Below are 72,089 nucleotides of genomic sequence, written 5' to 3' on the forward strand. Positions count from 1 at the left end.
AATCATAGATTATATAATAATCTAGAAGTTGCAGACATTTGTGCCTTGTGCTCTTACTATCATATACTTAATCCCCAAAAGAGTCTAAGAAATCATGAAAGTCAATACCAACCTAAAACAAAACATTCCACAAGAAGAGAGCAGACACTTCATTATATTAGAGGAAATAACAAATTTTATGGCAAAGTTTCCTATTATTTAACTTAACCAAAGATCTTGGACCTTCTCTTACTTTTTCATATTTCAACACTAAAACATGTATTCCTAAGCCAATCTTTGCTATTTTACCTTATTTCTCAACAAATAATAATGAAATCAAAGCAAGGTCATGAAATAAAAAAACACATCTATGAGGTCAAAGCACCGAAAATGAAATTACACAAAAATCTGTAACGTTTATTACTATACACCAACAACAATCTGAAAAATAAGCAAATTGATAGGAATTGAAGCGGTATTAGTGAAATAAAACCTCTTTTAATGCTAATATTACCTAAGAATTTAACTTAAAGCAGAAATAAAATGAGAACTACAAGTTACACATCAGAGAATATAACTCTGTCCCTGTAGTTTTTTTTTTTTTTTTTTTTTTAAATGCCAGTTATCCTAAGAACTTCAAAAAATGAATGCCACTGCAGTCCTATCTAAATTACCACATTTATCCTCTCTGTTTACAAAAAAAATGATTAAGGCAAGAAGTATAAAGAAGACAAACAAGGAATCTTTATTAGGAGGGAGGAAGAGAGAGAGACCTGACATTGCGTTGAGTCCATCAAGGAGAGTTGGGATAAAGCTAGTGGTTGGCTGTTCATTCGCCATTTTCTCAGCTTTTGGGATTTGGGATTGATAGTGTGATGGATGAAGGAGGATTTGGGATTGTTAGTGTGATGGATGAAGGAGAGGCCGGCTAATATGGATACACTCCTCACTAAGTATAACATGGTTGCTTCTTGTTTGTGATCGGTTCGAATCTACTACTATATCGAACAAGAGTATGAAAGAAGAATTAAACTGAAGGCTGATATTTTCCCCGCAAGCTTAAGAGTAAGAAAGAAGCATTACTAAGTGGGCGCTGATATTTCTCCCTCCAAGCGTCAGAAAGAAGCCTTAAGCTGAAGGTCCCGTCCAGTTTCTTAAAAAATGAACATGGTTGTTTCTAGTTTGTGATTGGTTCGAATCTACTACTATATCGAACAAGAGTATGAAACAAGCATTAAACTGAAACCTGATATTTTTCCCCCCAAGTGTAAAAGTAAGAAAGAAACTTTAAAACTGAACGCTGATTCTCTCTCTCTCTCTCTCTCTCTCTCTCTCTCTCTCTCCCCCCCCCCCCCCAGTTTTTTTTAAAATGAAATATGGCCCACACAATAGGATAATCCAAGCCATCAATTTGATAGGCCACATCATAAATAGGTTGTGTCCCAGAAAACCATTTCCATATGATGATCCTAGCCCTCAGATTTAAAGAGAAATTGTTTATTATGGAAACCTCTCTAGATTGGAGGGTTGTGATCATCCTATGCAAATGATTTTGGGGCACAACACATGTACATTATGGGCCATTAAATGGACGGCTTGGATCATCCTATGGTGTGGACCGTACAATTCAATTTGAAAAATATGGGTAGGGCCTACGATTGGGCCTTAATGTTACTGTACGACCACAACTCCAAAGGATGATCCAAACCATCCATTTGATGGGCCACAGTATGAATAGGTTGTGCCCCAAAATCAGGGCGATGGAAATAATCTAAAACCTTCCATTTGAGTAGCTTTCATTACATTGGCATCCAACAAAGAAGGACATAATTAAATCTCCATTAATTGAAGGGTTTTGGATCATCCAACAGTCCTCATTTTCGGGCACAGCCCATCTATGAGAGGGCTAAGAAATGTATTCATGTGGGCACCACTATCTTAGTTCCTCTTTATCCAGTGTTAAAGAAAAGTTTCCTTCCATGCAGAAATTCTTTGCCTATCTTCTACAACTGCCAGCAAAACTATATTTACCACTACCATATTGTTTAGCACTTTAGATGGTAGAACCCATGGACCATACCATGAATAGGCACGGTTCAAAGACTAGTAGGAGGCCGACTCAGTTCAATCAAACCGATCTCATAGTTAAAGCAGTGGACTTTGTACCTTAATGCCAATCAGATGAATGGTCCAGATCATCGAGCAACACAATAAAATGGACATCACAGACATCTACGCCTGTGATGATCTCCCAATTCATTTTGTCTTTGTTTGATTGTCTTCTTCGGGTGGAAAAGGAAAGTGAAGTGTCATAATAGAGAGAGATTGGAGAGGTGAAATGTAGCCAAAGTTAGGGGCGTTTGGTTGTCAAGGGAAAGAATACAAGTGGACATGAGCCAACAAAGACTTTTCCTCTCTTTTTAGGTGACAGGTTATGCAACCGGCAACAACAAAAGCTTTCTCCATGAAATATCTTACCCAATGGCCAGGAAGGGCGGCAAAGGGAGAGAGACCTGAGAAGGACTGAGGAGAGTATGAGAAAACGCTAAAAAAATAAATAACTAAGGGAAATGATAAGACAACCATGCTTTTATATTTACGGGTGATCGCACGCATCCGTAGGGAATAGTCCTGCCCTAAAAAATGGCGTGGGGATACCCTATGTCATTGCAAAAAACTAACATCCCCAGCAAAAATTAAAAGAAACAATATGGTTGTGGCCTTCATGGCTGCCAAATCTCTGATGTAAGAATATAATCTTTCCTTTATCTAATCCCATTGAAATAAGCAATGGGATTGGTATTGACACCCATAAATGCAGACGACACCACCCATGTAAGTTTCTCCCAAGTTGTATACAGTTTCTCCAAACAAAAAACCTGGTATGGGTAAACAATACCAGCCTCCAACATAAAAAGTAATAATCAAATCTTTTATACTTATTTTTGAGTCATCAGCAATTCTAGCAGTCAAAATTTGTGTATAAATATAGGTTTTGCAAGTAATATAACATATCAAAAAACTTGTTTTTCTCAACTATATAGTTCCACCCATAGCTGAGAATAAACACTTAGAATTTTATTTTCTGAACCCACCTCTTCTTCCACGGCTGCGCCCACCTCTTCCTCCACGACCACCACCGTCACGGCCACCACCATGGGATTTCTTATCAGCATCTCCTTTTCCAGGCGCCTTCATGTTATCCAGCAAGGGGATTATCTTATCTATGCACTTCCGGAAGCTAAAATCGTCAACAAATCCATCCTCCCTTATAAGAAAGAAGCAATGGCTTTTGAACAGGGGGTGATCGCGGATTTGGAATGCATGGATCCCTCGACCGATCTTTTTCTCGGCTCTAGATGGCCCTTCTTGAGCAAGTCCAGCAACATCATGTGCTCATACTGTTAACAGAATGGATGTATATGAGTTCAATGCGACTAAATGGTCAATAATTAGGTTTATGATGTTTATATATAACTTGAGACATGAGAGCCAATTATAATGGTAAGCATGTATCCATGCAGCAAGGTCTATATGTAGATAATGAATACAGAGCTTGTCACAATTAGATCAGGTAGAGCAACCTCCCAACCACAATACAGTTGGTGAGGGGTTATGGTGTCCATTTTAAAAGAAATATGATCTTGTAAAATAGCTAGGCACGGAACTTAACAAAGTGACACATGACTGTAGGAAAGATGCTATGAGATACGCCCCGTACACGTACTTACATATAAAAAAAACTGATTATTTGTCATAATTTGCTAGAAAATAAATATGGTACTCATTTAACAAAGTAATAGTTTTAGGAATAAGCAGCTATATGTCTCAAAGAATGATGAGATAATCGAATAACAATGCATTCATCAATCTAATCTCTAATCTAGTTATGTTCGGTCTCTACTATGCATAGAGAAAGAGAGACTAATAAGATACAATGAATATAATATTGAATGAGTGTTTGTTTAGTTTTTTAGTTTTAGCGAGTAACAACAAATATTAGTTAAAGAAGAGTTAAATAAGAGTTAATGATAAAAGAACCAAAAAAGGGAAAAACCAGAGGTTAAAAACTAACCAGAGAGATTTTTAAACCGTTTTTAAATCTTTTTAATCTGATTTACTCTTACCCCCTATTTGTAGGGGGTCGACTCCCAAATTCACAGATTGCGAAATTTTTGCGCTCTGCGAAATTAGGAGTTATCCCAATTCGAAAGTTGTGAATTGGGCCCTAACACTGACAGGTCGGCAAGATTTTAGAAAATGTGATTTTTCGTCCTTTTGGCTTCGAAAAATGTGATTTTTCATCTCTTTTGACGGGTTTTCGGAAAGTTTCGGCGGACCGTAACTCCTCCGTTTGGACTCCCAATCTCACGCGGTCAGATCCGTTGGAATCCTCCTTCCGAGGAGATTCCAATGAACCTAATATCAGTAGTTTTTTTAACACGAAATGTTTTTGGGTAAACACGAATGTTTTTTACCCAAAGCTAACTTCTCGGGATGAAAGGTCGTGTGGAAACAGACTTTTTGGACGTGCCGTGAAAGGCAGGATACCATGTAAAGACGGGCTTTTGTTTCACCTCCGAGGTAAAGTTCATTTTTGAAACATTATCCTAGTTTCATAATCTAGAGAGAGATTGAGCGAAAGACAACAGGGCTCTGGGACTTGTCATTAGACTCTTCCTGGCGACAACCTATCATTAGTTCCACCTTGACAAAATTGGGTGTCTACAAGGCCCTACAAATCAATTTTTTGGAAAACTATTAGAAACCCCCTAGATAAAAATGGTGCAAGCCGTTATTTCTTAAAAAGTATTGTATGTGACGTACGGTGGGATGATGCGAACTGTCCATTTGATGGGCAGGCCGTAGTATAACCCAACCATCCATTTGATGGGCATACCGGTGTATGATCCGAACCATCCATTTGATGGGCTACAAGGTAAATAGGATGTGGCCCAAAAATCGTTGCCATTAGATAATCCCAAGCCTGTGATCTATAGAGGGACTGCATATTTTGAAAATTGCTATAGATCTAACGATAGGGATCATCCTTTGGAAGTGATTTTTGTGCCACAATCTATTTACGTTGTGGCTCATCAAATGGGTGGTTTGGATCATCCTACGGTGTGGTCTAGATAGTACTTTTTGAATAATAATAGTCTGTTCGAGGAGAGATTTTAGGGATTTCTAAGGGTAATATAATGAAGTGTATAATGCGTAGGAGAAAAAAATAAAAGCTATTGTAAGCCCAAGGGTTCCCATGGGTTAATCATTCACCTTACCTTCTTGTTTTGATGCTAGCAAACTAAATTGATTAGCATTTATGGACTGATGTGTTGCTTTGAGGTGTTGTGTTGAATACATGAATTTCATGTCATAATCGTCATTACACAACTCTTCACCACACATGACTTGTGGATCAAGGATCAAAGGAACTAAGAGCTTGCACCTACATTGGAGTCATCCTCGTTTGAAGATGCTCAAGTAAAGAAGCTCAACATGAAGATCCCACAAGTTCCTAAGCAAGTGTCAAGAAGGAGCTTGGAGTTGAACATGCCATGGTGACACCTCATGTACCTCAACATGCATTGAAGATTGGAGGACATGTCACAAGAGCCAAGACAAAGTTCAAGATGTTCACTCAAGCTGAAGAAGTCCAAGAAAGTGCAAAAGAGCCAAGACATTCGAAGAAGACTCGAGGTTCTTATTTTTAGAATGTATTTGGAGTCATCTTGATTTTATGTTTAAATGCACTTTCAAAAAGTTTTCAAATGATTTTTATACTTAACATTTTACATTTTTGAAAACCATCAACACACCCAAAAATGTGTTCGAAAACCTTGGGCTTAAGCCCAAAGACCATTGCCCAAAAGCCCCTGGATTTTAAAGTTAAAATGGAATTTCACTCACGGCCGGTCGACCGGGCTACGCCGGGCGACCACGGGATGGAACCTGAAAATCCAGGCCATCTCGAATTTTATCGAGCCGGTCGACCGGGTTAAACCGGGCGACAGCGGATGCATTTTTGTTTCAAACAGAACAATCCAATTAGGTTTAGGGCGGGCGACCGCCGTGGGTTGGTCGACCGAGATAGGTTTTTTGAGCCAAATTTTTTGAGCAAACAGTAAGCCCTCGCTGGTCGACCGCGACGGTAAGAAATTTGAAAATAGAGTAGGGTGCCCGATAGGGGCGGGCGACCAATGTAGCCCGATCGACCGCCGTGGTCGAGCAAACTAGCCGTTGGGGTATTTTCTGCTTGACTTTTCAAGCCAAATATTTACAGTTTTACACCAAACGGTCATATTTTCAAATACTCTATATATACATTATTAAAACCTATCTCCACAAGCTTTTGAACATTTGAGAAAGATCAAATCCCATTTCTCTTTGAGTTTCAACCTTTGAATTCAAAGGCTAAAAACCTCTTTGATCTTCCATTTCTACATGTTATCAAAAGGCACTCCATAGGGCTTTTATTTGTTTATTTCTTGGAGTGAATGTAAGCTTTCAATGTTGTAATCCGCCTATTAAGAGGCAAGAGAGTTTTTTTCTTTATTTGGTCTTCATGTGAGGGTCTCCTCTTCGGCCCATAAAGAAAGGTGAAAAAAAGGGTCTCTGATTCGGCCCGTGAAGAAAGGTGAATCATGTGCAAGGGTTTGACTCCCTTGCCAAGGCTTCGTGCCACGGGCTTCGCTTTGGCCCTTGAGAATGGAAAAGCTTATTGTAAGAGCTTCGAGATTAGGCTGGAAATCTCACCATAGTGGAGTAACCAAGGAGCCAAACTTGGAAGAGTGGAGTAGGTCAAGTTGTGACCTAACCACTATAAAATTTTGGTGTCATCATTGTGGTGTGCATTCTCTCTCTCTCTCTCTCTCTCTCTCTCTCTCTCTCTCCTTCTCTTGCACGCGTGGTGATTGGTAATCTCTAACCTTACTTGTGTTTATACCTTAATTGAACAAGGGTTAGTAAATGCGCTTGTGTTAAATGTAATAAACCCTAATTGCATTATGTTATCCATTTGAACAAGGGTTAGTAAATGTGCATGATTAGAAAGTCTAAATCCTAGCTTTTATTGATATACATATTTTAACAAGGGTTAGACTAATTAGTGCTTAATTAGAAGATTAATTTTTAATCTCCCTTAATTAAGCCTAAATTTTCTAATTGACCAATTCACACCCCCCCCCCTCTTGGATTGTCACACCTGTATTTCAGCAATTTTAGGCACAAAACTGTATCATTGGTAATTATGAAAAATTGGAGGGGATTCTTTTAGATATGTTTTTAACTAGGGGGTTTCTAGTAGTTTTCCCTTGATTTTTTTAGGCAGCAATTTGTTTCCATGCACCTCTGATGCCAATCTATCTGAGTCACTCTTTCCATTTTAGGTTCCTCTTATCTTGTTGGATTATTCCTTCCTTTTTAATTCTCTTTTAGTAAGTCTATTTCCTTTTTAATTTGTTGTTATCTTGAGGGATCACTCCTTACTTTTTTATTCTCTCCCAGTAGTAATTGTGAATCTCTTCTTAAAGAATGGGGGATTTTTTTCCTTAAATATACAAGGAATCCATGCTATGTAAAAGGAGGTGGGGAATTTTTTTTCAATGGATTTGAGAGAGGAGTTTCTTAATCTTGGGCTGGGTTTGAAGGAAATGTTTTTGCTACTTTTTCTACTACTTTCTCTTTCTATCAATGGCAATGTAGTGGAAGGAAGAGGGAGCATAAGTCTGTCCAAAGAAGAAGATTTGGAGATTGAGCGGCTACTGAAGATTATCAATAAACCAGCAGTCAAGACCATTGAGGTATCACTATGTCTTTTGCATTAGAAAATGATATGGAACAGCTTGGTCGGGTTTCTACTTTTATGTTATCTTATTAATACATAAAAAAAACTAAATAAATACAACTTAGTGCAGATCTCTCTCTCTCTCTCTCTCTCTCTCTCTATATATATATATATATATATATATATATATATATATATATATATATATATATACATATAGAGGAATAAGATTGTACGCTCGACCGTACCTAAAGTTAGGTACGGTAGAGTGCCAAATCACATGGGTCCCACATTTTTGGTGAGCATCTAAACCATTCATTTGCAAGGCCCCATCATAGATAGGGTGCATACCAAAAATCAGCTCCATAGGAACATCCTAACCCATCCATTTGTGGAGGCCAAAATGGACAAACAGTGTTTGTCCACAAATCTGCCTCCAGTTTTGGAGGGGTTAGGATGATTCAATGGTGCTGATTTTTGGTATGCACCCTATCTATGATGGAGCCTTGCAAATGAATGGTTTAGATGCCCACCAAAAATGGGGGACCCATGTGATTTGGCACTCTACCGTACCTAACTTTAGGTACGGTCGAGCGTACAATCCTTTTCCTCATATATATATATATATATATATATATATATATATATATATATATATATATTTGTGTGTGTGTGTGTGTGTAGAGAGAGACAGACCCCCTAGTAAGAAACCCGTGCAGATGCAAGGGCATACAGGGAAAAGTAATAAAATTCAAAGAAATAAAATATTATTATATAAAAAAAAGACCAAAACTTAGTGGATATGAAAAATGAGAGAGGATATCAGACTCTTGACTGATCTGAACCGTTCATCTAATATACCTTGCTTTGAATCTCCTACAAACTAAAAATTATGCCAATCAAACGAACCTAACACTGTTAGAATATGTGAGATCTCACAATCAGATTATGTTGAATTCACACCGTTGGATCACCATGGGCTAGATTAGGCAAGTGGGTTGAATGGGGTAACCTGGCTAGATTAGGTAGCTAGCTTAAATTAGCAATTAGGCTAATCTTAGTAGGTAGGAATTCTAGAATTATTTCTTCCCTTGGTTATGTTTATTTCTTTCTATGTTTATCTTGTATGTGCTCTATATAAGCACACTTTGAGATCCATTGTAATACATTCAGAAATTAATAAAATATCATAATTCTTCATGGTAACAAAGCAATTCGGTCCTAAGGTGCCTTGACCGCGAAGTTTGCAACACAGTGTTCCAGCGGACGATCGATCTAGCCGTCCGCCGGGCCTCCTACAATCTCCCATGCCGGGCATTGCAACCATCATCAACACCTCTACCAGTTGCGCCAATCTTACCTCTTCTTCCTTAGGTTTTTTTTCCCTCCTCTTGGGTTGCAGTCTCTGCCCTAGTTTTTCGTTCCTTTTGTTTTCCTTAATCTACCATCCTCCATGTCCATAATTGCACACCTTTTGGTATTTCAAAATCCAGTCTTTTGATTCATGCACCCCTTGATTTCATTTTCTATATTTCCCCTAGTATTTTTAATGCACTTATTTTCTTTCAAGACCCCATATTTGATATATGCACTGTTTTTCACGTATTGTCCCAATATTTGTCATATGAGCCGCTTGTTGTCGTTTTTTTCCTTCTCCATCCATTTTTCTTTGTCCTATTTCAGTTGAGGTACATCTTCGAGGTGCGTGCCTGAAGTTGATTACTCTACTCAGTTGAGGGGCCTCCATTCTTTGAGGTTCGTGCCTGAGAGAGTCAAATTCCATGAGGATCGGTATTTTACCGACCCATGATTTCTCGCCCATCGTGGCCCATTCTTGCCCATCGTGGCTCATTCTTGCCCATTCCAGTATTGGTCCACAGTGACTCATTTCTACTCGCCCATCAAGCTCTTTTGAGGCTATGATCTATTGGCTTTTAAGCCCTCTTCATGACACATCAACAAGTGGCATCTTCTTCGGCTTTCAATATCGGTTATCATCGGCAAGAACATCAAGGGATATTCATCATCAATCTTCCACAGTGCTCTTCAAATAAAAAGATTTTATTTTCTTATGGGGAGAAAATTTTATTTTCTTATTGGGGAATATCATTGTAATCAAACGTATGTTGATTTTTCAATCCACATACGTTTGATGGGGCATGTTAGAATATGTGAGATCTCACAATCAGATTATGTTGAATTCACACCGTTGGATCACCATGGTGCTAGATTAGGCAAGTGGGTTGAATGGGGTAACCTGGCTAGATTAGGTAGCTAGCTTAAATTAGCAATTAGGCTAATCTTAGTAGGTAGGATTTCTAGAATTATTTCTTCCCTTGGTTATGTTTATTTCTTTCTATGTTTATCTTGTCTGTGCTCTATATAAGCACACTTTGAGATCCATTGTAATACATTCAGAAATTAGTAAAATGTCATAATTCTTCATGGTAACAAAGCAATTCGGTCCTAAGGTGCCTTGACCGCGAAGTTTACAACATAGTGTTCCGGCGGACGGCCGATCTAGCCGTCCGCCGGGCCTCCTACAATCTCCTACGCCGGGCATTGCACCCATCATCAACACCTCTACCAGTTGCGCCAATCTTACCTCTTCTTTCTTAGGTTTTCTTTCCCTCCTCTTAGGTTGCAGTCTCTGCCCTAGTTTTTCGTTCCTTTTGTTTTCCTTAATCTACCATCCTCCATGTCCATAATTGCACACCTTTTGGTATTTCAAAATCCAGTCTTTTGATTCATGCACCCCTTGATTTCATTTTTTATATTTTCCCTAGTATTTTTAATGCACTTATTTTCTTTCAAGACCCCATATTTGATATATGCACTGTTTTTCACGTATTGTCCCAATATTTGTCATCTGAGCCGCTTGTTGTCGTTTTTTTCCTTCTCCATCCATTTTTCTTTGTCCTATTTCAGTTGAGGTACTTCTTCGAGGTGCGTGCCTGAAGTTGATTACTCTACTCAGTTGAGGGGCCTCCATTCTTTGAGGTTCGTACCTGAGAGAGTCAAATTCTATGAGGATCGGTATTTTACAGACCCATGATTTCTCGCCCATCGTGGCCCATTCTTGCCCAGCGTGGCTCATTCTTGCCCATTCCAGTATTGGTCCATAGTGACTCATTTATACTCGCCCATCAAGGCTTGAGTATCATCTAGCTCTTTTGAGGCTATAATCTATTGGCTTTTAAGCCCTCTTCGTGACACATCAACAAGTGGCATCTTCTTCGGCTTTCAATATCGGTTATCATCGGCAAGAACATCATGGGATATTCATCATCAATCTTCCACAGTGCTCTTCAAATAAAAAGATTCTATTTTCTTAAGGGGAGAAAATTTTATTTTCTTATTGGGAGAAAATTTTATTTTCTTATTGGGGAATATCATTGTAATCAAACGTATGTTGATTTTTCAATCCACATACGTTTGATGGGGCATGTTAGAATATGTGAGATCTCACAATCAGATTATGTTGAATTCACACCGTTGGATCACCATGGTGCTAGATTAGGCAAGTGGGTTGAATGGGGTAACCTGGCTAGATTAGGTAGCTAGCTTAAATTAGCAATTGGGCTAATCTTAGTAGGTAGGATTTCTAGAATTATTTCTTCCCTTGGTTATGTTTATTTCTTTCTATGTTTATCTTGTATGTGCTCTATATAAGCACACTTTGAGATCCTTTGTAATACATTCAGAAATTAGTAAAATATCATAATTCTTCATGGTAACAAAGCAATTCGGTCCTAAGGTGCCTTGACCGCGAAGTTTGCAACACAGTGTTCCGGCGGACGGCCGATCTAGCCGTCCGCCGGGCCTCCTACAATCTCCTACGCCAGGCATTGCACCCATCATCAACACCTCTACCAGTTGCGCCAATCTTACCTCTTCTTCCTTAGGTTTTCTTTCCCTCCTCTTGGGTTGCAGTCTCTGCCCTTGTTTTTCGTTCCTTTTGTTTTCCTTAATCTACCATCCTCCATGTCCATAATTGCACACCTTTTGGTATTTCAAAATCCAGTCTTTTGATTCATGTACCCCTTGATTTCATTTTGTTGGTGCAAATAGGGAAAAATATAAAATGAAAACTACAATAGTATGATCTTAGGGAAAGATGAAAATACCAAACAGAGAATAGATAATCCAAAAGTATCTGTAAAGTTGTTGTACGTCCTTGAACGCTTCGCTTAAGACGTTATTCGGCCCTATTCCGGTGCAAGGATCTGACGACCGAACCGTCTCCAGGAACAGCAACTAAGTGTTGGTGTGCACATACCAAACACTTTGAAAGCAAAACTTCGAGTCTCTCTAGTTAAACAAAAAGGGCTCTACAAAACACTTTGAGGCTTCTTGTGAAGATCTTAATCTCACACCAAAAATATGGGACACACCCTTGGTTGGCTTTCCTTTCACACACCACAACAATGGTGTAGAACTTTTTCCTTCTCTCCTTTTTTTTCTCTTGTTAGAAGCTAGCCAAGAGTCTCTTCATTCTTATAGAATCACCCTTAATGAGAGAACTAAAGGCATTAACTAAAAGGAGAAAACCAAAGAGCTACCATAAATGGAATACAAAGAGTCACCAAGTAAGGCCCACTCTTTTGTCCTTTTGTGCATGACTTTTGGAGACCAAGGAATATGAAAATCCACCTTAAAGCCTTAGCCCAATTATTGAATATTTGAAACTTAGATTTTTAATAAAAAATCCAACAATCCCCCACAAGTTTCAAATCATTCACAAACTCAGAGAGCTCTAGTTACATTGTGCATAATGAAAATATCCGAAGACTATTTCCAAATAGATTATCTGAATTGTAGTGTAAGTACATGGTGGACTTAGCCTTGAACCAGCACCTTTCTACATTTCAGTAATCACACATGACTAGATTCAGAGTACGAGTGCGTAGTGGACCACGCCTTGAACTACCACACTACTCACAAGCTTGCCTGAAACAAATAGCACACATAGTGCTCATCCTGTTCTGCGAGGGTTCTAGGAGTATGCCAGCTCCATAAAAGACACATAGTCTCCACCCTAACATAGGTGTGTACTTAAGTGTGTTCCTGTCAAACACCTCGTACCCGTAGTACTTCGAACTACATTAAGGCGTAACAACAAACCTCTTTACCATGACAGATTTCTGTGTGGGCTCTAGCAATCCTTCAGATTACATGGGAGATGGAAAATCTCCACCTGCACATAGGTGAGTCTTAGAGTATCTACAATACTCAGGACTCATTAAGGCATTAAAGCCAACCTCAAATCATTCATTTTTTCTGTAGGGCTCTAGCAGTCTTGCCTACTCAGACTACGTAAGAGGTGATATGCCTCTACCCATACATAGGTGAGTCCCTCAGGGCATGCACCTGCCAGGCATTCCACACACAAAGTGCTTTGGGCTCATTAAGGCTTACAGCCATCCTCTACTCCGACAGGTTAAGTGCACTAACACAGGAATGGTCTCAAACAATTTATATTAAAGTGCACCAAAACAAATCCATTCATATTTCATTCTTTGAACCATGAACTATATTTGATGGTAGACTAAGCTTTGAACCACTAATATAGTTTAATGGTAGATACAAATATAAATAGATTATCTAGGCAAGAGAGCCATTCCGACAAGAATATTTCTGCAATAAATGCAATGAGACCCTTGTGCAACAAATGCACTTAGTCCTTTATGCAACAAATGCAAGCAATCATGAATCCGTCTACTTGTGTTTTATTCTTTGAACCATGAATGACAAAGTTAGGTAGACAAGTCTTTGAACCATAAATGTCATTACAATGGTAGATATAAACACAAAAGACCATTCCCAAATGCAAATGCAAATTTTCATACCTCAAATGGACATAAGTCCCATTCTGGAGGATGTCTGTATGACCAATTCTCTTTTCAGTCCTTTTGTCATAGGATCAGCAACATTCTCTGATGATCGAACATCGATCACTGCAATAATCCCTCGACTTATCAGATCCGATATATAGCTGTGCTTCAGACGAAGAGTCCTCTTTCTTCCATTGAAGAGCTTGTTTTCTGCAACAGTGTTGGCCGCTTGATTGTCACAAAAGATAGTAATTGCCGACAAATGCAATTTCTTCAACGGAAGATCTAGCAGAAGATCTTTGAGCCACTCAGCCTCATCTCCAGCACTTTCCAAAGCAAAAAATTCTGACTCCATAGAAGACTTAGCTATTATGGTCTACTTCTTGGATTTCCATGAAATCGCAGCACCTTCCAAGGTAAAAACAAAGCCTCCAATCGATCTAGACTCGTCTGGCTCTGAACACCAACTAGCATCTGAGAAACCTTCTACAACTGATGGATAACCAGAGAAGAACAAACAAAAGTTGAGCGTACCCTTCAAGTACCTCATCAATCTCTGGATTGCATTCAAGTGTTCCTTACCTGGATTGCTCGTAAACCTACTAAGCATCCCCACTGCAAATGCGATATCTGGCCTGGTGCAACGCATTGCATACATCAGACTACCAATAACCTTTGAGTATTCCAATTGCTTTACAGATCTTCCGGTATTGCTATGGAGCTTCTGGTTGTAGTCATATGGAACAGATAACTCAGCCAGATCAAAATATCCATACGTCTTCAGCATGCCCTCGATGTAATGAGATTGAGCCAAACCAATCCCAGACTCTGTCCTCAAAACTCTGATCCCCAGGATAGTATCGGCAGCTCCAAGATCTTTCATACTAAAATGTGATGAAAGAAAATCTTTCACAGAAGTCACAATCTGTATATCTGTCCCAATGATCAGCATGTCATCTACATAGAGACAGATGATTACTGCCTTATCCCCATCAACCTTGCTGTATATGCATTTATCAGAGTTACTGACACCAAATCCATCACTCCTGAGGACTTTGTCAAACTTCTCGTGCCCTAGCTTTGGAGCTTGTTTTAGACCGTAGAGAGATCTTATCAACCTGGACACTTTGTTCTGTTGACCTTCAACACAGAATCCCTCTGGTTGTTGCATGTACAGTTCCTCAGTCAGATCACCATTCAGGAATGTCGTTTTCACGTCCATCTGATGCACAACCATTCCTTCTATTGCTGCTAAGGCGATAAAAACACGAAATGTTGTAATCCGACAAACTGCTGCATAAGTGTCAAAGAAGTCTATACCTTCTTTCTGAGTAAAGCCTTTAGCCACCAACCTGGCTTTATACTTCTCTATGGAACCGTCTGCACGCAACTTCTTCTTAAAGACCCACTTGCAACCAATGGGCTTAGCACCTTCAGGAAGATTTACTAGCTCCCAAGTATTATTCTGGATCAATGAGTCCATCTCATCATTAACAGCTTCTCTCCAGAATAGAGCATCTCTAGAACTCATCGCTTCTTTGAATGTATGTGGATCTGCTTCAACACTGTATGTCATAAAGTCATCCCCAAAAGATTTAGCTTTCTTGATACGCTTTGAACGAGGCTCATGAGATTCAGGAATGATGGAATCATCATTCACTTCAACTTCTTTAGACATGGTTGAATCTTCATTGATAACCTCCTGAGAAGCTGGTAGGGAGACAACCTCTGGTTCAATAGACTCTTCTGCATGAGAGTTTTCTGGCAGATCACTAAGTGCAACATTCTTGTCTTTGATGAACTTGTCTTCAAAGAACTCAGCATCTCTGGCCTCAATGATTGAGTTAGTGCCAAGATCCAGAAACCTTCGAGCATCACATATTAGCCCTTGGCCCAATCTTTGGTCTCCTGATATCTGGTATTCTGACATATGAAAGACACCCCCACACTTTAAGAATATCCAAACTAGGTGGATAACCATACCAAAGTTCATGTGGCGTGACCTTTGTCTTTGAATACGGAACCCTGTTAAGGATAAAATTTGCAGTCAAAAGAGCTTCTCCCCAATAACATGAAGGAAGTCCAGCAGTGATCAGCATTGAATTCACCATCTCAGTGAGCGTGCGATTCTTCCTTTCAGCAATTCCATTTGATTGAGGTGAGTAAGGGGCAGTGGTTTCTGCCACAATACCATACTCCTTGAAATATGCCTTCGCTTCATTGGATCGGTATTCACCACCTCTGTCATTCTGAGCTTCTTTACAGGTCGACTCTGTTGCTTTTCAACCCTGACTCGGAATTCCACAAACTTCCCAAAAGCTTCATCTTTTGACTTCAACAAGTACACATGACAGAATCGAGTGCGATCATCGATGAAGGTGATGAAATACTTCATACCTCCTTTTGTAGTGAAACTTCTGAAATCACACGTATCAGAGTGAATCAAATCAAGACACTCTGTACTCCTAGTAACTTTAGAAAAGGGCTTTCTGACAATTTTGGCTTGTGCACACACTTCACACTTCCCAGGTTTATCACCCCCACATTTGGGTAATAAGCCCAAACTCTTCATATCTTGTAATTTTCTATAGTTAACATGACCAAGTTTATTATGCCACAACTTAGAAGATAATCAGAACTAGTGATTTCATTAACAACGGAAGATACAGTGCTCATTTTGTACATTCCATCAGTGCGGTAAGCATTTCCAAAATACACATTATTATAAGAAAGAACAGCCTTACCACCTTGGAAATCAAGACGCATACCAGCATAACATAAAAGACTGTCAGACACCAAATTCTTAGCTATGGAGGGAACATGTTTGACATTTTTCAGAGTAAGAGTCTTCCTAGACGTGAGTGTCAACACAACAGTCCCAGAACCGAGCACATCGGTAGTAGAACGATCCGCCATAGCCACTTTCTCCTTTGAAGCAACATAAGAAGAAAATAGTGATTTGTTGGTGCACACATGACAAGTAGCACCAGTGTCTAGCCACCAATCAGTAGAATCTGAAGTACCCTCCACATGAGAGATTACTGTTACAAAATCTGAAATCTCTTCCTTTCCAGTTACAACATTAATCGACTCCTTCAGTTCTTTGTTCTTTGGTGGTGCCCTACAATCCTTAGCGAAGTGGCCATACTTTCCACAATTGAAACATTGACCTTTCTGCTTAAAATCCTTTTTCTGCACAGTAAGGTTCCTTTTGTTCCACTTCTTCTTGGGATTGTACTTCTTCTTTTCCACATCATATCTTCCCTTGTTATTATCTGATTTTGCTTCTATCATATTGGCAGTAGCCTTCTGCTTCTCAAGCAACTCAATGTGAGAACGGGTTCGTGCTTCATCTTCAATACAAATGAACCGCTTCAAATCATCAAGAGAAACTTGTTTCTTTCTTCTACGCATCTCCGTAGAGAAAGATAACCAGGAAGGAGGGAGCTTGTTTACAATAGCTCCAGCAATGAAAACATTGTTGAGCTTTATCACTTTCTGTTCAAGCTTCAATACCAATTTTTCAAGTTCTTTCACTTGGGGCAAAACTTCTTTTCCATCTTCAAATTTCATATCTAGAAACTTGTCAATAAGATGAGTCTTGGACAAATTCTCTTCATCTTTATATTGCTACTCCAGATTATCCCAAACTGCCTTAGCTGTTTTGTTTGCCCATAAACATCTGCAAGATGGTCTGACAAACAGTTGAGCAAATAACTTCTACAAAAGTCATCATCACGATCCCAATCCGCCTCTTCCTTAGAGTTCTCCTCTTCAAAATCGGGTTTCTCCTCTTGAACAGTATAGTAGATTTTCAGAAGTTGCATTCCAAAAATCACTTTTCGACGCCAAGCGTTAAAATCAGAACTGTCAAAGTTCTCAAGCTTTAGACCATCAATACCCATAGCTCTTGCAGTATCCATCTTATACGAATAACGTCTTAAGATTGTTGGTGCAAATAGGGAAAAATATAAAATGAAAACTGCAATAGTATGATCTTAGGGAAAGATGAAAATACCAAACAGAGAATAGATAATCCAAAAGTATCTGTAGAGCTGCTGTACGTCCTTGAACGCTTCGCTTAAGACGTTATTCGGCCCTATTCCGGTGCAAGGATCTGACGACCGAACCGTCTCCAGGAACAGCAACTAAGTGTTGGTGTGCACCTACCAAACACTTTGAAAGCAAAGCTTCGAGTCTCTCTAGTTAAACAAAAAGGGCTCTACAAAACACTTTGAGGCTTCTTGTGAAGATCTTAATCTCACACCAAAATATGGGACACACCCTTGGTTGGCTTTCACACACCACAACAATGGTGTAGAACTTTTTCCTTCTCTCCTTTTTTTTTTCTCTTGTTAGAAGCTAGCGAAGAGTCTCTTCATTCTTATGGAATCACCCTTAATGAGAGAACTAAAGGCATTAACTAAAAGGAGAAAACCAAAGAGCCACCATAAATGGAATACAAAGAGTCACCAAGAAAGGCCCACTCTTTTGTCCTTTTGAGCATGACTTTTGGAGACCAAGGAATATGAAAAGCCACCTTAAAGCCTTAGCCCAATTATTGAATATTTGAAACTTAGATTTTTAATAAAAAATCCAACACATTTTTTATATTTTCCCTAGTATTTTTAATGCACTTATTTTCTTTCAAGACCCCATATTTGATATATGCACTGTTTTCACGTATTGTCCAAATATTTGTCATCTGAGCCGCTTGTTGTCATTTTTTTCCTTCTCCATCCATTTTTCTTTGTCCTATTTCAGTTGAGGTACCTCTTCGAGGTGTGTGCCTGAAGTTGATTACTCTACTCAGTTGAGGGGCCTCTATTCTTTGAGGTTCGTGCCTGAGAGAGTCAAATTCCATGGGGATCGGTATTTTACCGACCCATGATTTGTCGCCCATCGTGGCCCATTCTTGCCCATCGTGGCTCATTCTTGCCCATTCCGGTATTGGTCCATAGTGACCCATTTCTACTCGCCCATCGAGGCTTGAGTATCATCTAGCTCTTTTGAGGCTATGATCTATTGGCTTTTAAGCCCTCTTCGTGACACATCAACAAGCGGCATCTTCTTCGGCATTCAATATCGGTTATCATCGGCAAGAACATTAAGGGATATTCATCATCAATCTTCAGCAGTGCTCTTCAAATCAAAAGATTCTATTTTCTTATGGGGAGAAAATTTTATTTTCTTATTGGGGAATATCATTGTAATCAAACGTATGTTGATTTTTCAATCAACATATGTTTGAGGGGGCATGTTAGAATAAGAGAGATCTCACAATCAGATTAAGTTGAATGCACACCGTTGGATCACCATGGTGCTAGATTAGGCAAGTGGGTTGAATGGGGTAACCTGGCTAGATTAGGTAGCTAGCTTAAATTAGCAATTAGGCTAATCTTAGTAGGTAGGATTTCTAGAATTATTTCTTCCCTTGGTTATGTTTATTTCTTTCTATGTTTATCTTGTATGTGCTCTATATAAGCACACTTTGAGATCCATTGTAATACATTCAGAAATTAGTAAAATATCATAATTCTTCAAACACTAAAGGTAGTGGGATCCAATGAGCCACATAGTAGGCAAGGCTCATTTTATCGAAAAGAGGACTCCCTCACGAAGCAGCCCTTCTCTTGTTGTATTTAGCATAACATGAAAAGACACTCACAACAAAAATGAGTAGATAAAATGTATTTAACTAAAAAGGCATGCAAAAGTAGATTTAAATTTAGCGGAATCGCCAACAACATGATCTTTCCGAGCAGAAGAGATGGATAATACCACATTGGGCACCTTCCATTTTCTGCTGTAACACCGCCGGATTTAAGCGGGAATCTAGAACATCTGGTAAGCCTACACATTGATCAAGCCCGCAGAGGGATCTGATATGAACTAAAAAAAAAAGGAAAGAAAGAAGAAACATTTATAAGATATAAAATAAGTACATAATTCAATTGCTCACAGGGGTGTCATGAATCGACCAAATATCGGAGAAGGATCTATGAGCAAAACTGCAAATTATGGACATTTGAGATATAAAATTTTACAGGAGAAGTTGCTCAAGAAGTTGTTTTCTTCATAAAACATAATACCCTAGATAGAGAAAAAATAAAAAATAAATTTAAAGATGAAAAAGACTTATGTCCATCAAGATTATAGAATTAATTAAGGCTACCGATATTTGCACTACCACGTTTAGATACTGACAGGGACTCACCTTGTCTTATCATTTTTTTTCTGATAAAAATTATGGATTTAAAACTATAGAAACATGATAACAAAATAAATTTTGATTTGTCACCATAAAACAGATCATTGAGAAAAAAATACACCAGGAAAACGGAGAACAACAATCAGAGAAATTTAAAATAAAGGGAGCTGCCTAAACTAAATGAAAGAAAGAAGTACCATGTTCAAAACAGTTGATTGTCGAGGGGGATTCCACGAACTCGATTGCATAGGCCAATAACTTTTGAAAGGCACCTGGCGGATACATTGTCTCGTTGTGGAAATTAAGGATCTGGTTCGTGAGTTAGGACCGAGGATTGTGCATAGAAGGCGCTCGGCTAATGAAATGGCCGACGAATTGGCGAAAAAGGGTGTAACATCGGACGACATGGTCATCCATTGTGTACCCGAGGCTTTCGGGAATATTTGTCTGTAGACTAACGGTTGCATCATGATGTAACTGGGATGTTATATCTACTATTTCAGGGGACATCTTGTCCCTTGTTATAGTTTTTATTAATAAATGTCAATTTTCAAAAAAATAAAAATAAAAGAAGTACCATCTGGCTCCTTTTATTTAGGTCATTGAAGGATGAATAGTCTGCAGTATACAAAGATATGTAAGTAGTAGACAGTAAAGGTGTTGTATAAAACGACAAAATGAAAGGAGAAATTAAACTACTCACTTGCTCGTGCAAAGCTCAATGTAAATAGGTGTCTTTGATTATTAGGTTTCAAAATCAGTAGCCTTTTTAGATGAGCAAAATATAAAAAATACAGAAATGGACATTATGGCAATTGCTTCCAAGTCCACACAGCACGTTAAAGTTGCCCCATCCAAGAAGAAAAAAATGAAAAGTAAATACTGCAATAAATTCCATCAAATCCCTTCTCAAATCCCTTATTCTTATAAATATGATAATTAAGAAAATTTTAAGGAGATTCTTATAGATACGTTTTTATCTAGGGGGAATATGAAACGATAGATAGGAATTGATAATCTCATTTTGTGCTTTATTTATGGAGATTATTTAGGGAAGAGAATACATACAGAAGAAAGTGAAAAAAACCTTTTGAAATTCCGTGAGTCTTTTGAAATTCATACTTTTTTTAAATTACAGGATAGAGGAGGGGCTGACACTCCTTCCTAATTCGGTCGGATTTGAAAGTTGTTGATTTTAAAGGAAAAGATTGCAATTGAATTAATATTAATTTATGGATATACGTGGAATAGGAAACGAATTTATGCAGAAGCAATGGGATTAGACAGGTATATAAAGAGAAACGTTTTCTCTTGCCATGTAGAAAATCGGAATGCAGAGGGGGTGCCACATGGCACAACCCCCAGCTTCCCACATTCCCTTACATAAAGCGGGTATTTTGATTTTCAATCCTACGTGTAAATATAAGGGCCCGTTTGGATACCTCATGCATTTGTATTTTGATTTGAATTTGAGTTTTGGATACAAAACACATCAATGATCTTCATGATCATGTTTTAAGAGAGAGAGAGAGAGAGAGAGAGAGGAGGGAGGGAGGGATTTCTCACTGCTGCCGAAGCAACGCCCAGGACGAGCGATGGTGACGGAAGTTGCCACAAATATTGATTTCCAAATAATGTCTCGCAGAAAATATTTGAAAATTGGAATTTTTTGCACTGTTGTAGCTGATTTGGATATCTAAGGATCTGATCCAGTTCAAAGTATCAACTAAATTCAATTCTAAATCTTGCTGGTATCCAAACGTGGCCTAATAGAATTATGAGAAAATGAGAAAAGCTGCCACTTTCCTCCCCGCTTATTATAGTATATATATATATATATATATATATATATATAGAGGAAACTACCAAACTTTTGGTGAGCTAGCTTGCCCAATCACATGGGGGCCCACTTTGTTAGGATGATCCAAACCATTCATTTTAAAGGCCTTATGATAGATAGGGGGTATACCAAAAATCAGCTCCATAGGATCATCCTAACCCCTTCATTTGTGGAGGACAAAAATGGGCAGATTTGTGTCTGTCCATTTTTGTCCTCCACAAATGGAGGGGTTAGGATGATCCTATGGAGCTGATTTTTGGTACACCCCCTATCTATGATAAGGCCTTTAAAATGAATGGTTTCGATCACTCCCCAAAATGTGGGACCCATGTGATTGGGCAAGCTAGCTCACCAAAAGTTTGGTGAGCTTAAGCTCACCAACAGTTTCCTCATATATATATATATATATATATATATATATATATATATATAGGGAAAAATGTTTGTGAGCTACAGCTCATATAAGGTTATATGAGGTAGAGCTCACGAACATAGGGGGCCCCACATTGCTTGGATGATCCAAAGCATTCATTTGATAGGCCTTCATATAGATAGGGTGTGCCCAAAAAATCAGCTTGATAGGATCATCCCAACCCTTCCATTTGTGGAGATTAAAATGGGTATATCCAAAGCATTTTATGAGCAAAAGGTTTATGACCTCGAGCGAAGATAGCTTATCTACGCTCGAGTGCTGATAAGTCCTGTGGGCCCACATTTATGGGGTGATCCAAAGCATCCATTTGGAAGGCCATTCCATAGATAGCATGTGTACCAAAAATCAGATCCATAGGATCATTCTAACCGATCCAATAGTGGAGGGGAAAATGCACAGACACTGTTTATCCATAAATCTGCCCATTTTTCTCCTCCACAAATGGAAGGGTTAGGATGATCCAATGGAGTTGATTTTTTGTGGACACTCTATCTATGATAGGACCTTCCAAATGAATGCTTTGGATCACCCCAACAATGTGGGCTCACCCTGTTTCTGCACTCCAGCGCAGATAAGCTTATATATAGGATCTGGAGAAATAGGGACTACGGTTTGAATTTCTGAATGTATTTTTCTTCTTTTCTATCTCTTAACAGAACAAAGCGTAGAAGCACAAGTGAGAATGGTAGTACACTAATAATTTTAAGATTTTTTTAAAGGGTTGGGCATAATTTGGCTCCCTTGAAAGGGCCTCTTGCAAGGATTTACTTGAGCTTATGATCTGTCTCACACTAACAAACATGCATATACACATGCACATAAACATACATACACTCACATACACAATTACCACAACACACAAACACACACATATTGTAACGTTGATACAACACACACATATTGGTAAAATGATACAAATATTGTTGACCTTTACATTTTTTTCTTTTACATTTTTTGCAGGATGGATATGGACAGACATTTAGTTGTGTTGATATCAACAAACAACCCGCTTTTGATCATCCCTTATTGAAGAATCATAAGATCCAGGTTTTTTTATTTTCTCCTTATGTTCTTAACACTTGAAGTGATATGTTCTTTTGTCCGTTATGTATTAATTTTGAGATTTTATTTTTCTTTGACATCACCTTGGGAAATAAAATGATTAACTATGAAAAATATGTTCTTTTCTTGGAAGAAACTAAAACCATACTTTTACTGATGGAAATTTCCTTTATGCAGATGGGTCCAGGATCTCTTCCAAAAGTTATTAAAGATAAAAAAAGCTTCATCATTAGGTATGTCTTTAAAGATAGGACTCAAGAATGGAGGGTGCCCACGAGGAACAGTTCCTATTAGGAGAATTAAAAAGGAAGACCTAATAAGGGCTAAATCTTCCCCAAATTTTGGGAAAGGATATCCTTCAAATGCTCAGGGCCCTGATTCAGCCAAATTTCATGTAAGTCACATTTATTATCATCCCATGTTAATTCAAATTTAAATTTATGACGGGAGGAAAGAGTAGTTATGTTCAACAATAATTCAAATAATTGGAAACTTAGACTTGAAAAGTGATGTGAATCAAGTCTACCGGACCTACACGCTCAATAATCAATTAAAAATCAAGTAGCTTTTTACATCAAAATCTGCAAAATTTACAAACTATGTGCATTCTTGTAGAATTTCATTGGGAAAACCAATGGAATCATTTGATAACTCAACACGTTTTCCCTCAACTTACCCAATCTACCTCCAAGATGATCCAACGGTGAGATCTTAACCCAATCTAGCTGTTGGATCCCACATATTCTAACATGCCCCCTCAAACGTATATGGATTGAAAATCAATACCCGTTTGACAACAAAAATTCCCAAATGCAATAGAATTCCCCAAATTACAAATGTAATCAAAATCAACCGATTTGATGCACACTTCCAAAAGCCGATGACGAAGATCTTTTAATGAAGACTGATGTTGCTGCCAATGATCATTGATGATGGTTGCCGAAGAAGATGCCGCTTGTTGATGTGTCACGGATAGGGCTTAAAAGCCAATAGATCATAGCCTCGATGGGACGAGATGATACTCAAGCCTTGATGGACGAGTTGAAATTGGTCACTATGGACCAAAGCAGGAATGGGCAAGAATTGGATCACTATGGACCGATGCCGGAATGGGCAAAAGGATGCCTTGATGGGCGAGAATGGGCCTCAATGGGCCAGACACATGAGTCTGCAAATACCGATCCCCATGGAATTTGACTCTCTCAAGCACGAACCTCATAATCGAGGCCCTCAACTGAGTAAAGCGATCAATTTCAGGCACGCACCTTAAGAAAGGCACCTCAACTGAAATAAAAAAAAATAAAGATTTGAAAATTTGGAGAAAAAGGAAAATAAGATGGGCGGCAATGAACGACAACTGTAATAACGGCAACAACAAGACAAAACTTGAACAAAACAAGAAAAGAAGTGTGCACATATCGAATATGGGGGTTATGCATTTCACATAAGACGAAGGAAGGGGTGCACTTGGTAAAATGAAGGGATTCAAGCCAATAGGAAATTCCAAGATGCAAATCTTAAAAAAGGGAAAGAATGGGGTGCAGAGAACAACATTGGGGTTATGAGGTTTGTAAAGACAAATGAGAAGGTGCCTAATGAATAAAGCTATAGGGTTGGCATTTTCATCTTCTTTACCTCTTATCTTCTTTTTCTCAAGGCCCTTACAAGTCTTCTCTTTTGCCTTCAATAATATTTTGTACTCACACATATCGAAAAACCCAAGGAGAAGCAACTCAAGAACCTTAGGATGGCCTTGTGACCGACCTCAACACCAACGAAGGAATGATCTATTCTCCTTGCTCCAACGACAATAGCTTGCACCTTCTACAAGTTGCAAAACCAATGGTCTGAGTGCAAACCGCTTCACACTTGGCAGGTACAGTTTTGGGGATTGAAAGGGGACGAGTAGAGACGGATCTTGAAAACTTGAATCAATGTAAAACAAGACCAGGGAGAAGTGCCAGAGATGGACGGTGAGGACAAGGATAGATCAGATCTCGGTGGAAAGGAGAGGGAGATAGGAAGACAAGTTGGATTTGCAGCAAGAGTAGAGGTGTTTGGTGGCCGGGCATGAATTCCTACAGCTAACAAGCCGGGCGGACGGCTAGATCGGCCGTTCGTCGGAGAACGCACGAACGGATGTTGTTATCAGTATGGACCGATTTGCTCTGATACCATGAAGAATTTTAGAGAATTTCTATCATTCTTGAATATCTTGGATAAATTACAAAGACAATTGATGGTGCTTATAAAGAGCACTTATATGATAAACATAGAAATAAATCAAGACAACTGTGGAAAGAGATAACACTAGAATATTCTAATCTAACCTAATCAAATCTACTTTCCTAATCTCTCTTGCTTGCCTCTTCTAATCCACTTGGCTAATTTATCTAGTTGCTTCAGTTAGCCAACTTACCCAATCTACCTCCAAGATGATCCAACGGTGAGATCTTAACCGAGTCTAACTGTTGGATCCCACATATTCTAACAATATCTAACAACCCTACCTTTCGCACCATGTGTTCAACACCAAATTAATAAAAAATTTAATGATAAAGTAATTTTTATTTAAATAAAAATATACCCCTACTTTCGTACACATGGAAACAGTGACTGAATAATTGGAACATTATAAAAATGTATCTTTATTTTCTTATTAGTATATGATCGATTTAATTAGTCTGTTATAATCTGTGTTTGTTTATCGCTTCCACATAGCTGACTAACAAAAATGTGTTTATTGCTCAGTTTGCATTTCAATCTACTTACAAAAATCGTAGAAAGCCGTTCGGATCCAGGGCAGTCCTCAATGTATGGCAGCCAAAAATTATAGGCCACCAAAATAGTGCTTCTCTTGTAATACTTCTTGATGGTTCACCACCTGAGGAAATACGCTCGATACATGCTGGATGGATTGTAAGGGCCTTAAAAATGAATGGTTTGGATCACCCAAACAATGTGGGCCCCCACTGTATTTTAAGCTAGTGTGTAGAGAACTCTCTACACATATGTGTAGGAATCGTTTTCTCTATATATATATTTAGAAGATTAATTTTTAATCTCCCTTAATTAAGCCTAAATTTTCTAATTAACCAATTCACCCCCCCCCCCTCTTGGATTGTCACACCTGTATTTCAGCTATTTTAGGCACAAAACTGTATCATTGGTAATTATGAAAAATTGGAGGGGATTCTTTTAGATATGTTTTTAACTAGGGGGTTTCTAATAGTTTTCCCTTGATTTTTTTAGGCAGCAATTTGTTTCCATGCACCTCTGATGCCAATCTATCTGAGTCACTCTTTCCATTTTAGGTTCCTCTTATCTTGTTGGATTACTCCTTCCTTTTTAATTCTCTTTTAGTAAGTCTATTTCCTTTTTTAATTTGTTGTTATCTTGAGGGATCACTCCTTACTTTTTTATTCTCTCTCAGTAGTAATTGTGAATCTCTTCTTAAAGAATGGGGGATTTTTTTCCTTAAATATACAAGGAATCCATGCTATGTAAAAGGAGGTGGGGAATTTTTTTTTCAATGGATTTGAGAGAGGAGTTTCTTAATCGTGGGCTGGGTTTGAAGGAAATGTTTTTGCTACTTTTTCTACTACTTTCTCTTTCTATCAATGGCAATGTAGTGGAAGGAAGAGGGAGCATAAGTCTGTCCAAAGAAGAAGATTTGGAGATTGAGCGGCTACTGAAGATTATCAATAAACCAGCAGTCAAGACCATTGAGGTATCACTATGTCTTTTGCATTAGAAAATGATATGGAACAGCTTGGTCGGGTTTCTACTTTTATGTTATCTTATTAATACATAAAAAAAAACTAAATAAATACAACTTAGTGCAGATCTCTCTCTCTCTCTCTCTCTCTCTCTCTCTCTCTATATATATATATATATATATATATATATATATATATATATATATATATATATATATATATGTGTGTGTGTGTGTGTGTGTGTGTGTAGAGAGAGACAGACCCACTAGTAAGAAACTCGTGCAGATGCAAGGGCATACAGGGAAAAGTAATAAAATTCAAAGAAATAAAATATTATTATATAAAAAAAAAAACCAAAACTTAGTGGATATGAAAAATGAGAGAGGATATCAGACTCTTGACTGATCTGAACCGTTCATCTAATATACCTTGCTTTGAATCTCCTACAAACTAAAAATTATGCCAATCATACGAACCTAACACTGTTAGAATATGTGAGATCTCACAATCAGATTATGTTGAATTCACACCGTTGGATCACCATGGTGCTAGATTAGGCAAGTGGGTTGAATGGGGTAACCTGGCGAGATTAGGTAGCTAGCTTAAATTAGCAATTAGGCTAATCTTAATAGGTAGGATTTCTAGAATTATTTCTTCCCTTGGTTATGTTTATTTCTTTCTATGTTTATCTTGTATGTGCTCTATATAAGCACACTTTGAGATCCATTGTAATACATTCAGAAATTAGTAAAATATCATAATTCTTCATGGTATCAAAGCAATTCGGTCCTAAGATGCCTTGACCGTGAAGTTTGCAACATAGTGTTCCGGCAGACGGCCGATCTAGCCGTCCGCCAGGCCTCCTACAATCTCCCACGCCGGGCATTGCACCCATCATCAACACCTCTACCAGTTGCGCCAATCTTACCTCTTCTTCCTTAGGTTTTCTTTACCTCCTCTTAGGTTGTAGTCTCTGCCCTAGTTTTTTGTTCCTTTTGTTTTCCTTAATCTACCATTCTCCATGTCCATAATTGCACACCTTTTGGTATTTCAAAATCCAGTCTTTTGATTCATGCACCCCTTGATTTCATTTTCTATATTTCCCCTAGTATTTTTAATGCACTTATTTTCTTTCAATACCCCATATTTGATATATGCACTGCTTTTCACGTATTGTCCCAATATTTGTCATCTGAGCCGCTTGTTGTCTTTTTTTTCCTTCTCCATCCATTTTTCTTTGTCCTATTTCAGTTGAGGTACCTCTTCGAGGTGCTTGCCTGAAGTTGATTACTCTACTCAGTTGAGGGGCCTCCATTCTTTGAGGTTCGTGCTTGAGAGAGTCAAATTCCATAAGGATCGGTATTTTACCGACCCATGATTTCTCGCCCATCGTGGCCCATTCTTGCCCATCGTGGCTCATTCTTGCCCATTCCGGTATTGGTCCATAGTGACCCATTTCTACTCGCCCATCAAGGCTTGAGTATCATCTAGCTCTTTTGAGGCTATGATATATTGGCTTTTAAACCCTCTTCGTGACACATCAACAAGCGCCATCTTCTTCGGCATTCAATATCGGTTATCATCGGCAAGAACATTAAGGGATATTCATCATCAATCTTCAGCAGTGCTCTTCAAATCAAAAGATTCTATTTTCTTATGGGGAGAAAATTTTATTTTCTTATTGGGGAATATCATTGTAATCAAACGTATGTTGATTTTTCAATCAACATATGTTTGAGGGGGCATGTTAGAATATGTGAGATCTCACAATCAGATTAAGTTGAATGCACACCGTTGGATCATCATGGTGCTAGATTAGGCAAGTGGGTTGAATGGGGTAACCTGGCTAGATTAGGTAGCTAGCTTAAATTAGCAATTAGGCTAATCTTAGTAGGTAGGTTTCTAGAATTATTTCTTCCCTTGGTTATGTTTATTTCTTTCTATGTTTATCTTTTATGTGCTCTATATAAGCACACTTTGATATCCATTGTAATACATTCAGAAATTAGTAAAATATCATAATTCTTCAAACACTAAAGGTAGTGGGATCCAATGAGCCACACAGTAGGCAAGGCTCATTTTATTGAAAAGAGGACTCCCTCACGAAGCAGCCCTTCTCTTGTTGTATTTAGCATAACATGAAAAGACACTCACAACAAAAATGAGTAGATAAAATGTATTTAACTAAAAAGGCATGCAAAAGTAGATTTAAATTTAGCGGAATCTCCAACAACATGATCTTTCCGAGCAGAAGAGATGGATAATACCACATTGGACACCTTCCATTTTGTGCTGTAACACCGCTGGATTTAAGCGGGAATCTAGAACATCTGGTAAGCCTACACATTGATCAAGCCCGCAGAGGGATTTGATATGAAGTAAAAAAAAAAAAAGGAAAGAAAGAAGAAACATTTATAAGATATAAAATAAGTACATAATTCAATTGCTCACAGGGGTGTCATGAATCGACCAAATATCGGAGAAGGATCTATGAGCAAAACTGCAAATTATGGACATTTGAGATATAAAATTTTACAGGAGAAGTTGCTCAAGAAGTTGTTTTCTTCATAAAACATAATACCCTAGATAGAGAAAAAATAAAAAATAAATTTAAAGATGAAAAAGACTTATGTCCATCAAGATTATAGAATTAATTAAGGCTACCAATATTTGCACTACCACGTTTAGATGCTGACAGGGACTCACCTTGTCTTATCATTTTATTTTATTTTTGAGTCGTAAAGCTTATAAATAAAGGGGTGAAATCAAAAGCTTTGGAACTGATAAAAATTATGGATTTAAAACTATAGAAACATGACAACAAAATAAATTTTGATTTGTCACCATAAAACAGATCATTGAGAAAAAAATACACCAGGAAAACGGAGAACAACAATCAGAGAAATTTAAAATAAAGGGAGCTGCCTAAACTAAAAGAAAGAAAGAAGTACCATGTTCAAAACGGTTGATTGTCGAGGGGGATTCCACGAACTCGATTGCATAGGCCAATAACTTTTGAAAGGCACCTGGCGGATACATTGTCTCGTTGTGGAAATTAAGGATCTGGTTCGTGAGTTAGGACCAAGGATTGTGCATAGAAGTCGCTCGGCTAATGAAATGGCCGACGAATTGGCGAAAAAGGGTGTAACATCGGACGACATGGTCATCCATTGTGTACCCGAGGCTTTCGGGAATATTTGTCTGTAGACTAACGGTTGCATCATGATGTAACTGGGATGTTATATCTACTATTTCAGGGGACATCTTGTCCCTTGTTATAGTTTTTATTAATAAATGTCAATTTTCAAAAAAATAAAAATAAAAGAAGCACCATCTGCCTCCTTTTATTTAGGTCATTGAAGGATGAATAGTCTGCAGTATACAAAGATATGTAAGTAGTAGACAGTAAAGGTGTTGTATAAAACGACAAAATGAAAGGAGAAATTAAACTACTCACTTGCCCGTGCAAAGCTCAATGTATATAGGTGTCTTTGATTATTAGGTTTCAAAATCAGTAGCCTTTTTAGATGAGCAAAATAGAAAAAATACACAAATGGACATTATGGCAATTGCTTCCAAGTTCACACAGCACGTTAAAGTTGCCCCATCCAAGAAAAAAAAAATGAAAAGTAAATACTGCAATAAATTCCATCAAATCCCTTTGCAAATCCCTTATTATTAGAAATTTATTCTTATAAATATGATGATTAAGAAAATTTTAAGGAGATTCTTATAGATACGTTTTTATCTAGGGGGAATATGAAACGATAGATAGGAATTGATAATCTCTTTTTGTGCTTTATTTATGGAGATTATTTAGGGAAGAGAATACATACACAAGAAAGTGAAAAAAACCTTTTGAAATTCCGTGAGTCTTTTGAAATTCATACTTTTTTAAAATTACGGGATAGAGGAGGGGCTGACACTCCTTCCTAATTCGGTCGGATTTGAAAGTTGCTGATTTTAAGGGAAAAGATTGCAATTGAATTAATATTAATTTATGGATATACGTGGAATAGGAAACGAATTTATGCGGAAGCAATGGGATTAGACGGGTATATAAAGAGAAACGAAGTTGCCACAAATATTGATTTCCAAATAATGTCTCGCAGAAAATATTTGAAAATTGGAATTTTTTGCACTGTTGTAGCTGATTTGGAAATCTAAGGATCTGATCCAGTTCAAAGTATCAACTAAATCCAAATCTAAATCTTGCTGGTATCCAAACGTGGCCTAATAGAATTATGAGAAAATGAGAAAAGCTGCCACTTTCCTCCCCGCTTATTATAGTATATATATATATATATATATATATATATATATATATATATAGGGAAAAATGTTTGTGAGCTAGAGCTCATATAAGGTTATATGAGGTAGAGCTCACAAACATAGGGGGCCCCACATTGCTTGGATGATCCAAAGCATTCATTTGATAGGCCTTCATAAAGATAGGGTGTGCCCAAAAAATCAGCTTGATAGGATCATCCCAACCCTTCCATTTGTGGAGATTAAAATGGGTATATCCAAAGCATTTTATGAGCAAAAGGTTTATGAGCTCGAGCGAAGATAGCTTATCTGCGCTCGAGTGCTGATAAGTCCTGTGGGCCCACATTTATGGGGTGATCCAAAGCATCCATTTGGAAGGCCATTCCATAGATAGCATGTGTACCAAAAATCAGATCCATAGGATCATTCTAACCGATCCAATAGTGGAGGGGAAAATGCACAAACATTGTTTGCCCATAAATCTGCCCATTTTTCTCCTCCACAAATGGAAGGGTTAGGATGATCCAATGAGTTGATTTTTTGTGGACACTCTATCTATGATAGGACCTTCCAAATGAATGCTTTGGATCACCCCAACAATGTGGGCTCACTCTGTTTCTGCACTCAAGCGCAGATAAGCTTATATATAGGATCTGGAGAAATAGGGACTACGGTTTGAATTTCTGAATGTATTTTTCTTCTTTTTTATCTCTTAACAGAACAAAGCGTAGAAGCACAAGTGAGAATGGTAGTACACTAATAATTTTAAGATTTTTTTAAAGAGTTGGGCATAATTTGGCTCCCTTGAAAGGGCCTCTTGCAAGGATTTACTTGAGCTTATGATCTGTCTCACACTAACAAACATGCATATACACATGCACATAAACATACATACACTCACATACACAATTACCACAACACACAAACACACACATATTGTAACGTTGATACAACACACATATTGGTAAAATGATACAAATATTGTTGACCTTTACATTTTTTGCAGGATGGATATGGACAGACATTTAGTTGTGTTGATATCAACAAACAACCCGCTTTTGATCATCCCTTATTGAAGAATCATAAGATCCAGGTTTTTTTATTTTCTCGATATGTTCTTTTGTCCGTTATGTATTAATTTTGAGATTTTATTTTTCTTTGACATCACCTTGGGAAATAAAATGATTAACTATGAAAAATATGTTCTTTTCTTGGAAGAAACTAAAACCATACTTTTACTGATGGAAATTTCCTTTATGCAGATGGGTCCAGGATCTCTTCCAAAAGTTATTAAAGATAAAAAAGCTTCATCATTAGGTATGTCTTTAAAGATAGGACTCAAGAATGGAGGGTGCCCACCAGGAACAGTTCCTATTAGGAGAATTAAAAAGGAAGACCTAATAAGGGCTAAATCTTCCCCGAATTTTGGGAAAGGATATCCTTCAAATCCTCAGGGCCCTGATTCAGCCAAATTTCATGTAAGTCACATTTATTATCATCCCATGTTAATTCAAATTTAAATTTATGACGGGAGGAAAGAGTAGTTATGTTCAACAATAATTCAAATAATTGGAAACTTAGACTTGAAAAGTGATGTGAATCAAGTCTACCGGACCTACACGCTCAATAATCAATTAAAAATCAAGTAGCTTTTTACATTAAAATCTACAAAATTTACAAACTATTTGTATTCTTGTAGAATTTCATTGGGAAAACCAATGGAATCATTTGATAACTCAACACGTTTTCCCTCAAGTTTAGTCATTGTTTCTGAGTTTTTGAGTTGAATTTCTATGTAAAGTTGAATAACCATGTCTTGTTACTATTTGTCCAACTGGAAGCTTTATATTATTGATAGTTAGTAGATAGAGATACCAATCTTCAAGGATATATCTGAAGAATTTTAGAGAATTTCTATTATTCTTGAATATCTTGGATAAATTACAAAGACAATTGATGGTGCTTATAAAGAGCACTTACATGATAAACATAGAAATAAATCAAGACAACTATGGAAAGAGATAACACTAGAATATTCTAATCTAACCTAATCAAATCTACTTTCCTAATCTCTCTTGCTTGCCTCTTCTAATCCACTCGGCTAATTTATCTAGTTGCTTCAGTTAGCCAACTTACCCAATCTACCTCCAAGATGATCCAACGGTGAGATCTTAACCCAATCTAACTGTTGGATCCCACATATTCTAACAATATCCAACAACCCTACCTTTCGCACCATGTGTTCAACACCAAATTAATAAAACTTTTAATGATAAAGTAATTTTTATTTAAATAAAAATATAGCCCTACTTTCGTACACATGGAAACAGTGACTGAATAATTAGAACATCATAAAAATATATCTTTATTTTCTTATTAGTATATGATCGATTTAATTAGTCTGTTATAATCTGTGTTTGTTTATTGCTTCCACATAGCTGACTAACAAAAATGTGTTTATTGCTCAGTTTGCATTTCAATCTACTTACAAAAATCGTAGAAAGCCGTTCGGATCCAGGGCAGTCCTCAATGTATGGCAGCCAAAAATTATAGGCCACCAAAATAGTGCTTCTCTTGTAATACTTCTTGATGGTTCACCACCTGAGGAAATACGCTCGATACATGCTGGATGGATTGTAAGTTTTCCAATTCCACCATCCATTAAAAGATTGAATTATCTATTCGAATGTAACTAACAAAATGTCATAATTCCATGATCGGACAAGGTGTGATCTTAGCATAAATGTAAAAACATTATCAAATAATTCATTGATATACAAGATGCTCATAAGGTCCTTTGTATATTTGGCTGTTCCCTTAGGACCTATTTCTTTCCATGCAAAATGGGCATAAATCAAATTTTACGCCCGTAAAATTTCTTCTACGCATATTTTACGTTGAAAGAAATGGAGCCTTAAGAAACGATCAATCATAGTAAAAAGGCAATATCATATTTCATATTTTTGTATTCTAATTTTGAAGTTTTTTCAAATCTCTAGGTAAATAAGGGAGTATATGGTAACTATCTCCCGCACCTTTCTACAGCATGGACGGTATGCTTCAACAGTAACTTATTTTTTCTGTCATTTAAATTCTTTAAAAAATTTCACTGAGATGCTATACTAATTTTTCCTTCGTTTATTCTGCTTACCTACAGAATGATGGTCATAGAGAAACGGGCTGCTATGATGTTTTCTGCCCAGGTTTTGTACAAGTTTCCAGAGACTTACCAGTAGGCATCCCTTTTTCCCCAACTTCGGTCTACAATGGGACCCAGTATTACATTATCCTCACTGTTTACAAGGTAATTCCAAATCCCTTAACCTTGAATTGAAAAGCATACATTTTATTTTCATGAAAATGGAAATTATATATATATATATATATATATGAGAGAACTGTTGGTGCGCTTAAGCTCACCATTTTTTTGGTGCGCTTAAGTTTTTATAACGCTTCCCATTCGTTTAAATGTTTGGGTCCCGCTTAAGCGCACCAATAGGAGGCGTTATAACAACTTCAGCGCACCAAAAAAATGGTGCGCTTAAGCTCACCAACAGTTTTCTCATATATATAATGCCTCTCATTGGTGCGCTTAAGTTGTTATAACGCCTCCCATTGGTGTGCTTAAGCTGTTATAATGCCTCCTATTGGTGCGCTTAAGCGAGACCCAACGGGACCCAAACATTTAAACGAATGAGAGGTGTTATAACAACTTAAGCGCACCAAAAAAATGGTGAGCTTAAGCGCACCAACAGTTATATATATATATATATATATATATATATATATATATATATATATATATATATATATATATATATATATATGTGTGTGTGAGAAAACGGTTCCTACACATATGTGTAGAGAGTTCTCTACACACTAGCTAAAAATACAGTGGGGGCCCACATTGATTGGGTGATCCAAGCCATCCATTTTAAAGGCCCTCACATAGATAGGGTGTCTACAAAAAATCAGATCCATAGGATCATCCCAACCCTACGATGTGTGGAGGTAAAATGGACGTCTTTAAACCTTCACAAATTAGTCCATTTTTTCCCTCCACAATTCGAATGGTTAAGATGATCCTATGGATCTGATTTTTTGTGGACACCCTATCTATGTGAGGGCCTTAAAAATGAATGGTTTGGATCACCCAAACAATGTGGGCCCCCACTGTATTTTAAGCTAGTGTGTAGAGAACTCTCTACACATATGTGTAGGAATCGTTTTCTCTCTCTCTCTCTCTCTCTCTCTCTCTCTCTCTCTCTATATATATATATATATATATATATATATATATATATATATATATATATATAGCAGAAGAGAAAAGAAGAGAATTTTTTGAAAATTCTATAAAAATGAATGGTTTGGATCACCCAAAAAATGTGGGACCCATGTGATTGGGCACTCGAGCGTACCATAAGCTTGGTACGCTCGAGTGTACAATCCTTTTCCTTATATATATATATATTTGTTACGTCATGGAAACCATATTTTGCAAAAGAAAAATAATAGTGAGAAGAAGGAGAAGGTGTCACAAGTCTCGCTAAAAAATTCTCTCCCATTAGACGATTCTAATCCCTTATTTGCAGTCTAGCCGATGGAAAAGCAATAGCTAAAAGAGATTTTGCGGCATAATAAAGTTAAAATCAAGGTTTTAAATTTCGGTTTCGGAAAGCATTTCGGTCCTCACTGAAACCGAAATTTTGGAAATTCGGAAATTTCAGGCGAAATCCACAAAATCAAATAAAATAATATTTTATTTCATAGAAAATTTCAGCTGAAATTTCGGGAAAATATTAAATAATTAAAAAATCTAGAATTTCGGCCGAAATATCTTTGAAAACGATCAAAATATTGTAACGTTTTGGGTATCTACAATTTCAGTTTCAGAGTTGTGACTTCACGTGCTAATTCTTTTATTTTAATCATTTTATGATTTTTTTTATTTTATTGTAGGATTTTGTGAAAGGAGATTGGTGGTTATTTTATGACGAGGATCGTAAGCGGGTGGGCTATTGGCCAAGGGCCCTCTTTAATTCTACATTCTCTGACCATGCTGATATTCTTCAATGGGGAGGGATTGTCTATAATGCCGGTATTAAACCGTGGCCTGAGATGGGGAGTGGCCATATGCCATCTGACGACCAACAATATATGAAAGCATGTTACATTGGAGGCATGCAAATGTTACTTTATCGTGGCGGTGCAATACGCATCGAGACTGATACTCCTCGTCGTTTGATTCAAACCTCCCCATCATGCTATCCTGTTAAGACTGATGGAAGCGTGCCTGATGAGAATTATGCTATACTTTTGGGGGGACCAGGTGGAAACAATTGCTAGATTCACTTGAATCAACTCCTCTCTATGTGTCCAAACTCAAATAATGCAAACATTTGAAGCATATAATAAATTGAACTTTAGATATTGAGTTTGTCATGCTCTTAGTCATATTGGAGCCCTATTATCTCTTTCTTTTTTTTGAATGCTAGGAGCCCTATTTATCTCTGTACTCAAATGTTTAATTTTATAATCAAATTGCTAAGAAATAAAAGTGGTTAGGCTCCTTCCTAAACTGTGATCCAAATGAAAATCATAATTCTCGTCAAATGTTGCCTTGATAAGATCATCTTTGGCCACTGATCTTGGGACGGCCGCAATCTGTTGAAATTTTCGCTCAGGTTGGGTTGGCATTTTCTCGAGTTGGGTTGGGAAAACTCAATCCTATTTAATTTTGGTTTCGGTTAGGGTTGAGCCCTTGGGCAACTCCACCCGATCCAAACCCGGCCCCTTCCCTCTAATTTTATTGTGATTTTCAAAATTATAGGTTCATGGTTTCTTTTTTATATATGTTTTTCAATTTTTTTGCCCCAAGCCAACCCGAACCATACCTACCCGATTTAGAAAATCAGGTTAGATGGGTTGGCTTAGTGTTGCGAGATTTAGCAGCGGGTTGATATTGGGTTGACCCTCCTAGACCCGAGGCTCGCTTTTGGTTGGGTTAGACCTTCGTTCAAGGGCATTTCAAATTCGCTTTGATCTTCCTTCCCTTTGTGATTACCATGGTTTGAAATTTCGATTTCGGTACCGATTTCGGACCCACCAAAATCCGAAATTTTGGGCCGAAATTTGGTAAAAATTAAAAAAGATTATTTAATTCATTTCAAAATTTCGGACCGAAATTCCGAAGTTTTGTCCGAAATTTTGTAACATTTCTTCTTCTTTTTTTAAATTACATTTTCTCAAAATTTCGGACCGAAATTCCGAAATTTGGGAAAGTCAGAAATTGCAGATTTCCCCAAATTTCGGTTTCGGTCTCCACCGAAATCCAAAATTTCAGATTTCGGCCGAAATTTAAAACCATGGTGATTACTAAACCCATTATAGTTATAACATTTACAAATATTTAGGTAATTTTGGCCATCTGAGTAGCCACAATATGATTTTTAGAATTTTGAACTATGATGTATTGTTATATGCATTCAAGCGTAAGTGTTGGGACCACACGAGTACTTAGTGTCAAATTCAGCTAACTTCAATTGTTCAAGTTTGTAGATTCTAAAATTTAGTTTGATCAATTCTACAAAGTACAAACTAAGTAGTTTTATATAATGACATGATTGTAGCAGGTAAGATATTGGGAATTTTAATAGGTAAAGTGTTGCAATGAAACCATGAAGTGCTAGAATCTGACATGTGCATGACATGGATACTTACGCATTCAGAACAATCCATGTAACATTGAAATGGTTAACAGCAATCATAAACAAAACAGAGTTCCAAAGAAGAATATTTGGAGAAATTGCAGTATTTAAAGTTCAATGGTGTATTTTGGCTATATACCAGACAATACGACCATTTGCTTGACTCAATGCATGAACTTGAGTCAATCTACTATTGTATATGAATGAATATCATCCATGGAGCTCATGTTATGGTATGGAACAGCATATACAGAAGGTTCATTCATGTCATGCCCCAAACCCCACCCTGGGCGTAGGACATGACAGCACCGTACCCACAAGCATACAAGGCCTCAAAGCAATAACAGAATCACACATGTCATTCCATAACTAAATTATCAAAGTCTTTAATATTTTAATTTAATGTAATCCAATCCAAATCTCAGCACTTTCCAAGCTAACTGAAAATAAACATAAACTCAGTCTTATACAACTCAATCATAATACTCACTTCCTACTCAATAAAAGAAATAATCTAATTCTCCAAGCTAACCAGATCCAAAAGCTAAGCGTGCAATTCCTCATTCAAATCATGTGGATCAAAATCTAAAAATATTATAAACCACACTCGGCTGGAAAGCTCAGTACATAATAAAATATTATTCTAAGTGTAGGTCTAAACATGTCAAGGCTCAATATGGGTCAAACAGAACAGGTCAAATCTAAATACTGAAGTCTCAAACATGAATAATGGGTAGAGCAATAATCATAAGTACATGTCAAACAGAACTGAATGAAAGGCGCAATAAAGCTAATAATATCAAACTTGTGGTCAAAGCCAAAAGATGTCCAGAATAAGCAATTCAGCAAGAAATACATGTTTGTTGGAATTTCATCTTTTACTACTGAATTTTCATCAAGCTTTAGAATTGCTTGGCCAATGAGAATTGCATTTCACGGGTTCTAAAAACCCTTCAAATCCAAGTCCAAAAGTCTTCAAAATGTGCCTTTTAAATCCAAAATAAAGAACAGGGTGAACCATAAAATTTCCTGCCCCACTGACATGGTGGGGTCCATCTGCTGATCCCAGCATATGTTCAGATTTACATCTTGCTGATTTCAGAGCAGGGAATTTCTCCTTTTTGTCCCAGCATTTCATCTCCCTCCTTCATTGATACTCCTTGGGGTGATGGAGATGAACACTTGTATCAGTATAGTTGTGGGCTGATATCTGCAGTCTGCGCTTCTTGTATTTTGAGTAATTTCTATTTCTTTTTGTGAATAAAATTTTGCTATCTTCTCAAGAAATGATAAGGTTGCTTATTGCCTACAGATGTTTATGGGCTTATATCAGCCATGAATTAACAGGATGCATCTTTTTGTACTGACTCATTGCTTAAATTGCTTTTTGTGATACTTCTCCATTTGGCAGTACAAGTTCTTGGTTGATGGTATATGACATCACGACGAGCAACTACCTTTTGTGACTGATGAATATGGGAAAGTTAACAATATCATATATGTAAGGGAGTCGGAGTTGGTCCCTCCGATTTTACTTACTGGTGTGTCTGTCCCTGGCATGGATGTGGATAATGGTGCATTTCAGCATGTGGTAAGTTTATCTAGAAACTACCATTTGAATTTTTGCATATTCTGCTGTTTTCTTTTCCTATCAGTGGTGGAAAAGTTAATCCTTTTTCATACATTTTAATTGCCTATCTGTTGTTCATTCCTGTCATACCAATCAGCCTTCATTGTCAGGAGCCATTCATCGGGAGCCAATCACACGGCTATCGGATGCCGACTTAAGGGTTTCACGTCGTCAGCTTTCCTTACTCTTGTCTAGATATACGGCATATGATTTGCTTCCTGAGTCAGGCAAGGTTTGCATACTTCACCCGCTTTGTTAGTCATTAGTCGTTTTATATCACCGTGGGTATCCATGTGTTTGATGATTTGATGGTCATGTATCTTTTCAGGTCTTCTCACTGGATGTTAAAGTGCCTGTGGAACAAGCTTTCCATATCATGTATGAACAGGTGTACACACTTTATTTTATCTTTTAATTTGTTTCTGTAGTCTCTTCTAGTATGAATCTCTGTTATTGATCCAAAAATCTAAAACATTTCTTGGTGGCTTCGCCATTTGGATGATAGTTCTATTGCATTGTATGTTTGGAATGTCTTATTCTTGTGGCCAAAGGATTGATCTTCCTAAATTGTGGTAAGGCACTTTGTGCATTATAAAACGTAGTATCAGGCTTCAACTAAATCCTTTGAGTGGTACTTTTGTGTTTCGGTAAACTATTATATCCTTGATTTATTGGAAAAAGAATTCTTTTTTTTTTTAAGTTTCTTAAGCTAATATATCCTTGATTTATTGAAAAAAAAGACTTCATAATATTTTTAAGTTCCTAAAAATGTGTTTTCTAGTATTTGCAGCAGGCTATTCCAATATGCATTAAATTATTATGTTTCTATGGAATAATGATGATTCCGTTAGGAAATGTATACTAGTGCTTAAATTTTTCTACATGGTTGTTTTTGGTTATTGGGATTCTTTTCTAAATTATTATTAAATATTTTACACACAACTTTAGTTGTTTCCATCTGCCATGCAATCTTTAGAAGGAGATGATGATGATGATGAGAAATGAAGTGGAGAAGGAGAAGAGATGGAAAAGAAGAGTAGAGAAATGTGTGTAAAATGCTTAAGGATACAAGAGTCCTCCTTTGTCTTATATTAATATCGAATATGTATTACAATGACAATAATACCCTTAATGAGATTGAAACAAATAAAGAACATGTATAAAACTAATATACGTCACTACTCTCAATATACACCTAACAACATTCACTACTCTCAATATACACCTACAACATTACACCTAAAGCTGGAGCATATAAATCAAACATTCCTAGCTTGACACAAGTATCCTTAAGAAGTGTAGACCCTACAACTTTAGCGAAAATATCGATAAGCTGATGTGGTGAGGGAACACAAGGAATCACCAGCGGGTCTCAATGAGCTTCTCTCAAACAAAGTACACGTTAACTTCAATATGTTTGGTTAGCTCCCATAAGACAAGTCAGAGGCAATGCGGATAGTTGCTTTATCTCGCAATGAAGAGGCGTAGGTCCACTAGTAAAAAAATGCTATATCAGAGATAAGAGAACAACAAAGTCACATAAGCTCACATGTGCCAAGGGGCGCAGCCCCTATTTTACTCTGCAACACTAGAGCGAGAAACAACAGATTGTTCTTTGCTCTTCCATGAAAACATATTCCCTTCTAGAAAGGCACAATATCCATTATTGGAGAGATGATCTATGCAAGATCCAACCCAATCTGCATCAGTGTAACCATTGAAGGAATGCTGCTCCGAGAAATGCCCGAATGAGGCACACATGTTTTGTTGAGCTGCTTTATCTCGCCGACCCATTTCCCAATTCCTTCAAAAGCATGGTTTTAAATTTAAGCTGAAACACCGAAATTTCGGATTTCGGTTGCGACCGACACCGAAACTACCAAAATCTGAAATTTTGGCCGAAATTTCAGCTTCAGCTACGTCCGAAACCGAAATTTCAAACCTTGTTCAAAAGTGCTTACATCCCAGGCATGCAGAAGACACCCAGATTGACAACCAATAGAGCTGAAGATCGGAGCAACGATTAGGCCCTGTTCATTTCAGATTCTGACAACCGATGGTGCAGCCCCAACCTGATAATTGGACCAAAATTACATTTAATTTTGGCCGAATAATTGGGTTGGGGCCTCACCATCAGTTGTCAGAATCTGAAATGAACAGGGCCGTAGGGTTCTACTCTAGATCTTACAGAAATGCTCCCGAGGCCACGGCTACCTCTTTCCTAGCACATCATCTACGACAGCTTCAGACGGTAGCATCAAGAGATCTTCATTGTTGCTCACAGGCCCCACCTTTTTCCACTCTTTTACTCTTCATTCTCTAGCAGTTCAACTCTGAACAATCCTTTGATATGAGCACATCTTGCACTTGTTGCTTGTTGAGACTCATGAAGGTTAATTTGAAAGTGATTTTATTGAATAATTTGATCCTGGAGGTCAATGATGGTGTTTCGTTTTGACTTCAGAATCCTGTTGTCCATTTTTATTTTTATTTTTTTTTGCAGGGCCTTGCTGTTGTGCCTCTTTGGGATGATTACAGGGGACAGTTCTCAGGGATGCTGACTGCTTCCGACTTCATATCAATCTTAACAAAGGTATGCATTATTATGTCGTTATAAAACTATCTCATCTTACCCATTCGAAAAAAAAAACTCATATTTTGATAATATATAGAAATTTCCATCAGTATTATATTTGGCTACTTGTTTTATTTCTCTTTGTCTCTGATTTATAAATGCTTTAAGTTTTGACAGTTGATACTGACTTAGCACTAGAATATAAATCATACTTGCATTATTTCCTTTTCGATGTTTACAACCATGTTCTTTGTCTTTTTCACGGGCATCGGTTACTAGGAAGCATAGCTTTGCTCTGAAGCTCAGAAAAAAAAAAAAGGAAAAGTCCAAAAGTAATTTTATAATCATAGTCAAATGTTATTTTCTTTTTAGAATTGCAATGCGCTAAGGAGAAAAAAAATGAAATTTTGTGATCATAGTCAAATGTTATTTTCTTTTTAGAATTGCAATGCGCTAAGCAGCTTTTCTCCTCAATTTTTTTGCATATTTATGCTTTTTATGTCTATTTTCTGTATATCCAGTTTTATCTTGTTCACAGGAGATTATGAATAACGACTTCAATCACAAAATAGCTGGAAAAATAGAAACATAGCTTTTTATGCCTATTTTTGTTTCTTATCAACTTTATTGATCAGATGATGCCAAATATATCACCGGTTCACACATTCTCATTGATCAAATGAGGCCAAACATATCACAGATTCACATGTCTTCACTGATCAGATGAAGGCAAATCACCTAGCTAGAGGTTCAGATAGGTGCATATTCATTTAAAAGTCAGTCCTTGTCAAAACGCAAAACCTGAGATAACTTCATATAGAAAATCAAACAATATAGACACATTGAACATAAAACTGGGTTCGGAACTCAAATGCATGGAACTGTTACCCATGTATGATATAGATCAAGAGAGGAGTAATCAATTATTTAAGCCAATGAGAATCTGCTTACAAATGGTTTACAATTTCTCGCATAGAGGTGTAAGTACCTATAATTGCAACTGAAAAACCCAACACTAAAATATCCAAAATAGTCATCAACCCAAAACCACACCTCCTAGAAGCTGTAGAAATCTTCAGATAGCACATGCATGGCAATAATATTGAAAATGTGATACTTAGAAATGACCCAGTAAGTGCCATTATGTATCCAAACAGTGGAACCGTCAAGGCTACAACTGCAGTGCTAATCACTAATAGAGTTCTAATAAGAAGGCTAATAGCTCTATTGTTGTAGATCGAAAACCATTCTTCAATGGCAGTGGAGATTGATGAAATCGTCACTGCATATTTAGTAAATGTATTGATCAAGGTGGTGTAAATTGCTATCTTTGAGCTCAACTTTCCAATAGAGAGATTCAGTGTCACTTGAGATTCTACTCTGTCCCCATACATGAGATAGCCTTGAATTGCCATTGTTCCATACGTGAAAGTGCAAAAAACAAAGCAAAGGAGCAACACCTGTAATGAAAGAAAAAAACACAAGGGAAAGATCAGTAGTATTGATAAAGACATTGGTAGCAACTATAAGATGTGACTGACAAATATAATAGAAAAACAAAGTTGGAGAAATATTATACATCCTTCTTTTTCTTTACCTTATGCCCTGTATGGATTGCGAGAATTTTCGAGAAAAGTTTGGAAAGAGAAAATAATTCTTAAAGTTTCTATTTTTTAACCATGAAAAAAGACAATTTGAACCAACCCTGTTCGATTTTTACTCAGGGGGTCCTTCAATTTGAGATAATATCCCTATAAATTAAGGGAAGTGATATATCCGCCCCTTTTGATTACTTTGGACACCCAGCAGTAGTGTACGTGGCAATCAGACCCATTGAATCCTTCTGACGTGAAGTACATCAGGCCCTCTGCAGGCAGTGTACGTGGGAATCAGACCCACTGAATCCTTTTGACTTGAAGTACATCAGGCCCTCTGCAGGCAGTGTACGTGGCAATCAGACCCACTGAATCCTTCTGACGTGAAGTACATCAGGCCCTCTGCAGTCATTGATACACTGCTGCTGGGTGTCCCAAGTAATCAAAAGGGGCGGATATATCACTTCCCTAAATTAACCATAATTACATCATTTCCCTCTAAATTGTGGAAAGACAAAATTTCTAAGAAAAAATTGTTGGTCCGAAATATTTTTCTTGCAATCTAAAAAAGGTCTTAAAGAACTTATGTTTCTTTACCTTAGAGAACTGACTTCTATCTTTCATAGAAGTATATATGGTGGGGAATGTTGCATGCCCACAATAACAAAAGGCATATAAACTTCCAGCAATTGGCATTCCACTCATATTAAGGAGTCTTCCTCTTCTATAAAACCCAACACCATCAACTGCACCAGCCCAAAAAACAGAACCCACCACAATAAGAGAAACCAAAACTCCTCCAGTGAAGACATAATCAAGCAAACTCAAAATCTTGGACCGTATGGTAGGCAAAACTATAAGTGCAGATAGCAAAACAAATGCTTTTTTCCCTCCAAGTCTTATCCCAAAAATCTCGAAACTTGCATTTGGAAATAACTTATGTAAGTTATCACCTTCCGATAATAAGAACACAATTGCAACTAGATAAAGCTGAAGATACGTTAAAAGGACAATTGTTACTCTCCCCTTATATCCGAAAGCACGTTCGCCTATGTCAGGGTAGGTTTTAATCGATGGGTGTGTATCCATACATCGCCTTAGGAGTATCCCTGTGTAGAAACAAAGGATTCCCACAAAGAAAAGAGGTATCAAGCTCAACCATCCTCCTTCTGAGAGTGCAAAAGGAATTGATAGAATTCCAACTCCTGAGAAACAGTTAAGACCAATAATCATTTCAAACATTGAATCGCATAAGGGAACTAATAGCAACACTAAGACCATCTGCTTTGGTTTGCTTATGATGGTTAAAGGTAAATTTTAGCAACAGTCAATTTCGAATATGAATGATTCATTTATCAATAATAAAGCTTTTGTGTATCAAAACTATTTCAAACACTAAACAAGTAAATCTTATATTCTACACATAACCATGCAGCAATAATAAAGGTCATCTAACACCACTGAAGATATCAAGCAATATAAAATGTTAAGGCAATGAAATTATCATCATATTATACTGACCCATTCGAAGCAAAACTCAAGACCAATTCAGAATGTTTGAACACCAAAATTAACGCAAAACCCAATTTATCATGGCGTCAGTAGCAAGTTATATGTTAATCCAATTAATTTTAATGCTAGTAAGCACCCTAGTGTAGAGAGAACAACTTGATATGAAATATTACAATCTCAGGGTCAGTAATGAATATAACCTGAATTATTATTTTTCAACACTACGCTTATATATTGTTTATTTAAGACATCTTGGAAGATTATCCTAACAGACCCAATCTGCAAACTGGCCTTTAACTCAAATGTTAAGGAACCTGAATATGGAATACAAGACAAATCTAAACAATCATCAATTTTCAACATTAATTCTAAACATGTTAAATGGGACATCAGAAAACGTGTCAACTCTTAATCCTGTCAAAACAGTAATTTTTGAAATGCTTTTAATAATAAAACTGTCACTTGACCCTAATGAGTCCTTCAACTTTTTAGCTATTTTCTTTCATTTTTGACATCATTATAACCAATAACCTCTGTTCAAATAAATGATTTAAAAAAAAACAAATGTAGCATTAAGAAAATTGTTGTTGTATCGTCATGTCAGTATTATCAACTCCAAAGATACGAGCTTATCTGTATTATGGAGCCATCTGCAAATGAAAATACACTTCCATTCATTTTTATCTTGACCTTTACCTCATTATTTATTAACCCTGAACCTATAAATATTTATATGATCCAAAAGACCTTAATTCCCTTTAGAGAACAAAAATAAATTCAACTTGTTTAGCGGGCATATTCTAGAAATACCAGCGACTAAATGCCCACATTATCCCTTTCTACTTCAATAGTTGCATCAAGAAAAATGTTTGACATTGCCCTGAGCTACCTGAGAAACATCGTTTTGGACATGATATTGAATGAGGAAAATTATTCGATTCATCATCTAAAATATAACTGAAAAAAAAAAAAAAAACAGAACACTTATTTTCTAATTGTATACGCTGTGCATATTCAGAAAAATCACTGAAAGATTTAATGTGGGGATAGGGAATTAGATTCTAAGGCAAAACAAGACTAACAGTTGCAGTCTCTTTACCCTACTTAAAATTATAATACACTGAAAATCTCCTTTTAGTTCAGTTGAAGAAAATTATATATAATCCAAATGAAAAAACAATTTATATACTAAAAACTTTTCTAACAAAAATGCTTTCAAGCTTAAAAATTTCATAAAAAAATCAAAATGTGACTCACATATACTTGTATAAATATAATGCTAAACATGAAGTTAATTGTTTCAGTGCATCATTCAAAAGAGAATACTCAGTCACAACAGAATTGTTTCTCACATCGTTTAATTATAAACTCACTCCTGACCATTATAAACATCTCCACTTTTCACAAGATGAACTTTGGTCATAACATCCTGACATTCAAGACTATTTTAGTACATAATGAAGAGACTCATGCCCTGTGTATTTTCTGAACATACATTAAATGAGATGACTTCATATGTAAATGTTTTCTTCAATTTGATGCAAATAATAAACATGGACCGTGTAAAACGACCAAAGTCTTATCAATGAACCCAAAAAAAAAAAACACAGTCATAATCATTTTTATGCCTTGACGATTATTTCAACACCCTTTTAGCGAAACATGTGATCAATATATGTACTATTCAACATCCCTTTGGAGTAATAAACTTTTAAATCTCTTTTAAAGAAAATCAGGTCATGAATATGATGGAAATCAAAACTAAAGTTACGCATGTACAGTTCACACTCTACACAGGAGTATAAAATCAGACCATACATCCCTATTGACTCATAATTTTTCTTTATGGACCAGTAGTACTAAAACCACCATGCTTTAAACCTATGTCACAAATGTCATTCTCGGGAATTTCTCGGTAAGGGAAAATCTCGGGATATATTAATTTTTATTAATTTTTTCGGGTTTATATCGGGAAAAGAAAGGTAAAAATAAAATTATATAAAAATATTAAATTTAAGAAAAAAAATATAAAATAAAAATATCGTGAAAAAATCGGGATAATATCGTGATATTATCGGGATATTTTATGATAAAAATGAAAATATCGCTATAGTTTTAAAATCTCGGGATTCTTTCGAGATTTTGTCGTTTTATCAAAATATCGCGATAAAAACCCTATATTTTGAAAATATCGGAGATATTTGTGACATAGCTTTAAACAATTATCCTAGCCCAACCCATATTGTAGCATTGTATAACTGTAAAAAATAATTACGTTTTTCAAAACTATGTTTCAATCAAAGAATTCGTGGTCTAGCTAACTATGAACATATATCAAACATGATTAATCTACATATTTTCCAAAAAGAATATACTTCAACAAAAGAATTTCAACAACATGTTCTGACTTATTTTCCCAAACGAAATCTGAAAAAAAAAATATTTACTAACGCCAAACTAACCTCAGTTATTACCAAAACTAACCATACGCCTCTTAAATTCAATGAACATAACTCAGTACAACAACTTGCAATTCTTAATCAAATAAAACAAACCACTGATAGCACGATTCTAATCAAAACCAATGAAGGACTAGCACATGCAATAACTTAATAGTTTAAAACTCTTCAATCTTTTGAGCACATTTAAAGGATTACATATAAAATTTTCAGGCGACATAATTAAAAATATAGACAAATCAATCTTTACAACGAGATTATATAACTACACTACCTGATTTCTAACCATTAATGACTAAGGAATCGCTACAAGGTTGAACCATCCATATACACTATACTTTCATTCACAGATCTATGAATGTGAACACTTAAAACAAAAAAATTTAGCAAGGAATCCATAAAAGCCTAATGCAGCATGTCCCATGCTAGTAATCAAATCCTCTAAATTGTATTTGACAGAGAAATTTTCAAATAACCAAATAGATCAATCTTCATGGCAGCTTATAATCAAAGAATAACCAAGAGAATTATCTCAATGAAGCTCAGGATTCTTAGCCAATGAAACATATGACACAATCTTATAATGTTTATGAAAATCCTAAAGTTATGCTCTGTAGAAAACACATGATCAATCCGTAGATTATAACAGGCAAAACTCATAATCATTAAAGATCACTGATAAAATAGAGAAAGTTAAAAAAACTCGTAGAATAAGGATCTATAAAAACATATAATTGAATTTTAAATTAACAAATCTCATAATTTTCGAAAAATTAATGAACCAGATAAAATTGTAGAAATCAAATAACAAAGATCCGTAGAAACAAACAACAAATTTATAGATCTCACAGTAAAAAAATGAGAAACTACAGAGATCATCTAACGAGGATAAATTTTACAATTTTTCAGAAAAAAAGATTAATAAAGAGATATAAAATTGTGGAAATCATGTGGAGAAAGTCTAAGAAAACTCATAAACAATTCATAAATGAACAAATTCTTGCAATATGTACCTTTCATCAAGCTATTCTCTTTCTTTTTTTCTTCTTTTCACAGATCAATGAAATGCCTTAATAAAAACTCAGATCTGAATCTCTTTGAACCAACTCCTTTGATTTTACGAAGAACTAGCTTAGATCTAAGAAGGTAAAGATCAGATCTAGGGTTTTTAAAATAATGACCTTATCGCCCGATACATCTTTGAGCTCTAAGGTCTCCTCAACTGTGGCCTCCCAATCCAATAAATCCTCGGGTTCCCTCCCACCATCAAACTCCGGGATCTCTATTTTGATACCATTTTCCCACCGATTATCATAGCGAACAAATGGAGGCTCAGGATTAGGTGGAAACCGCCTTGGATGATTGGGACCTCCTCTGCCATGTCCCATAGGAATCCTAATTTCTTCCTCATCGTCCCCGGCATCCTCAAACCCCGGAGGTAGTGGAGGGGTTGGTGATTGCCCCAGTAAACTTATTCGGTCAATTTTTGCCGCTAACTCCTCTTGGTTAAGGGTCAAGGCCCGAAGTTGTTCCTCATGTCGACGATCTAGCTGCTGAAACTGCTCTGTCTGGCGGTTTTCAATCTGTTGCAGCCGCTCCATCAATGCGGCAAATGAAGAGTTAGGAAACTCCTCCTCAGGATCAAACACAGCAGTTTGGCGTGGTGCCATATCTTCTAATACTGTAACTAGCAGATTGAAGGATTGTCCGAAGGACGTGTTTGTGATTTCAAATGAAACACAGTGAGAGTGCCATCATAATTCCAGTTCCAGCAACAATTCTTCCACAATGATTGAAGCTAAAGGAGACTTGATATTGTGGAAAAAGCTCAATTCTGAATTGAGGAGATAGAATGAAATGCTACAGACTTGAGTTATGGAATATAGATCCAGAGTGATGGATCTAGTGAAGAGAAGTGAGAGAAAAAAAATACAGTTCGAGCAAGAGAGGACTTGTTAAAGACAGAGCTTCACACAATGCTCGCTACAATCTGAGATGCATTTGCTCGTTCGGATCAAGGAAGAATGAGAATTCTCTCCTAATAGTGGCTTCGTGACAGATCTAGTAGAAATTGTGCAATACTCGATAGATCCAGCGCTTAGGACTTCCAGGATCTGCAAAAGATCAAGATCTTTTGCAAATTTAACTCCGTTAAGAACGAGAAACAATACTTTGTTTTTTTTAACACTCCTGGTCCTCGCTGTAACTCAGAGAAATGAGGAATCAAAAACTAGATGTGAATGTCTTCAATGATCTGAGAGTGGAGTGTCATGCAAGAATCTCAGAATAGTGATCTATGAATTGCAAAATTCAAAAGAAGAATTTTCATTCTCTAATTTTCATTCTCTACTTCTAAACAAGATTTAGAATTAAAGGACGAACAGAGAGACAGTAAAAAAAACATAAAATATTTAGAAGTTTGCTGGAGTACTACAAGAAAACAAGAAACTAGTTGGATCGGTGAGAAACTGATTTGCATCCACTAAGGAAAAACATAGATCTATAGTATTTGGAGCAAGATTAGGAGAAATAAACTGAGAGAGAAAATTTTGGAGAGAATAGCAACAAAAACTATCAAACGAGCACTTTAGGATCAGAGAGAAATAGAAATTTCTTCTCAATTCAAAGCTCTGATACCACGTCTGATGTGGATCCGTTAAAATCAGCAATAGATCGAGTAGGAATTAGAATTTCAACTTAAAGAGTTTAAGATCAAAGAAGTAGCTTGCTCAATCGGACTCTGAATTTGTTTCCTTATCAGACATTCACATTTCATTCGATCTTAGAGTTACTTGGGAACAAAACACGGATAAGCAATGGAAGAACACAAAGAGTACTTATAGCTTGGATATTCAGGTTTACAAAACAGTAGCTTAAATGGAAATTTGCAAAGAAGACAATTCGAGTTCCATGTTTGACTCTCAAACCGGAAACAAAAAGAGTGAAGAAATCTTACAATCCATACCTTCTTCTACTCCTCTACTCCAACTCTAAATTCTCAGATTTCATCAGTCCTTCAAATGGAGACCCTCTCCTCTATTTATGGAGGGAGGTGGGATCCTTGAACCTACCAATGGCTGCCACCTGTCATCTTTGACAGCTCAAGGACAGCTGTATTAGGCCACATGTCAATGCTACATGAGACTAGCAAGTGGTCCCTTGTACACATGTCAAGCATCTCATTGACACATCCTCACCCTCCTTTTTCACTCTCATTACAATCCTACCATAAACTATTTACAGATTATGCAAAACAGCCATACTAGCTATCTTTTGAAGCTTTATTCTTCAATCTTTCGGATCTTCTTAAAGTTTTAGGATGCTCCCTCTCATTCAAATATTCCCCTTCCTTTGCTTCAGCTACATCATGTAAGTCATGTAAGTCCATATCCTCATCATTAAGTTTACCTGAATCTTGGATTTAGGTATGTCCTCAATTTCTCAAATAAATATGTCACTCTTCCTCTCATCTTTAGGGCCATGGCCCATGGCCATCTATGGAGAAACCGATGCCCTTCATAGGTAATTTCTCCTTTTGTATTTAGGGATGTGTCCACTATTACAGAAGCTGGTGAGCTTCTCACAAATTGTTTTCGCATTTGTAGCCATGAAAATCTGTTACGCTCAAAGGAATCAGAAGACAGCACATGCCTGCTGGCTCTCCACATTTCTTCACCATTCTTGTAGCCTGATTTGGAACCCAAGCTTCATCTGTATTTATTGGGATGGATATATCTATATATTATGGGTTGTATCGAGCATATCCCATGTGTTCTACTAGGTGGTTACTTGATCACTGAGATACTCGGTATCCAGAATGATAATTTCCGTTATCTTTGCTTGCTAACTTGTGATTACAAATTCCTCTGCGAAGGACATGGTTCATCGTCTACTGACAATTGGCAACACTTAAAGTACCTTTCTCATCGCAAGATAAATGCTATCAGATAGGCGACCCTTCATCAGTTGGGGGGTCTTCGTGATATAGCAGTGTTTACCTCATAGACTTTTTTCGAGAGTTCACACACACACACACACATATTTATCAGAATTTTGCTGTCTTCAGGATTATACTTTGCAGGTCAAGTATTGAAGCACTTGTGTTGTACTGGTCAGCCATGGCACTGGGATACGAGACAGTTCCCTCACTTCATGCTAGTTATTTACTCGTTGACATCTACATTTAGTTATAGTCTCTCATTGATTAGAAGCAACCATTAATATTCGTATGCCTTAGATATTCTCGTAGGAACTGAGATAGTTTCAGTGTCCTGGATTCTCCATCAGAAGTTTATGTCACAATACCTTCCATTTGTACCCTGTACTACATGAATTTTGTCAAGCTCTGGCTACCCCCCACGCGCTGGTGTTCACAACATTTGAGAATGTATCATCATCCCAGATATAACTGATCGATTTGGTAGAATGACTTTGGAAACTCATGAGCTGGAGATTTGACTATCAATTAGCTTGAGCATTGTTGTTGTAAATAGCTCCAAAGAATGATCACAAGATCAATTTTATAGAATAGAGAATTTTAGTCTTTTCTCTTTTAGATCTAAGAGACCATATTGACCGGTATGTAACAGATTTGGTCGACTAAATGGTAAAAGGGGAGATGTAAATATTTTTTAAGGTATCATTGGTTTCTATAGTCTATTGCATATATTGAGAAAAGGTGGTTTCCTTTGTAATGTGGCACACTATCTGACAATCCCTAACCTTTTGACAATGGAATTTTTTTCTTTTCAGCTGTGTTTAATTAGTCACTGTAAAATGTTAACATTACATTAACCCTTTGATGGAGAAGATGAACATTAGTATTTCACAATGTAACTAGGAACTACTTTCTTTTTCATGAGCTGGACCTCAAGGCATGCCAAAACTTCATTCCACATTACTTTTTGTTGACCCAATTTATGTAAACGACTTCTTGCCTCTCTCTACAACATACATACATACGCCCCAACAAACAAGAACATCATAAGCCCCACAAATAGGAACATGTGTAACTCCTGCGATAAATTTCTCAATCTAAGTTGACAAGTGGTGAGTTTTAAAATCATAGATTATATAATAATCTAGAAGTTGCAGACATTTGTGCCTTGTGCTCTTACTATCATATACTTAATTCCCAAAAGAGTCTAAGAAATCATGAAAGTCAATACCAACCTAAAACAAAACATTCCACAAGAAGAGAGCAGACACTTCATTATATTAGAGGAAATAACAAATTTTATGGCAAAGTTTCCTATTATTTAACTTAACCAAAGATCTTGGACCTTCTCTTACTTTTTCATATTTCAACACTAAAACATGTATTCCTAAGCCAATCTTTGCTATTTTACCTTATTTCTCAACAAATAATAACGAAATCAAAGCAAGGTCATGAAATCTAAAAACACATCTATGAGGTCAAAGCACCGAAAATGAAATTACACAAAAATCTGTAACGTTTATTACTATACACCAACAACAATCTGAAAAATAAGCAAATTGATAGGAATTTAAGCGGTATTAGTGAAATGAAACCTCTTTTAATGCTAATATTACCTAAGAATTTAACTTAAAGCAGAAATAAAATGAGAACTACGAGTTACACATCAGAGAATATAACTCTGTCCCTGTAGTTTTTGTTGTTTGTTTTTAAATGCCAGTTATCCTAAGAACTTCAAAAAATGAATGCCACTGCAGTCCTATCTAAATTACCACATTTATCCTCTCTGTTTACAAAAAAATGACTAAGGCAAGAAGTATGAAGAAGACAAGCAAGGAATCTTTATTAGGAGGAAGGAAGAGAGAGAGACCTGACATTGCGTTGAGTCCATCAAGGAGAGTTGGGATAAAGCTAGTGGTTGGCTGTTCATTCGCCATTTTCTCAGCTTCTGGGATTTGGGATTGATAGTGTGATGGATGAAGGAGGATTTGGGATTGATAGTGTGATGGATGAAGGAGGATTTGGGATTGATAGTGTGATGGATGAAGGAGGATTTGGGATTGATAGTGTGATGGATGAAGGAGAGGCTGGCTAATATGGATACACTCCTCACTAAGTATAACATGGTTACGTCTTGTTTGTGATCGGTTCGAATCTACTACTATATCGAACAAGAGTATGAAAGAAGAATTAAACTGAAGGCTGATATTTTCCCCGCAAGCTTAAGAGTAAGAAAGAAGCATTATTGAGTGGGCGCTGATATTTCTCCCTCCAAGCGTCAGAAAGAAGCCTTACGCTGAAGGTCCCGTCCAGTTTTTTTAAAAATGAACATGAGTATGAAACAAGCATTAAACTGAAAGCTGATATTTTCCCCCCAAGTGTAAAAGTAAGAAAGAAACTTTAAAACTGAAGGCTGATTCTCTCTCTCTCTCTCTCTCTCTCTCTCTCTCTCTCTCTCTCTCTCTCTCTCTCTCTCTCTCTCCAGTTTTTTTAAAAATGAAATATGGCCCACACAATAGGATAATCCAAGCCGTCAATTTGATAGGCCACATCATAAATAGGTTGTGTCCCAGAAAACCATTTCCATATGATGATCCTAGCCCTCAGATTTAAAGAGAAATTGCTTATTATGGAAACCTCTATAGATTGGAGGGTTGTGATCATCCTATGCAAATGATTTTGGGGCACAACACATGTACATTATGGGCCATTAAATGGACGGATTGGATCATCCTCTGGTGTGGACCGTACAATTCAATTTGAAAAATATGGGTAGGGCCTACGATTGGGCCTTAATGTTACTGTACGACCACAACTCCAAAGGATGATCCAAACCATCCATTTGATGGGCCACAATGTAAATAGGTTGTGCCCCAAAATCAGGGCGATGGAAACAATCTAAAACCTTCCATTTGAGTAGCTTTCAGTACATTGGCATCCAACAAAGAAGGACATAATTAAATCTCCATGAATTGAAGGGTTTTGGATCATCCAACAGTCCTCATTTTCGGGCACAGCCCATCTATGAAAGGGCTAAGAATTGTATTCATGTGGGCACCACTATCTTAGTTCCTCTTTATCCAGTGTTTAAAGAAAAGCTTCCATGCAGAAATTCTTTGCCTATATTCTACAACTGCCAGCAAAACTATATTTACTACTACCATATTTTGCCATTCAAAATGTTTTAGTGGGTTTTCCCTGTGAGGTTACATATTGTTTAGATGGTAGCACCCATGGACCATACCATGAATAGGCACGGTTCAAAGACTAGTAGGAGGCCTACTCAGTTCAATCAAACCGATCTCATAGTTAAAGCAGTGGACTTTGTACCGTAATGCCAATCAGATGAATGGTCCAGATCATCGAGCAACACAATCAAATGGACATCACAGACATCTACGCCTGTGATGATCTCCCAACTCATTTTGGCATTGTTTGATTGTCTTCTTCGGGTGGAAAAGGAAAGTGAAATGTAGCCAAATTTAGGGGTGTTTGGTTGTCAAGGGAAAGAATACAAGTGGACATGAGCCAACAAGGACTTTTCCTCTCTTTTTAGGTGACAGGTTATCCAACCAAACGGCCATGTTTAGCAACAACAAAAGCTTTCTCCATGAAATATCTTACCCAATGGCTTGGAAGGGCGGCAAAGGGAGAGAGACCTGAGAAGGACTGAGGAGAGTATGAGAAAACGCTAAAAAAATAAATAACTAAGGGAAATGATAAGACAACCATGCTTTTATATTTACGGGTGATTGCACGCATCCGTAGGGAATAGTCCTGCCCTAAAAAATGAGGTGGGGATACCCTATGTCATTGCAAAAAACTAACATCCCCAGCAAAAATTAAAAGAAACAATATGGTCGTGGCCTTCATGGCTGCCAAATCTCTGATGTAAGAATATAATCTTTCCTTTATCTAAGCCCATTGAAATAAGCAATGGGATTGGTATTGACACCCATAAATGCAGACGACACCACCCATGTAAGTTTCTCCCAAGTTGTATACAGTTTCTCCAAACAAAAAACCTGGTATGGGTAAACAATACCAGCCTCCAACATAAAAAGTAATAATCAAATCTTTTATACTTATTTTTGAGTCATCAGCAATTCTAGCAGTCCAAATTTGTGTATAAATATAGGTTTTGCAAGTAATATAACATATCAAAAAACTTGTTTTTCTCAACTATATAGTTCCACCCATAGCTGAGAATAAACACTTAGAATTTTATTTTCTGAACCCACCTTTTCTTCCACTGCTGCGCCCACCTCTTCCTCCACGACCACCACCGCCACGGCCACCACCATGGGATTTCTTATCAGCATCTCCTTTTCCAGGCGCCTTCATGTTATCCGGCAAGGGGATTATCTTATCGATGCACTTCCGGAAGCTAAAATCATCAACAAATCCATCCTCCCTTATAAGAAAGAAGCAATGGCTTTTGAACAGGGGGTGATCGCGGATTTGGAATGCATGGATCCCTCGACCGATCTTTTTCTCGGCTCTAGATGGCCCTTCTTGAGCAAGTCCAGCAACATCATGTGCTCATACTGTTAACAGAATGGATGTATATGAGTTCAATGCGACTAAATGGTCAATAATTAGGTTTATGATGTTTATATATAACTTGAGACATGAGAGCCAATTATAATGGTAAGCATGTATCCATGCAGCAAGGTCTATATGTAGATAATGAATACAGAGCTTGTCACAATTAGATCAGGTAGAGCAACCTCCCAACCACAGGTAGAGCAACGTCCCAACCACAATACAGTTGGTGAGGGGTTATGGTGTCCATTTTAAAAGAAATATGATCTTGTAAAATAGCTAGGCACGGAACTTAACAAAGTGACACATGACTGTAGGAAAGATGCTATGAGATACGCCCCGTACACGTACTTACATATAAAAAAAACTGATTATTTGTCATAATTTGCTAGAAAATAAATATGGTACTCATTTAACAAAGTAATAGTTTTAGGAATAAGCAGCTATATGTCTCAAAGAATGATGAGATAATCAAATAACAATGCATTCATCAATCTAATCTCTAATCTAGTTATGTTCGGTCTCTACTATGCATAGAGAAAGAGAGACTAATAAGATACAATGAATATAATATTGAATGAGTGTTTGTTTAGTTTTTTAGTTTTAGCGGGTAACAACAAATATTAGTTAAATAAGAGTTAATGATAAAAGAACCAAAAAAGGGAAAAACCAGAGGTTAAAAACTAACCAGAGAGATTTTAAACCGTTTTTAAATCTTTTTAATCTGATTTACTCTTACCCCCTATTTGTAGGGGGTCGACTCCCAAATTCACAGAGTGCGAAATTTTTGCGCTCTGCGAAATTAGGAGTTATCCCAATTCGAAAGTTGTGAATTGGGCCCTAACACTGACAGGTCGGCAAGATTTTAGAAAATGTGATTTTTCGTCCTTTTGGCTTCGAAAAATGTGATTTTTCATCTCTTTTGACGGATTTTCGAAAAGTTTCGGCGGACCGTAACTCCTCCGTTTGGACTCCCAATCTCACGCGGTCAGATCCGTTGGAATCCTCCTTCCGAGGAGATTCCAATGAACCTAATATCAGTAGTTTTTTTAACACGAAATGTTTTTGGGTAAACACGAATGTTTTTTACCCAAAGCTAACTTCTCGGGATGAAAGGTCGTGTGGAAACAGACTTTTTGGACGTGCCGTGAAAGGCAGGATACCATGTAAAGACGGGCTTTTGTTTCACCTCCGAGGTAAAGTTCATTTTTGAAACATTATCCTAGTTTCATAATCTAGAGAGAGATTGAGCGAAAGACAACAGGGCTCTGGGACTTGTCATTAGACTCTTCCTGGCGACAACCTATCATTAGTTCCACCTTGACAAAATTGGGTGTCTACAAGGCCCTACAAATCAATTTTTTGGAAAACTATTAGAAACCCCTTAGATAAAAATGGTGCAAGCCGTTATTTCTTAAAAAGTATTGTATGTGACGTACGGTGGGATGATGCGAACTGTCCATTTGATGGGCAGGCCGTAGTATAACCCAACCATCCATTTGATGGGCATACCGGTGTATGATCCGAACCATCCATTTGATGGGCTACAAGGTAAATAGGATGTGGCCCAAAAATCGTTGCCATTAGATAATCCCAAGCCTGTGATCTATAGAGGGACTGCATATTTTGAAAATTGCTATAGATCTAACGATAGGGATCATCCTTTGGAAGTGATGTTTGTGCCACAATCTATTTACGTTGTGGCTCATCAAATGGGTGGTTTGGATCATCCTACGGTGTGGTCTAGATAGTACTTTTTGAATAATAATAGTCTGTTCGAGGAGAGATTTTAGGGATTTCTACGGGTAATATAATGAAGTGTATAATGCGTAGGAGAAAAAAATAAAAGCTATTGTAAGCCCAAGGGTTCCCATGGGTTAATCATTCACCTTACCTTCTTGTTTTGATGCTAGCAAACTAAATTGATTAGCATTTATGGACTGATGTGTTGCTTTGAGGTGTTGTGTTGAATACATGAATTTCATGTCATAATCGTCATTACACAACTCTTCACCACACATGACTTGTGGATCAAGGATCAAAGGAACCAAGAGCTTGCACCTACATTGGAGTCATCCTCATTTGAAGATGCTCAAGTAAAGAACCTCAACATGAAGATCCCACAAGTTCCTAAGTAAGTGTCAAGAAGGAGCTTGGAGTTGAACATGCCATGGTGACACCTCATGTACCTCAACATGCATTGAAGATTGGAGGACATGTCACAAGAGCCAAGACAAAGTTCAAGATGTTCACTCAAGCTGAAGAAGTCCAAGAAAGTGCAAAGGAGCCAAGACATTCCAAGAAGACTCAAGGTTCTTATTTTTAGAATGTATTTGGAGTCATCTTGATTTTATGTTTAAATGCACTTTCAAAAGGTTTTCAAATGATTTTTATACTTAACATTTTACATTTTTGAAAACCATCAACACACCCAAAAATGTGTTCGAAAACCTTGGGCTTAAGCCCAAAGACCATTGCCCAAAAGCTCCTGGATTTTAAAGTTAAAATGGAATTTCACTCAGGGCCGGTCGACCGGGCTACGCCGGGCGACCACGGGATGGAACCTGAAAATCCAGGCCATCTCGAATTTTATCGAGCCGGTCGACCGGGTTAAACCGGGCGACAGCGGATGTATTTCTGTTTCAAACAGAACAATCTAATTAGGTTTAGGGCGGGCTACCGCCGTGGGTTGGTCGACCGAGATAGGTTTTTTGAGCCAAATTTTTTGAGCAAACAGTAAGCCCTCGCTGGTCGACCGCGACGGTAAGAAATTTGAAAATAGAGTAGGGTGCCCGATATGGGCGGGCGACCGATGTAGCCCGATCGACCGCCGTGGTCGAGCAAACTAGCCGTTGGGGTATTTTCTGCTTGACTTTTTAAAGCCAAATATTTACAGTTTTACACCAAACGGTTATATTTTCAAATACTCTATATATACATGATTAAAACCTATCTCCACAAGCTTTTGAACATTTGAGAAAGATCAAATCCCATTTCTCTTTGAGCTTCAACCTTTGAATTCAAAAGCTAAAAACCTCTTTGATCTTCCATTTCTACATGTTATCAAGAGGCACTCCATAGGGCTTTTATTTGTTTATTTCTTGGAGTGAATGTAAGCTTTCAATGTTGTAATCCGCCTATTAAGAGGCAAGAGAGTTTTTTTCTTTATTTGGTCTTCATGTGAGGGTCTCCTCTTCGGCCCATAAAGAATGGTGAAAAAAAGGGTCTCTGATTCGGCCCGTGAAGAAGGGTGAATCATGTGCAAGGGTTTGACTCCCTTGCCAAGGCTTCGTGCCACGGGCTTCACTTTGGCCCTTGAGAATGGAAAAGCTTATTGTAAGAGCTTCGAGATTAGGCTTGAAATCTCACCATAGTGGAGTAACCAAGGAGCCAAACTTGGAAGAGTGGAGTAGGTCAAGTTGTGACCTAACCACTATAAAATTTTGGTGTCCTCATTGTGGTGTGCTCTCTCTCTCTCTCTCTCTCTCTCTCTCTCTCTCTCTCTCTCTCTCTCTCTCTCTCTCTCCTTCTCTTGCACGCGTGGTGATTGGTAATCTCTAACCTTACTTGTGTTTATACCTTAATTGAACAAGGGTTAGTAAATGCGCTTGTGTTAAATGTAATAAACCCTAATTGCATTATGTTATCCATTTGAACAAGGGTTAGTAAATGTGCATGATTAGAAAGTCTAAATCCTAGCTTTTATTGATATACATATTTTAACAAGGGTTAGACTAATTAGTGCTTAATTAGAAGATTAATTTTTAATCTCCCTTAATTAAGCCTAAATTTTCTAATTGACCAGTTCACACCCCCCCCCCTCTTGGATTGTCACACCTGTATTTCAGCAATTTTAGGCACAAAACTGTATCATTGGTAATTATGAAAAATTGGAGGGGATTCTTTTAGATATGTTTTTAACTAGGGGGTTTCTAGTAGTTTTCCCTTGATTTTTTTAGGCAGCAATTTGTTTCCATGCACCTCTGATGCCAATCTATCTGAGTCACTCTTTCCATTTTAGGTTCCTCTTATCTTGTTGGATTACTCCTTCCTTTTTAATTCTCTTTTAGTAAGTCTATTTCCTTTTTAATTTGTTGTTATCTTGAGGGATCACTCCTTACTTTTTTATTCTCTCCCAGTAGTAATTGTGAATCTCTTCTTAAAGAATGGGGGATTTTTTTCCTTAAATATACAAGGAATCCATGCTATGTAAAAGGAGGTGGGGAATTTTTTTTCAATGGATTTGAGAGAGGAGTTTCTTAATCTTGGGCTGGGTTTGAAGGAAATGTTTTTGCTACTTTTTCTACTACTTTCTCTTTCTATCAATGGCAATGTAGTGGAAGGAAGAGGGAGCATAAGTCTGTCCAAAGAAGAAGATTTGGAGATTGAGCGGCTACTGAAGATTATCAATAAACCAGCAGTCAAGACCATTGAGGTATCACTATGTCTTTTGCATTAGAAAATGATATGGAACAGCTTGGTCGGGTTTCTACTTTTATGTTATCTTATTAATACATAACAAAAAACTAAATAAATACAACTTAGTGCAGATCTCTCTCTCTCTCTCTCTCTCTCTCTCTCTATATATATATATATATATATATATATATGTATATATATATATATATGTATATATCTGTGTGTGTGTGTCTGTAGAGAGAGAGAGAGACAGACCCACTAGTAAGAAACCCGTGCAGATGCAAGGGCATACAGGGAAAAGTAATAAAATTCAAAGAAATAAAATATTATTATATATAAAAAAAACCAAGACTTAGTGGATATGAAAAATGAGAGAGGATATCAGACTCTTGACTGATCTGAACCGTTCATCTAATATACCTTGCTTTGAATCTCCTAAAAACTAAAAATTATGCCAATCAAACGAACCTAACACTGTTAGAATATGTGAGATCTCACAATCAGATTATGTTGAATTCACACCATTGGATCACCATGGTGCTAGATTAGGCAAGTGGGTTGAATGGGGTAACCTAGCTAGATTAGGTAGCTAGCTTAAATTAGCAATTAGGCTAATCTTAGTAGGTAGGATTTCTAGAATTATTTCTTCCCTTGGTTATGTTTATTTCTTTCTACGTTTATCTTGTATGTGCTCTATATAAGCACACTTTGAGATCCATTGTAATACATTCAGAAATTAGTAAAATATCATAATTCTTCATGGTATCAAAGCAATTCGGTCCTAAGATGCCTTGACTGTGAAGTTTGCAACACAGTGTTCCGGCAGACGGCCGATCTAGCCGTCCGCCGGGCCTCCTACAATCTCCCATGCCGGGCATTGCACCCATCATCAACACCTCTACCAGTTGCGCCAATCTTACCTCTTCTTCCTTAGCTTTTCTTTCCCTCCTCTTAGGTTGTAGTCCCTGCCTTAGTTTTTTGTTCCTTTTGTTTTCCTTAATCTACCATTCTCCATGTCCATAATTGCACACCTTTTGGTATTTCAAAATCCAGTCTTTTGATTGATGCACCCCTTGATTTCATTTTCTATATTTCCCCTAGTATTTTTAATGCACTTATTTTCTTTCAATACCCCATATTTGATATATGCACTGCTTTTCACGTATTGTCCCAATATTTGTCATCTGAGCCGCTTGATGTCTTTTTTTTCCTTCTCCATCCATTTTTCTTAGTCCTATTTCAGTTGAAGTACCTCTTCGAGGTGCGTGCCTGAAGTTGATTACTCTACTCAGTTGAGGGGCCTCCATTCTTTGAGGTTCGTGCCTGAGAGAGTCAAATTCCATGAGGATGGGTATTTTACCGACTCATGATTTCTCGCCCATTGTGGCCCATTCTTGCCCATCGTGGCTCATTCTTGCCCATCCCGGTATTGGTCCATAGTGACCCATTTCTACTCGCCCATCAAGGCTTGAGTATCATCTAGCTCTTTCAAGGCAATGATCTATTCGCTTTTAAGCCCTCTTCGTGACACATCAATAAGCGGCATCTTCTTCGGCTTTCAATATCGGTTATCATCGGCAAGAACATCAAGGGATATTCATCATCAATCTTCAGCAGTGCTCTTCAAATCAAAAGATTCTATTTTCTTATGGGGAGAAAATTTTATTTTCTTATTGGGGAATATCATTGTAATCAAATGTATGTTGATTTTTCAATCCACTTTCCCGTTTGATGGGGCATGTTAGAATATGTGAGATCTCACAATCAGATTATGTTGAATTCACACCGTTGGATCACCATGGGCTAGATTAGGCAAGTGGGTTGAATGGGGTAACCTGGCTAGATTAGGTAGCTAGCTTAAATTAGCAATTAGGCTAATCTTAGTAGGTAGGAATTCTAGAATTATTTCTTCCCTTGGTTATATTTATTTCTTTCTATGTTTATCTTGTATGTGCTCTATATAAGCACACTTTGAGATCCATTGTAATACATTCAGAAATTAATAAAATATCATAATTCTTCATGGTAACAAAGCAATTCGGTCCTAAGTTGCCTTGACCGCGAAGTTTGCAACATAGTGTTCCAGCGAACGATCGATCTAGCCGTCCGCCGGGCCTCCTACAATCTCCCACGCCGGGCATTGCAACCATCATCAACACCTCTACCAGTTGCGTCAATCTTACCTCTTCTTCCTTAGGTTTTCTTTCCTTCCTCTTAGGTTGCAGTCTTTGCCCTAGTTTTTCGTTCTTTTTGTTTTCCTTAATCTACCATCCTCCATGTCCATAATTGCACACCTTTTGGTATTTCAAAATCCAGTCTTTTGATTGATGCACCCCTTGATTTCATTTTCTATATTTCCCCCAGTATTTTTAATGCACTTATTTTCTTTCAAGACCCCATATTTGATATATGCACTGTTTTTCACGTATTGTCCCAATATTTGTCATCTGAGCCGCTTGTTGTCGTTTTTTTCCTTCTCCATCCATTTTTCTTTGTCCTATTTCAGTTGAGGTACCTCTTCGAGGTGTGTGCCTGAAGTTGATTACTCTACTCAGTTGAGGGGCCTCCATTCTTTGAGGTTCGTGCCTGAGAGAGTCAAATTCCATGAGGATCGGTATTTTACCGACCCATGATTTCTCGCCCATCGTGGCCCATTCTTGCCCATCGTTGATCATTCTTGCCCATTCCGGTATTGGTCCATAGTGACTCATTTCTACTCGCCCATCAAGGCTTGAGTATCATCTAGCTCTTTTGAGGCTATGATCTATTGGCTTTTAAGCCCTCTTCGTGACACATCAACAAGTGGCATCTTCTTCGGCTTTCAATATCGGTTATCATCGGCAAGAACATCAAGGGATATTCATCATCAATCTTCCACAGTGCTCTTCAAATAAAAAGATTCTATTTTCTTATGGGGAGAAAATTTTATTTTCTTATTGGGAGAAAATTTTATTTTCTTATTGGGGAATATCATTGTAATCAAACGTATGTTGATTTTTCAATCCACATACGTTTGATGGGGCATGTTAGAATATGTGAGATCTCACAATCAGATTATGTTGAATTCACACCGTTGGATCACCATGGTGCTAGATTAGGCAAGTGGGTTGAATGGGGTAACGTGGCTAGATTAGGTAGCTAGCTTAAATTAGCAATTGGGCTAATCTTAGTAGGTAGGATTTCTAGAATTATTTCTTCCCTTGGTTATGTTTATTTCTTTCTATGTTTATCTTGTATGTGCTCTATATAAGCACACTTTGAGATCCATTGTAATACATTCAGAAATTAGTAAAATATCATAATTCTTCATGGTAACAAAGCAATTCGGTCCTAAGGTGCCTTGACCGCGAAGTTTGCAACACAGTGTTCCGGCGGACGGCCGATCTAGCCGTCCGCCGGGCTCCTACGCCGGGCATTGCACCCATCATCAACTCCTCTACCAGTTGCGCCAATCTTACCTCTTCTTCCTTAGGTTTTCTTTCCCTCCTCTTGGGTTGCAGTCTCTGCCCTTGTTTTTCGTTCCTTTTGTTTTCCTTAATCTACCATCCTCCATGTCCATAATTGCACACCTTTTGGTATTTCAAAATCCAGTCTTTTGATTCATGTACCCCTTGATTTCATTTTGTTGGTGCAAATAGGGAAAAATATAAAATGAAAACTGTAATAGTATGATCTTAGGGAAAGATGAAAATACCAAACAGAGAATAGATAATCCAAAAGTATCTGTAAAGCTGTTGTACGTCCTTGAACGCTTCGCTTAAGACGTTATTCGGCCCTATTCCGGTGCAAGGATCTGACGACCGAACCGTCTCCAGGAACAGCAACTAAGTGTTGGTGTGCACATACCAAACACTTTGAAAGCAAAACTTCGAGTCTCTCTAGTTAAACAAAAAGGGCTCTACAAAACACTTTGATGCTTCTTGTGAAGATCTTAATCTCACACCAAAATATGGGACACACCCTTGGTTGGCTTTCCTTTCACACACCACAACAATGGTGTAGAACTTTTTCCTTCTCTCCTTTTTTTTCTCCTGTTAGAAGCTAGCCAAGAGTCTCTTCATTCTTATGGAATCACCCTTAATGAGAGAACTAAAAGCATTAACTAAAAGGAGAAAACCAAAGAGCCACCATAAATGGAATACAAAGAGTCACCAAGAAAGGCCCACTCTTTTGTCCTTTTGTGCATGACTTTTGGAGACCAAGGAATATGAAAAGCCACCTTAAAGCCTTAGCCCAATTATTGAATATTTGAAACTTAGATTTTTAATAAAAAATCCAACAATCCCCCACAAGTTTCAAATCATTCACAAACTCAGAGAGCTCTAGTTACATTGTGCATAATGAAAATATCCGAAGACTATTTCCAAATAGATTATCTGAATTGTAGTGTAAGTACATGGTGGACTTAGCCTTGAACCAGCACCTTTCTACCTTTCAGTAATCACACATGACTAGATTCAGAGTACGAGTGCGTAGTGGACCACGCCTTGAACTACCACACTACTCACAAGCTTGCCTGAAACAAATAGCACACATAGTGCTCGTCCTGTTCTGCGAGGGTTCTAGGAGTATGCCAGCTCCATAAAAGACACATAGTCTCCACCCTAACATAGGTGTGTACTTAAGTGTGTTCCTGTCAAACACCCCGTACCCGTAGTACTTCGGACTACATTAAGGCGTAACAACCAACCTCTTTACCATGATAGGTTTCTGTGTGGGCTCTAGCAATCCTTCAGATTACATGGGTGATGGAAAATCTCCACCCGCACATAGGTGAGTCTTAGAGTATCTACAATACTCAGGACTCATTAAGGCATTAAAGCCAACCTCAACTCATTCATTTTTTCTGTAGGGCTCTAGCAGTCTTGCCTACTCAGACTACATATGAGGTGATATGCCTCTACCCATACATAGGTGAGTCCCTCAGGGCATGCACCTGCCAGGCATCCCACACACAAAGTGCTTTGGGCTCATTAAGGCTTACAGCCATCCTCTACTCCGACAGGTTAAGTGCACTAACACAGGAATGGTCTCAAACAATTTATATTAAAGTGCACCAAAACAAATCCATTCATATTTCATTCTTTGAACCATGAACTATATTTGATGGTAGACTAAGCTTTGAACCACTAATATAGTTTAATGGTAGATACAAATATAAATAGATTATCTAGGCAAGAGAGCCATTCCGACAAGAATATTTCTGCAATAAATGCAATGAGACCCTTGTGCAACAAATGCACTTAGTCCTTTATGCAACAAATGCAAGCAATCATGAATTCTTCTACTTGTGTTTTATTCTTTGAACCATGAATGACAAAGTTAGGTAGACAAGTCTTTGAACCATAAATGTCATTACAATGGTAGATATAAACACAAAAGACCATTCCCAAATGCAAATGACCATAATGCAAATGCAAATTTTCATACCTCAAATGGACATAAGTCCCATTCTGGAGGATGTCTGTATGACCAATTCTCTTTTCAGACCTTTTGTCATAGGATCAGCAACATTCTCTGATGATCGAACATCGATCACTGCAATAATCCCTCGACTTATCAGATCTGATATATAGTTGTGCTTCAGACGAAGAGTCCTCTTTCTTCCATTGAAGAGCTTATTTTCTGCAACAGTGCTGGCCGCTTAATTGTCACAAAAGATAGTAATTGCCGACAAATGCAATTTCTTCAACGGAAGATCTAGCAGAAGATCTTTGAGCCACTCAGCCTCATCTCCAGCACTTTCCAAAGCAAAAAATTATGACTCCATAGAAGACTTAGCTATTATGGTCTACTTCTTGGATTTCCATAAAATCGCAGCACCTCCCAAGGTAAAAACAAAGCCTCCAATCGATCTAGACTCGTCTGGCTCTGAACACCAACTAGCATCTGAGAAACCTTCTACAACTGATGGATAACCAGAGAAGAACAAACAAAAGTTGAGCGTACCCTTCAAGTACCTCATCAATCTCTGGATTGCATTCCAGTGTTCCTTACCTGGATTGCTCGTAAACCTACTAAGCATCCCCACTGCAAATGTGATATCTGGCCTGGTGCAACGCATTGCATACATCAGACTACCAATAACCTTTGAGTATTCCAATTGCTTTACAGATCTTCCGGTATTGCTATGGAGCTTCTGGTTGTAGTCATATGGAACAGATAACTCGGCCATATCAAAATATCCATACGTCTTCAGCATGCCCTCGATGTAATGAGATTGAGCCAAACCAATCCCAGACTCTGTCCTCAAAACTCTGATCCCCGGGATAGTATCGGCAGCTCCAAGATCTTTCATACTAAAATGTGATGAAAGAAAATCTTTCACAGAAGTCACAATCTGTATATCTGTCCCAATGATCAGCATGTCATCTACATAGAGACAGATGATTACTGCCTTATCCCCATCAACCTTGCTGTATAGGCATTTATCAGAGTTACTGACACCAAATCCATCACTCCTGAGGACTTTGTCAAACTTCTCGTGCCCCCCTAGCTTTGGAGCTTGTTTTAGACCGTAGAGAGATCTTATCAACCTGCACACTTTGTTCTGTTGACCTTCAACACAGAATCCCTCTGGTTGTTGCATGTACAATTCCTCAGTCAGATCACCATTCAGGAATGCCGTTTTCACGTCCATCTGATGCACAACCATTCCTTCTATTGCTGCTAAGGCGATAAAAACACGAACTGTTGTAATCCGACAAACTGCTGCATAAGTGTCAAAGAAGTCTATACCTTCTTTCTGAGTGAAGCCTTTAGCCACCAACCTGGCTTTATACTTCTCTATGGAACCGTCTGCACGCAACTTCTTCTTAAAGACCCACTTGCAACCAATGGGCTTAGCACCTTCAGGAAGATTTACTAGCTCCCAAGTATTATTCTGGACCAATGAGTCCATCTCATCATTAACAGCTTCTCTCCAGAATAGAGCATCTCTAGAACTCATCGCGTCTTTGAATGTATGTGGATCTGCTTCAACACTGTATGTCATAAAGTCATCCCCAAAAGATTTAGCTTTCTTGATACGCTTTGAACGAGGCTCATGAGATTCAGGAATGATGGAATCATCATTCACTTCAACTTCTTTAGACATGTTTGAATCTTCATTGATAACCTCCTGAGAAGCTGGTAGGGAGACAACCTCTGGTTCAATAGACTCTTCTGCATGAGAGTTTTCTGGCAGATCACTAAGTACAACATTCTTGTCTTTGATGAACTTGCCTTCAAAGAACTCAGCATCTCTGGCCTCAATGATTGAGTTAGTGCCAAGATCCAGAAACCTTCGAGCATCACTGTCTTCAGGGAACCCCAAAAATACGCACATATTAGCCCTTGGCCCAATCTTTGGTCTCCTGATATCTGGTATTCTGACATATGAAAGACACCCCCACACTTTAAGAATATCCAAACTAGGTGGATAACCATACCAAAGTTCATGTGGCGTGACCTTTGTCTTTGAATACGGAACCCTGTTAAGGATAAAATTTGCAGTCAAAAGAGCTTCTCCCCAATAACATGAAGGAAGTCCAGCAGTGATCAGCATTGAATTCACCATCTCAGTGAGCGTGCGATTCTTCCTTTCAGCAATTCCATTTGATTGAGGTGAGTAAGGGGCAGTGGTTTCTGCCACAATACCATACTCCTTGAAATATACCTTCGCTTCATTGGATCGGTATTCACCACCTATGTCATTTCTGAGCTTCTTTACAGGTCGACTCTGTTGCTTTTCAACCCTGACTCGGAATTCCACAAACTTCCCAAAAGCTTCATCTTTTGACTTCAACAAGTACACATGACAGAATCGAGTGCGATCATCGATGAAGGTGATGAAATACTTCATACCTCCTTTTGTAGTGAAACTTCTGAAATCACACGTATCAGAGTGAATCAAATCAAGACACTCTGTACTCCTAGTAACTTTAGAAAAGGGCTTTCTGACAATTTTGGCTTGTGCACACACTTCACACTTCCCAGGTTTATCACCCCCACATTTGGGTAATAAGCCCAAACTCTTCATATCTTATAATTTTCTATAGTTAACATGACCAAGTTTATTATGCCACAACTTAGAAGATAATCAGAACTAGTGATTTCATTAACAACGGAAGATACAGTGCTCATTTTGTACATTCCATCAGTGCGGTAAGCATTTCCAAAATACACATTATTATAAGAAAGAACAGCCTTACCACCTTGGAAATCAAGACGCATACCAGCATCACATAAAAGACTGTCAGACACCAAATTCTTAGCTATGGAGGGAACATGCTTGACATTTTTCAGAGTAAGAGTCTTCCTAGACGTGAGTGTCAACACAACAGTCCCAGAACCGAGCACATCAGTAGTAGAACGATCCGCCATAACCACTTTCTCCTTTGAAGCAACATAAGAAGAAAATAGTGACTTGTTGGTGCACACATGACAAGTAGCACCAGTGTCTAGCCACCAATCAGTAGAATCTGAAGTACCCTCCACATGAGAGATTACTGCTACAAAATCTGAAATCTCTTCCTTTCCAGTTACAACATTAATCGACTCCTTCAGTTCTTTGTTCTTTGGTGGTGCCCTACAATCCTTAGCGAAGTGGCCATACTTTCCACAATTGAAACATTGACCTTTCTGCTTAAAATCCTTTTTCTGCACAGTAAGGTTCCTTTTGTTCCACTTCTTCTTGGGATTGTACTTCTTCTTTTCCACATCATATCTTCCCTTGTTATTATCTGATTTTGCTTCTATCATATTGGCAGTAGCCTTCTGCTTCTCAAGCAACTCAATGTGAGAACGGGTTCGGGCTTCATCTTCAATACAAATGAACCGCTTCAAATCATCAAGAGAAACTTGTTTCTTTCTTCTACGCATCTCCGTAGAGAAAGATAACCAGGAAGGAGGGAGCTTCTTTACAATAGCTCCAGCAATGAAAACATTGTTGAGCTTTATCGCTTTCTGTTCAAGCTTCAATACCAATTTTTCAAGTTCTTTCACTTGGGGCAAAACTTCTTTTCCATCTTCAAATTTCATATCTAGAAACTTGTTAATAAGATGAGTCTTGGACAAATTCTCTTCATCTTTATATTGCTACTCCAGATTATCCCAAACTGCCTTAGCTGTTTTGTTTTGCCCATAAATATTTGCAAGATGGTCTGACAAACAGTTGAGCAAATAACTTCTACAAAAGTCATCATCATGATCCCAATCCGCCTCTTCCTTAGAGTTCTCCTCTTCAAAATCGGGTTTCTCCTCTTGAACAGTATAGTAGATTTTCAGAAGTTGCATTCCAAAAATCACTTTTCGACGCCAAGCGTTAAAATCAGAACCGTCAAAGTTCTCAAGCTTTAGACCATCAATACCCATAGCTCTTGCAGTATCCATCTTATACGAATAACGTCTTAAGATTGTTGGTGCAAATAGGGAAAAATATAAAATGAAAACTGCAATAGTATGATCTTAGGGAAAGATGAAAATACCAAACAGAGAATAGATAATCCAAAAGTATCTGTAGAGCTGCTGTACGTCCTTGAACGCTTCGCTTAAGACGTTATTCGGCCCTATTCCGGTGCAAGGATCTGACGACCGAACCGTCTCCAGGAACAGCAACTAAGTGTTGGTGTGCACCTACCAAACACTTTGAAAGCAAAGCTTCGAGTCACTCTAGTTAAACAAAAAGGGCTCTACAAAACACTTTGAGGCTTCTTGTGAAGATCTTAATCTCACACCAAAATATGGGACACACCCTTGGTTGGCTTTCCTTTCACACACCACAACAATGGTGTAGAACTTTTTCCTTCTCTCCTTTTTTTTTCTCTTGTTAGAAGCTAGCCAAGAGTCTCTTCATTCTTATGGAATCACCCTTAACGAGAGAACTAAAGGCATTAACTAAAAGGAGAAAACCAAAGAGCCACCATAAATGGAATACAAAGAGTCACCAAGAAAGGCCCACTCTTTTGTCCTTTTGTGCATGACTTTTGGAGACCAAGGAATATGAAAAGCCACCTTAAAGCCTTAGCCCAATTATTGAATATTTGAAACTTAGATTTTTAATAAAAAATCCAACACATTTTTTATATTTTCCCTAGTATTTTTAATGCACTTATTTTCTTTCAAGACCCCATATTTGATATATGCACTGTTTTTCACGTATTGTCCAAATATTTGTCATCTGAGCCGCTTGTTGTCATTTTTTTCCTTCTCCATCCATTTTTCTTTGTCCTATTTCAGTTGAGGTACCTCTTCGAGATGCGTGCCTGAAGTTGATTACTCTACTCAGTTGAGGGGCCACTATTCTTTGAGGTTCGTGCCTGAGAGAGTCAAATTCCATGAGGATCGGTATTTTACCGACCCATGATTTGTCGCCCATCGTGGCCCATTCTTGCCCATCGTGGCTCATTCTTGCCCATTCCGGTATTGGTCCATAGTGACCCATTTCTACTCGCCCATCGAGGCTTGAGTATCATCTAGCTCTTTTGAGGCTATGATCTATTGGCTTTTAAGCCCTCTTCGTGACACATCAACAAGCGGCATCTTCTTCGGCATTCAATATCGGTTATCATCGGCAAGAACATTAAGGGATATTCATCATCAATCTTCAGTAGTGCTCTTCAAATCAAAAGATTCTATTTTCTTATGGGGAGAAAATTGTATTTTCTTATTGGGGAATATCATTGTAATCAAACGTATGTTGATTTTTCAATCAACATATGTTTGAGGGGGCATGTTAGAATATGTGAGATCTCACAATCAGATTAAGTTGAATGCACACCGTTGGATCACCATGGTGCTAGATTAGGCAAGTGGGTTGAATGGGGTAACCTGGCTAGATTAGGTAGCTAGCTTAAATTAGCAATTAGGCTAATCTTAGTAGGTAGGATTTCTAGAATTATTTCTTCCCTTGGTTATGTTTATTTCTTTCTATGTTTATCTTTTATGTGCTCTATATAAGCACACTTTGATATCCATTGTAATACATTCAGAAATTAGTAAAATATCATAATTCTTCAAACACTAAAGGTAGTGGGATCCAATGAGCCACACAGTAGGCAAGGCTCATTTTATTGAAAAGAGGACTCCCTCACGAAGCAGCCCTTCTCTTGTTGTATTTAGCATAACATGAAAAGACACTCACAACAAAAATGAGTAGATAAAATGTATTTAACTAAAAAGGCATGCAAAAGTAGATTTAAATTTAGCGGAATCTCCAACAACATGATCTTTCCGAGCAGAAGAGATGGATAATACCACATTGAACACCTTCCATTTTGTGCTGTAACACCGCTGGATTTAAGCGGGAATCTAGAACATCTGGTAAGCCTACACATTGATCAAGCCCGCAGAGGGATCTGATATGAACTATAAAAAAAAAAGGAAAGAAAGAAGAAATATTTATAAGATATAAAATAAGTACATAATTCAATTGCTCACAGGGGTGTCATGAATCGACCAAATATCGGAGAAAGATCTATGAGCAAAACTGCAAATTATGGACATTTGAGATAAAATTTTACAGGAGAAGTTGCTCAAGAAGTTGTTTTCTTCATAAAACATAATACCCTAGATAGAGAAAAAATAAAAAATAAA

At 37.5% G+C, this 72,089-nt stretch overlaps 2 protein-coding genes across 4 annotated transcripts; one reads left to right on the top strand and one right to left on the bottom strand.

Annotated features, from left to right (window-relative positions):
* Positions 1-7,583: 7,583 nt before the first annotated feature.
* On the top strand, positions 7,584-36,557 carry LOC143885770 (protein neprosin-like). The gene is made up of 10 exons (XM_077389837.1): positions 7,584-7,781; positions 23,044-23,130; positions 23,323-23,378; positions 26,656-26,875; positions 32,140-32,226; positions 32,396-32,611; positions 33,572-33,769; positions 34,133-34,186; positions 34,291-34,437; positions 36,096-36,557. The coding sequence occupies exons 1-10, from the start codon at positions 7,584-7,586 to the stop codon at positions 36,480-36,482; spliced, it is 1,650 nt and encodes a 549-aa protein (XP_077245952.1). The 3' UTR covers positions 36,483-36,557.
* Positions 36,558-42,948: 6,391 nt separating this feature from the next.
* LOC143885790 (amino acid transporter AVT1I-like) lies at positions 42,949-53,563 on the bottom strand. 3 transcript variants are annotated; one of them, XM_077389852.1, is made up of 3 exons: positions 53,422-53,563; positions 44,241-44,848; positions 42,949-43,508 (listed from the first exon to the last, which is right to left on the bottom strand). In XM_077389852.1, the coding sequence occupies exons 1-3, from the start codon at positions 53,486-53,488 to the stop codon at positions 42,996-42,998; spliced, it is 1,188 nt and encodes a 395-aa protein (XP_077245967.1). In that variant the 5' UTR covers positions 53,489-53,563; the 3' UTR covers positions 42,949-42,995. The 3 variants fall into 3 exon arrangements, with proteins under 3 accessions (XP_077245967.1, XP_077245969.1, XP_077245968.1); XM_077389854.1 differs by lacking the exon at positions 53,422-53,563 and adding an exon at positions 50,580-50,615; XM_077389853.1 differs by lacking the exon at positions 53,422-53,563 and adding an exon at positions 48,628-50,572.
* Positions 53,564-72,089: the final 18,526 nt, after the last annotated feature.

Source organism: Tasmannia lanceolata, unplaced genomic scaffold, assembly GCF_043159265.1.
Source record: "Tasmannia lanceolata isolate RefF3 unplaced genomic scaffold, GAP_Taslan_0.1 ptg000009l, whole genome shotgun sequence".
Taxonomy (NCBI): domain Eukaryota; kingdom Viridiplantae; phylum Streptophyta; class Magnoliopsida; order Canellales; family Winteraceae; genus Tasmannia; species Tasmannia lanceolata.

What these genes read in the sequence shown, in the direction of transcription:
- LOC143885770 (XM_077389837.1), top strand. Translation starts at nt 7,584, where the DNA reads ATGGATTTGAGAGAGGAGTTTCTTAATCTTGGGCTGGGTTTGAAGGAA. An exon ending in CTGATTCAGCCAAATTTCAT is followed by an intron (nt 32,612 to 33,571) that starts GTAAGTCACATT and finishes GCTTCCACATAG; the next exon opens with CTGACTAACAAAAATGTGTT. An exon ending in TTATCCTCACTGTTTACAAG is followed by an intron (nt 34,438 to 36,095) that starts GTAATTCCAAAT and finishes ATTTTATTGTAG; the next exon opens with GATTTTGTGAAAGGAGATTG.
- LOC143885790 (XM_077389852.1), bottom strand. Translation starts at nt 53,488, where the DNA reads ATGGCGAATGAACAGCCAACCACTAGCTTTATCCCAACTCTCCTTGAT. An exon ending in TGGACTCAACGCAATGTCAG is followed by an intron (nt 44,849 to 53,421) that starts GTCTCTCTCTCT and finishes ACTGTTTCTCAG; the next exon opens with GAGTTGGAATTCTATCAATT. An exon ending in ATAGAAGTCAGTTCTCTAAG is followed by an intron (nt 43,509 to 44,240) that starts GTAAAGAAACAT and finishes CTTTCATTACAG; the next exon opens with GTGTTGCTCCTTTGCTTTGT.